We start from the raw sequence: 72,089 nt of genomic DNA, 5'->3' as shown, positions 1-72,089 counted from the left end.
ATTCTCACTAATGGGAAGTGGCATGAAATACTCAGTCATCATTAGGTGGTCAAAGATTTCAATCTACTCATAAAATTGCATCTAGAGTAACTGAGTCACTCAGTGCGAGTGTCTCTAATTGTCTTATCAAGTGTTCCTCTGGCTCCGAAAAATGAGAGAATGGCATGTTTTATTAAAAGACAGAATTTACAGTAACTTGACTCTAGAAGCCCAAAGCCTACACAGACTCAAACTGTGGTACAGGGACTTAGATTTACTCTTTCTGATGTTTGTTTAGATGCACTATGAACATTTGTAAAACATGCCACATTTAGAAGTTGTCTGGGTTTAGTTTTACAAGCACTGTAGGAAGCATGATCACACATTTTTGTATTCTTAAAATAGATGTGGAACTGAATACTCTAGAATTTGTGAATACTTGAGACAAGATTTGATATCAGAGATGATTTCAAAGTCCTGAACTAAATACCTTGTGGAGATAGAGCTCCTGTGTTTCATTGTGATTTCTCTTAATGAACTATAGAGCTAAGTCAGGAGAATCATTGTCACGTAGTGCTGTGTGTGCAAAAAAAAAAAGTTTATATGTGTTTAAAAAAGTGTTAAGACATGTAGGAGAAAATGTTTCCTGTCTTACTGTCAAACACCAATTACCTTGGTCTTGGATTTGAGTTAAAAACCTCTGGAGCTGAGAGAGTGTCTGGGGGAAACACAGTTGTGTGTTGCCATAGCTCTGATCCTCTTCCTTCAGCCTCCACCTCCAGCTGCTACTTGGGAGAGGAAAGTGAGCTAAAAGCATATTTCTTATGGGTTGAACACTGCTGGTAGAGCATGGTGCCATTAAAGCACCTGAAAATCTATTTATGCCACGTAGAATTCACAAATGACAGGTTTTAAGTATTTTAGTTCCCCTTAATAATGTTCAGCAAAACACACTCCTATATATTCTATCATATTCCACCACCCCCCCCCGATCCTACATATTGTGCTGTTTTCGGCTCTTTTTATGTTATTTTTGTTTTCCTTCATGTTCACCTGTTTTAACTCAGTTTGCCCAGTAAGATCCCTCAAACAGGAATGATCACATAAAAAGTATAGTGTGAACACTTACCTTTTATTCTTGGACAAATTGCTCACTGCAAGGTAGAGTGTATCCAGAATTGCTATACATAAAACAATGGCATTTTTATTGTGTTGTGATGAGAATAGTTCACCTTGCTTATGACCTCAGGAAGGCAGACTGTTTCGCGCCTGCAATTTTAGCTCATTGAGATTTCAAAGATCCCTTTCGAACATATATCACTGAAAGCCTTCTTTCAGCACATTGACTCTTTGTTCTTCTCTTCTATCATCGAGTTTAACATGCTGATGAAGGCCTGCAGAGAAGGCAGCAATGCCAATATATCGAGCCTGGAGAGAAGAGGACTTTGAAGGAATGCAAAGTGAGTGAAGAGAAATTGGGCTGAAATTCAACAATACAGAGAGGAAGTGGGAAAGAAATAAAATTTTAGGACATCAACAGCAAGGCCACAATTAAATTTCAGGCTACCAAAACCAAACAAACAGAAAGCTTAGAGCCAGACTGCAGAACCTGTGTTTTGTTCATGTGATCATATTGATCACAGGATAAGGACCTGTGTGGGATTGCTCAGTCATAGACATACAAATTAAATCTGTCCTCTCTGTGTGGTGGTTTAGCAGGATCTCATCCTCTAGAGACTGGTGAGGTGGATGACAGCAACACGAGCAGAGGTTTATGATGAAAGTACCTATGGAAGATGATTCATAAAAGTGAGTACTCTGCCTTCAGGAGAGAAGTTACTGTGGTATCATCAGGATTAGACTGACCCATACAAAGCAGAAGCATGTAACTTGTAAGATCTTCTGATGTTTCCAGTCACAGTTGTCTGTGACTGCAAGACTGCAAATCTGTCTAAACTACATTCTGCAATTCATTCCTTACAATGTAGTTTTGGCCTGTAATTTTTCTAGTTTTGTTTTAAAAGTCACAGTTGGGGGGGAACATCATCAGTTCCACTTTAAGACACTTGTCCATAACTTAATTTCTCAACTTTGATTCTGCCTCTTCTGTCCAAGAGAGAGAAAAACATGAATCAAGTTCACTCACAGTGACAAAGAAATTTGTATGGATGTTTTCTTCATATTAATTGTCAAGTAGTCTTGTTGAAATGTAAGCATAAAATAGATAATAATGGAGGTTTCATTTCAGTTTTTTGTACTGGAAACTCTGGAGGCTTCCATCTTCTTGTTTCAGGAGCTGCACGAAGCAATGAATTTCCAGGCTGCGTTCCCTCCCCAGCACTGGAACAAAACTCTTAATATCTTCAGAAAGCAATTCTGTTCTCACTTATCAAGGAATGGAAAAGAGAAAGGAAGGATGTTGTTTATTTATAGTATCTCTTTATATCATTGTGCCTCTGCATGCAGAGTCTTTGTTCTGCTACATCTTAAACATTTGTTCTTGAAGAGACTCATGTATGGAATGCTGTTGGAAAAACAGGAGACTCAAAGCACTGAAGGCAACCAGAAGGTTTTTAAGAACAATAAAAGGAGATGCAAACAAGCAAATGGCAAACTGAAATGGACATCTCAAAAGTAAGGAATTTTTAAAATCTACATTATAGTCAATAAACAAAATAAAAGGGAAGCATATAATCCTTTTTAAATTTGAAAAAAGTTTGTATCAACAGTTAAATGCTCAGTGAAATTAATTAGTTACTTTTTTCTGATAAAGCAGTGTATCAACCTTTGAAAGGCAGCAGGGAAAGGACAGAAAAGTAAGTGCAGGACAGTATTGGACAGAAGTGTGGACAAAGGAGTTGCCTACAGAGTAGCAAAGCAGGGTTAGCTATAGCAACAGGCCTAGAGAGCACACACATGCATTAGTTTCAGGAAATGAGCAAAGAAATCAGTGAACCTTTTAAGTGACATTTAGAAAAGTTCACCATTTCAGGAGCGATTCCTGAGAACTGCAAAGCAGAAAATAAATCTATATCTAGAGAATAGACACTGCTTTCTGCTTTAGATTTATTGCTTTCAAAAAATAAAAGAATTTAGCTGGGAAAACTAATCTGGCCATGACCCTTCATGCAACTATTTAGACTGAGTGACTGCAGAATTAGGTCCTCGCTCACAACACATTTCCCTGATCCACGTGATCTGACTTAAGTACTCAAGTCAGCTCATCCCCTAAGTCCCATTGAAGCCAAGGAGAGCAAAATGTAGGGTTGTGACCTGTTTGTCATCTTTCCGATGGTAAATTTGTTAATGCACTTAATGTGACCCAGAGGCCTTAGTCAGAAGCCAAGAAGCAAAGAGCTGCTTTACCAGCGGGCTGTTTCCCTGCATGGTGCACACAGGACAGTAATTTGTCTGCCTCCCATGTGCTGCAGCAGAGTCTGAGAGACAGGACCCCAGCGTGCCCCCAGTTAAAGCCTCATGGCAGGTAGTACATGCCCACAGAACACTTACTGCCAGCTTTTCAGAGGAAACACAGAAGTCATGACACAGTGTGTCTTAGGCAGGTGCACGATGCCCTGTCGATGGTGCCCTTTGGCCAGAGAGGCTGTGAGATACTTCCCCAGGTTCAAGCTGCTGTCAGGTCATGCTCTGGAGATGCTCAGGGAAGATGCACAAATTAAACCTCAGCACATTTTATGAGGGGTCCCAAAATTGGTGGAGTTCTCAAAGGTGTGGGTGTACACAGGCCAGACATTATGAAAGTGCTGTCACTGATTTCTAGCCTTGGCTGTTGGGACACTCAAAAATTGAGTATTCATTGAAGTGTTTCCACTAGTGCCCAAATTAGAAACGTGTTCCTAGATAGCTAATCCAGAACAGAGCCTTCTGTTACCAGAGTTTCTTTATAAATATTAATAATTTGCCACCAAGTAAATTCACTGTGAAGCTAAGTAAGCTACTGTGCTATACTACACATTAATCTTACCGGAGTCTCAGTGGAAAAGTGGAAGCAAAATACTTCAGTGAGAGATTAGACCAGGTTATTCTCAATGGAAGATTAATCCAGAAATAGTCTCTACATTTTCTACTCATTTACGCAGCAAAATAACTTATTAAATAGTTTCTAAAACTGCAGGAATTGGGAAGTTTTCCTGTGACAGTTGTGCCACACTTTATTCCTTTCTTTTCAGTTCTACTATTTTTATGCTTTACATGATAGCTTCACCAAAAAAAAAAAAAGTTGAGTGTAAAAGACTTTGCAGTAGACTTAGGAAAATAAAGATGAAAGGAACCTAATATTTTTATTTTATTACACTCACTTTGAGAAAAGCTCTTTTTCTTTTTTTTTTGGTTAAATCATTACATTTCCCTGCTTAGAAAAATGTTAGGGAAGGATTTTTTCCAGAAGTGTATAAATTTAATTGGTTCTTTATAGTGCTAAAACATTCTATAGAATGTGACAGGGTTTTTCTATAATGTGAAAATGGATTTTAGACCTGTAGAAAATCTAACTCAATGTCCAATGAAAAAGCTTAAGGAAATTTAATGTGCAGTGATTTCAATATATACACATAGAGGTTTTGAGGTATTTGAGAAACTCCTTTATCATAAGGAGTTTCTAGGTTGCTGTACATGGGACAGGGAATACCAGATATTCCACTATTGTGCAATTTTTTGTCCTGGTCTTGTGTACTTTTAAGACTAATCAGAAAATGGATTTCTTTCGCTGTTGGGAGGAGTTACTGGGGTCTTGGTCCATTCCTAAAAAGTGTTTCTAATTCTTTAGATCCCTTAGTATTATTGAGGTTGTGGCTGAGGAGAGAAAGGAAGGTGGGATGCTCTCCTGATTAAACCCTGCCTCTGGAAAGTCCATTCTCAGGTCCACATGTGTATGTATCCACCTGATGTCACTCCCAGAGGTACAGGGCTACAAGGAAGAATCTGGAAGAGGTGTTGGGTCTCTTAGCATCCTTGGGAATCTATTAATCTGTGCTTTTGAGGCTAGCAGTACTTCCCTGATCCCATTTCAGTACTATGAGAATAAATATAATAGGTGTTAAAGAGAATGCAGAAAGGGACTATCTGTATACTGGGGCAGACAGAAGGAAAGAAGATTCACATTTACCTTAGAAAAAAAGACTGGCATCCTGGGATTTAAGAATAAAGAGAGGAACAACCCTGTGCTGTCATGGAAAAGTATGAAGCAGATCACATAAATTTATACTTATTCTAAAACATAAGGATTCAGGATTTAACTCTCAGACCAGAAAATACTGACATTTGGTGATTTTCATGGTAATCATTTTTCTTAGGGTCGTTTGGCCTTGTGCAAAGCAAACAGCTGTGTAGATGTCTTTCTCCATGTACATAATTATTTTATTACAAAAACACTAAGGACAGAGTTGTATTTGAACAGCCAGATGCTCTTCATTACTCTTTTGAAAGTCTTGGATAATTTCCTGTATTATTTATTGTGTTCAGGCTATTGCTTACTGGGCTTTAAGATCTTGCTGAGATTTAGACAATATTTGAAATACCAGTGTGGTAAAACTGTCATACAAATTCAAGAAACTACCCTAAATTTATAGGCTCAAACTCAAAAATCATCTTAAAGAAAAAAAAGAAAGAAAAGAAACGAAAGAGTTAAAAGAGCTGACAGTTTTCAGCAGCAGTTGCTCCTTATTCACTTTGGGAAAAGGACAAGAGGGACTTCACCTGCTCCAATTAAAGAGCAGGTGATCTGTGGAGTTTCTTTTCCCACATTTTTCCAAGTTACCATGGTTTTACCCATGGCTCTAAGCCAGAACCAGTTACAACCCTCCTGCAAAACAGAGGACTCTCATTATGAATGTGTGCTTCTAAATTTTCTTTGCACAGTTGAATGAATTCCCCACAGTACCTGGTGAGAGGTTCACAGCCTCTCCTTGCCCCTTAGAACAGGGACTTCAGTTCCAAGCAGTCCCCTTAATGAGTAGAAAACTTCTTGTGTGCACCTTTTGCCTCCCACAGTAGACTGCTGGAGGAAACCATTTGTTTTCTGTGTTCCAGTGTACTACTCTACAGACAAGCTTAAATGGTATTATCTCATGCAGCCTGGACTTTGCTGCTCATCAGTCATTGCTGTAGCAGTGGCAGCTTGAACCGATATCAGCCAACCAGGAAAAATAAAGGACTTCCTTATACACTACATCTACTCCTATTATTTAAACATTTGGGGCTAACACAAATATTTTTTTAGCATCTCATATTTCTCTGTTCACAAATATTTGTATAACTGACTTTTTAGCTTGTACAGATCAGTAGAAATCTCAGACTTTCCTTCCTATGTTAAAACTCATTTGGAGACTCTCACTTATATGAACATGTGAATGCAACTTGTGCAAAATAATCCTTGGTCCTCAAGACAGTTACTGGTTTTAACAGTTTTTTGTTTCCTTAGTGGCAGCTATCAAAAAGATGTTCTGCTTTAGATGAGCAGTCCACATTACATTATATGTAATTAATAGCAAATACCTGAAAAAAAGAGTTGTTAAATGCATTATGGGTTAAAACAGGCATGCATAAACTAGTGAATTTGGAAAAAAGCAAAGACTTTTCATTGTCTGTGGTGGCCAACTACAGAGAATTGTTTATTGAGTAATAACATTATGATGATTTGCATTTTATATTTATTTCAGGTTATAATTGATGGAGATATTTTTCCATGAAACATCTCCCTAAATCGCTCCACTGATGGAGTCATGGTTGAATACTAAGAGCTTGCCAACAAAATGATTCAACTGAAAGCATATAAAGAGATTTAGAAGTGGATATTTAAAAGCAGTTTAAATGTGTAAAAGGTATTTTATATACATGCTAGATTATCTGTGTGTTAAGTAAATATCGACATGTAGATCCTTTTACCCATGATCTTTCTCTTTTATCACTGTTTTCTTTATTTCTTCACTGTATCAGAAGGTTGTTTAGATGCTCCATGGTAGGAACTGTTTAAACACATAATGAAATATATATGGTTTCCTATGAAACTTGTGTTTAACACAGATGTAAACAGAGTATAAGAAGCCACCCTTATGCAATGATTAACAAAAAAGCAAAGATTTATTTTTGATATGTTAAGGGTCTCAGAGTATAATCCATGTTAAAACTTATCATCATAAGTAGATTTTTTGTCTCATTCAAATGTAAGCCATGAATAAGGTGCGACACCCCCAACCCATACATGACAAAAGCACTGCTGTAAGCATCAATTAATATGGAATGAGCATCTATCAGTGTTTTGCTTTTTAAATAACTAGATTATCTTCTGACTGCTAATGATAGATGCCAATATGATTATTCACTCAGTTTCCCAAACAAGTAAAGAATTTAGTAAATTCCAGTATGTTCTTTAACTGGTACAGTGTCATTAAAATAATACTCCGGAGATGTACATAGTATAAACATTAACACTACCATTCATCCTGTAACACCTGTCAAAGTATTTGCTTCCCATAAATGAGCACTGGTCAAACATTTTAGTTTTGAGCTCATTGTTCCCATTTGTACCATTTTATTGTGAATGTTATTGCAGTACATTTAAGAAGTGAACAAAATATAAATTTGAATAACTGGGGATGAAGCTTTGACACCATAATGTGCTACTAGTGAATTTTTCTGATACTTCGTCAATGTGGATAAACTGTGTGGGTGCAAAACTCAGTGACAGTTAATCTTTATTCTGGAAAGGAGAGTTTGAATTAGGGAATGCTCATGACCAGTATGTTGTGACCTTCAGACCTATCTTGTATAATAGCATTTGTCAGATCCCGAAGACTCAAAATGAAATTCTAGTTAGATGTAACTCTTTTGTCTGCTACTTATAACAAGATTTGGGATCCCCTGGGGTTGTTTCAGTATGTCAGGTTAAGCCTGTTTAATCTCCTTATGATCAAACTTCATCCTTCAGAGTGGATAAGTAAGGCTGAGTTTATCATAGACAGGATTATTTTTTGTTGTTTTGTTTTGGTTTTGTTTGTTTTGTTTGTTTGTTTGTTTTTTCCTAAGGGGCAAAACTTCACATCACAGTTTAAGCAGTAGAGTCTGAGGACCTTGTACTTGTCCTTACTGAACTTCACAAAGTTCTAACAAGTGAACTTCCTTGCAGTAGTTGCTGCTCAACTATGTACCAGCAATGACAGGAATATTTTATTTTTTCCCTCTGAAATGATGCCTTAGGGGACCTTTGATGAGCACATGTTGTTTTCAGCTGCTATGGAGGAGCTGCCTGGCTGACAGGTCACTTCCCTTTGGTGAGTGCTGCAGTGATTCACATACCAGCCAGGTCTTATTTGCTTATTTATTGGTTTTTAGCACATGAGATAGAGGTTCCATGCAAAAGTGAAGTGTGTTCAAGGGTTGTAAATAAGACCTTGAGTGCCCTCTTTATTTTTATCTATCTCTGTACAGCCCTGCCTGGTGAAGCATTTCTCTACACAGTAATTTTTATCTGTGACATTGGAATTTTCTTGAATAGAAAGCATTATCTGGCATAGAAATTGGAATTTTCTGGGAAGTGTATTACTTCTGCTGGTGAAACAGCAACCTCTTTGCCTAGGATACCTTGGCAAAGGGCTTGACAACATGTGTATTGCAATGTGTAGCTCATTTCGCTTGCCAGAAGTCAAAAGGATTTAGTGGTGCTAACAGAAAAAAAAATAACCAAGTACAACAGAACTGCCCAATGACTTCTCTCCAAACAGAAGAGCCCATCACTACCTCATAAGGTAAACAGAACAATTTATGGACCAAAGAGATGAATGTTACATTTTAAAAGTTGAACCTTATTGAACTCTTGGGATCTTCTTAATTGTTTAGCTACAGGCAGGTCTGGTCCTATACCTGTACATCAAGGTACAGTGTCAGAGATTTACCAAAACTTGGTCTTGAAAGGTACACTGAGAGGATCAGGAATTCTGACTAGTCAGACTTAGTTTGAAAGATCATACCTCTTCTAGATCTCTTTACCTGACCACACTTTAGCCCTTGCTCCCACATCTCTGTCCTGGGCTCTGTAAACTGTATCATCCTGGAGAGCAGAGCAACCTTGGCAGTTCCCATTGCATTTTATAGCTGTGCCTGCAGAACAATTAAGCTCAAACAGCAAAATTAAGAGTTTGTGCCTGGTAGAGATAACAACTAGAGGTGAACACCTTGCAAACAGCAGCAACCTTAACTGAAAAATATCACCTTTTCTTCTCCTTTTTTTTTTTATGATCCCAGAGTACTTGTTAGTGATTTTCCCTGATAAAGTTGACATTTGGCTTATTTTTTGAATTATAGCACACACTGACCATAAAGAATCAGATTCTAATCCATATTGTTTAATTATGGTATGTAGTTTGTACTGCAAGATACACTGTCTATTATCTAAAGTGACAAATACAGAGCTGATAAATATGCATTTTTTATAAATTTCCATGTCACAACAGCATGTTTTTCTTTCATTCTACTTTACCAGTAGTACTTTCATTCTACCCTGACCCAGTTAAACTTCATGGCTCAGGGTTTATTCAGATTAAGAAAAAAACAAAATTTGAGCAAATGTTTTAAACTATATTGCAATAACTGCTTTGAAATTTCCTCCCTGTTCTGAGCCTGAAAAGTCTTTGAAAAGTCTTTGAGGCATTCAGTGACAGAACATACCACTTCTACATGTTCAAAGCGATACTTTTTTATCATTTTTTTTAACCTTCTTTTTTATTTCAATGCTACATATTAGGAACAGATTGCAAAAATATTATTTGCTCACATTGGGATTTAGGATGCTCACAAACAAATGTAAGACCTCAATTGAAGGTTTTTGTTAACCTACACAGAACTGTAATCATATGTGTATAGTGAAAATCACATCATCACACAGGGAAATTCTTGCACAGTAAAATCGGAGTGGCTTTGCAGCGAATGATAAAGAAGTCAGCATTTCACAAGATCAAACAAAATTGCCAGATTTGTCTTTTACTTTTCATTCTCATGCAGATTTTGAGATGTACATGGTATTTAGTTAACAAAGTTCCACATATATAGCATTATGAGGCTGTCATAGCACCTTTCATATTCTAGATTTAGCATATTAAAATACATACTAAAAATGCAATAAATACTTTTCTCTAACCAAGCCCATGTGAATTCTGAATACAAACCAGAGAGGAAAGCATACTGGAAATATATCAAGAATTAGAACTAGTGAGTAAATCAAAGAATTCTTAATTAAATTTTGAACATAAAATAGAGAATATGGGCATTTTATAACCTGAACTGAGTTCTAAAAAGTACTTTGTGCCCCTATATGCATGCCTCCCCTTTATTATTATGCGAATAAGTGAGCTTCTCATAGCAAAGCCCCCTGTGAGCACTTATTCTGTTACTCTGCTGGAGACATCATTCATGTGTGTTTTATAGTTTTTTGCACAAAATCTATGGGTTTTTTCCTTCTCCCCCCCTTTTTTTTTTAATTAAAATGAATATAAGCTCCTTAATATTTGCTAAGACAAGTTTCCAATTTAGTTAGTAATATTTTGTTTTGCATAATGTCAACAGTGTATTCCTCCTGTTTCATAATTTTAGTTCCTTCAGGGTAGAAAAAAGCAAAAGAAAATTTGAGGCTTGACATACCTATCAATTTTCATCACTTAGCTGACAAGGTCAGTTAAACACTTTGCTGAGTGCCTCCTAGAGATAACCTGCGTTCATTGACTGCAGAGAGAGCTTAGGAATATTAGCTGGGCACAATAAGTAGTTCAAGTGAAACATTTTCAATATGCATTTGCAAATGAAACACAAATGTGTTCTCCTTTGGCTCATGGTATGCCAAAGGCATGGATGTCACTAAGATTTCTAAGTATTAGCTTAGACACATTTTGCTTCTAAAAATTGCAAAACAACTCTCATTCAGAGAATTTAAATATGGATTACAGAAATTATTAATTAGAAAATCTGGGTCATTCGTAATGTAGGAACAGATATTCTGAAGAAAATTAGATTCTTGTTACACTCATTTTGAAATACACTTAGTGTTTCCTCACAAAATTTAATTTCATAAACTACATCTCTAAACATTTAATATTTAGCAATGGTAACTATTCCTTGATTAGGAGCAGATGGTACATGCAGTAGGCCCACACGGTCAGAAGAGGGTCCATCTGTATTAGCAGGCTAGTTCACCTCTTGACTACACACTCTTAGAACTCCTGGTTCCTGAATTCCCAGAGCACTCTGTGAACCCCACTTTGATTCTTGTTGCAGAGAAGCCTCAGCACAGACACTTGACTCTCTGTGGACCACACTAAATTGAATGATACGCTCCACCTGTGCACTCAATGTGTTCCAGCTGTGCATCTAATGTCTTCCAGTTGTGCCCCTGATATATTCCAGCCTGAGTCAGATACAGAGCAACACTATGCAGACACATAGAGTTCGGGTCTTGAGTTATCTTCGGCTCTCCAAATGATATAGCCAGAATTGTGAAGCCATGGCCAAGTAGGGAAGGTTTTCTAGGAAAACCAGCAGGAATTCTAGGAAGATCTGGCTTCCAGGTTAAGCTTGTAGAGCTATTGTATCACAGTCTTCAGTAAAAGAGAAAAATACCCCGTGAGTGTATTGAGTACCTTGGCAGGTAAATACATTTTTTTAATACCTTCTCTCCTACTATGTTGATATATATGTGCTGACATTTTTAATGATGTAATGCATAGATAAACTTCCTGATTGTCTGCTACAATGATAAGTTTTGGACTTTGAGGTTCACAATCTATAAAGCATCTTCAATTATCAATGTATACAGGTAGATAAGTATGTTGTTGAAGTCAGCTGCTGCCTGGTATGTATTTTCTGTAGGAAAAGAAAGACATTAAAATGAATCTGTTTAAGCAATAAAAAGTGCAGTATTCACTAAAAGGAGTAAAAAAAAGATAACAAAACCAGGTCATAGAAAGTGAGATAAACAAGACTGCTGCTACAATAGGCTCCCATCTGCCATTACCCACACACTTCATAAATATGCAATGGGATATATAGCACAGATAACATTTTGCTGAGAAGAATGAACTACTAGTACTTGCACGCTTTTATGTGTCCAAGTGTGTGGGGAATGGTTGCTGAGAATCTGGACTGGTACTGTTCCTGAATTTTTCCTGGGCAAAATAAGCTATGAGTGAACTTCAGAAGCAATTTAAACTCATACATCACATCTCTACATCCCATTTGGACATGCTCACAGTAGCCAATGACAAGAAAAAAGGATGATGTTTAGCAGAAACCAACAAGGAGAAGACAGAGGAGCTGAAAAGCAATACATTTTTCAGTTTAGTAATTCACTGGTAAAACATACACAGTGGACATTGAACTGAAAACTAAAGATTTGTAGGGTATTATTAAAGCAGAGAAACAGCCACAAAAATAAACATTTGAATCACCTCAAAATGCTTTTTTTTTTCTTTTCCAAAGCAATCTGATTGCTTTCTTTTCAGCTGCTTAGTGCCCTGTTTTAATATTTTCTCTTTCTTTCTTTCCTTCAGTTTGTGCCACCTTTGAATGAAAAATGCCTTTTCAAAACTAAAATGTAGTTTCACTTATAAACGTAGAAATGAAACATACTTTAACTTGAAATATATTCATAGCAAATATTTCAATCTTTTTTGTGTCTTTGTTCCTTCTGCTTTTGTTTTCTCAGCCAGGTGGCCAATCTGGGAACAAATTGATTATTCATCATGAGGACCCTCTGTTTTCAGAGGTTAGAGTCCTCAGTTTCTGTGGAAGTAGTTCAGGTGACCAAATGCTGCCATCATACCATTGGAGCCATATATGCAAGCCTTTCGGACAGGCCCAACTACCACATACACACATCCATATGTATAAAAAAAATAGCATTAGTTTATTTTTGGGCAATTTTTTTCTTCTGTCTGAGTCAGATCAAAATAATTGTTCTTTACAAAGACTTCCATGTCATTTGAGAGGCCTTTTAAATGCTATTGGGGAAAAGAAAATGTTTTCTGATTATTCTGATCATCTTTGCCTACACCCTCTGTTCTTATACAATCATAGAATGGTTGGAGTTGGAAGGGACCATCTAATTCCAACCCCTGTGCCATGAGCAGGGACACCTTCCACTAAACCATGCAGCTCAAAATTACTCTTATCTATTCTGGGAAGAGAAAAGCCAGTGTCAGGGCAATGCCTGCTTTAATGTTGGATGTTATGTCTTGTGCTCTGAGAGGGATTTTTGAATTATGTAGGTAATAAGGTCACACAGCACCATTTGTGCCTTAGGAAGGGATCAAAAATAGGAAGAAGTAAGAAATAGAAGGAAAGAAATAAGTGAATAAAAATACATGTACCTAAGAAGAGGTCTGTGTTATTCCATTGATATGGACAACTTTGAGCAGTGCAAAGAGAATTGATAAATAGCAGTCTGTTTCTAAAGGTCAATTTCTATTCATTTATCAACTGTTTTTTCAAGTCATTAAATATCAAAATTATCCTAGTGCTACTTAGTGATAGGGGAAGACTCTGTATGGGTCACATTATGTTTATACAGTGATTTAGAAACAGTCATCTGTTTAAATTCTGGGTCTTCTGTTCAGCGTATACATTTCCTTGAAGGATTCAGCATGAATAGAGAGAAAGATGTAAAGACTTGAGAAAAAAGAAATGGAGATAAATCTGAAGGCTTTGAACAGGTGGGAGACACATCAAAGTGAAGTTTTATACACTTATTTATTTGTATGTTATCTCCTAACTTTCCATTCAATAAATTTTCTATGCAGAATATTAACTGCGGGCAATCTGATCAAATTCCTAATTTTTAGGATTAAGTTCTCCAAATGAATTCCTCATTTTCAATGAATTATACGTTCTACACGTTATGCCTCTTTAGAAAGAAGCCAAATCACTCAGAAGTGAACGGTGACAGTGGGGCTGTAACCCAGACCCTCCTTTTTGAGAGAGGCAAAAGTCTTCTATTTGAGTTAGATGGATGCAGTGAGGTGTCTGTGTACAACTGTGTCCTGAAATGACTACAGGGATTGCTTTTCCTTTATTTGCCTGCCAACACCATAGATTTATATTATATTTCCTTTCCTTTTGTTGCTAAGGAGGAAAACCCTGAATGACCAGATGGAAAGCTTTTTAGGCTTTGAGTCTTGCTAGTTTTGCTCTTCCTATATTTGATGTACTCTTACAGTCTAATCTGATAGCATCCTTGCATTTCTGATGAGGAGCCAGAGGTCTCAGCTGTTTTTCAAATTGGCAGGCACTGAGTAACTTGTAGAGAAAGTGAAGTGCTTGTTCTTGCTTACATGATTCATTGTTATTTTTCCCAGTCATTATGAATTGAAATAAGCCATCTGTTACTATAACAGTGCACCTTGCACCAAGAAGCGTGGCTTTAACTAGGAACAGAAACAAATATCACATAAAAATGAGTTAGGGAATCCACATACACATCCAAATTAGATAGCAGCAATGGATATGTACATTAAACATACATATGTACATATTTAGTGTTGTTTTAAAAGGGAGATAGAGTAGGCTACTGATTAAAACAATCTATTTGCTTAAAAAGAATAAATTTTATTCACTGTCCTTCAGAATTAAATCTATAACTAATAAGGTAAGTAAACTTGAAACTGGATACCAAATATGTTTTTCTTTATCCTTTTAGGTCAGTATTAAAGTAAACTCCCAATCAGCTTCACAAAAACTGAAAAGCACTAAAAATATCTAAGGCCTTATGACCTGTAAAGGGGTTTTTTTCAATTACACATTCAGAGAAATCTACAAACCAAATTGCTGTATCTGTGGGAACAGATCTTAACTCTCCTGCAGAGCTTATCTAATGGTGAATCTTTGGAGGGTTTTTTTTTGCTGCCTTGTCTGTCTTTGAAATGTCTCTACTTGGCATGAAAATAGGGCTAAGAATTTTATCACCGTGGTATTTTTCTCACTTTTTATAAATATTTACATAATCATATTTTATAAGAAAAAAAAATTAAAAATGTGCTCTGAGGTTACAGTTTTCACAAGTACCATAAGCTGTTGCAATGCTGTATCCTGTATTCCCAATTCCTGTTTTCCAATTGTTGCTTCGTGCCTGTCCTCACCTTTATTCTTCAAAATTAAGTACAATTTCTTTATGTCAGAATCAGCATTTTTTTTGTGGTTCATGATGCATCCTATATGGAGAGGGTGGGTATTTTAGCTCTGTGTGAGGAATTCCCACACCAATAGGTGTTGTGGTGTGGCTGGGTCAGAACGTGCAACAGAACTGGCAGACAGTCCAACTCAGCTATGCAGGGTATGAAACAAGGGCCAAATGGGTATAATATAAATTTAAAATCTTATATTTAAGGTACTGTAGTCAGGGTCAAGGAGGTGAGGCCCTATCGAACACCTGAAGAAAGACTTTTAACTGTTTTTTCCTCCCTTATAAACACAGCCTATAGAACATTAGAAAAGGTGGTAGGAGTTCAATCCTTTCACTGGCTAAGAGAATATTAATCCATGCTTTTCCCATTTCTTAAGTAAGAAACTAAACTTCCAACTGTAGATATATTATGAAATGTAAATGCTCCCTAAATGATGCACAAAAGATTCTGATAATATTCTGCAGCAGAGCCAGTAAGCACGGGAGGTTAAATACAAGACTTATGTTTTCCCTCTTGTGTTTGGATTCGTCATTTAAATCAATGGGAATTTTTACCTTGAACTCACTGGAAAAAAAAGGTCCAGTTGTACTCTTCCCTAGCATCTTTAGGTTTTGGATGTTTTTTGAAAAATGGATTTAACAGTCCTGTTTTTATTCCTCCCAAACAACAAATGACAATATGATTTCAGTAGTACGAGATAGTCTTTGTCACAACCTACAGCTGGAATCTGAATGCTGTACCCTGGGAGAGATTGTGCTGCAAGCTAAAGAATAGCTCTGGATCTTTATCAAGTTATGCCAGATATTTCTCTTACCTTCTGAAAAAGTATCATCATTTATTACATAATATTTGTAAAGATTCACTTCACAGTTCTCATCTATTTCTTTACTACTAAATCTCAGATATTTCTTTACTACTAAATTTTAGCTTGATAAATCAGATAACACCCTTCTTCCTCAAAGTTCTTCTTGGGAATGGGAAGTAGTAGGTTACTGGAGCATTGAAAAGATGATATTTACAAAGTGCTTGTGTATTTATTAAAAATAACTTATGATTACATAGATAAAGAGGCAACATTTTCCCTTGAAAACCATTTATTATCCGTATATTGAATTACCCACAGGTTAATTAACACACACATAGGCATATATAAATCCTTAAGGGAGAGAATTAGAACCACTTACAGAGAGCAGGCACAAAACCAAAATAGTTTTGGACATAGTGACACATCTAATAAAGAAAAAGCCAATCTTAAAGACCCATAACCAAATTCTGGTCCTGAGATAGAAAGCAGACTGGGGGTGTGATTATAGGGCTTCTCTTTAAATGCTGCTAATAGTGGTTAACCTCAAAATATATGTCAGCCTTCCCTCAAAATGCACAAATACCTGCACATACACATGTTCCATGTCCTCCAGATTCACAAAAACTAATGTAAACCCTTGGAATAGGAAGGGTACCTTATCAGGGCATTGCTGTTGTACCTCACTGTAAGCTATCACACTGTTATATTAGACATTCATCTTTTACCCTTGTTCAGCTCCAGTAATAATGTGTCATCTAAGACTCCTGACTCTTAATTAGAAATCAACTGCTATTCTTCACCCCGCAATGTTATGTCCTGCTGTGACTTTTCTGTCAGTCTGCTCTTCTCTGTGATATGATACAAGGTGGGAGAGCACAGGGGTTAATGCAATTATTTACATATGGTAATGCAGTGTATAGCAGGGAATTAATAAAATGGTTTGTAGCATTTCAGAGCTAAAAAGAAATTAGGCACCATCTCATCATCACTGATTTTCCAACTGAAGTATGCTACGTTTAACTTTTAAACTTTATGCTCCCTGCACAATTCCAATGTCACCTTTTTCCCCCCTTTTTTTAAGAACAATGTACAATCAAGCTGGATTTGGAGGAAATCAAAGATGCTAGACATGAAAAAATATTCATTTAGAGTTCTCTTTGTGAATTTCAAATCTTGTTTATGAAATTAGGCATCTAGAATTAACTCCCACTCTAGTTTAACCCCTTTTTACACTTTTGCATTTTTCCACATTGGTCACAGTACAAACCCAAAGCAATAATTTAGTATGGTTACTCTTTTGAAAATAAGGGCAAGCATTAAGTGCTGAGTGGTATCTTTATGGAGAATCCAGATCTACTGAAGTAAGAGGGGAAAATCTACTTGACTTGCAGGAAGGCAGAATGTCACCCACAGAGGTGCCTGATATTGCCAGAGAGGATTGGAACCTGCTGTCTGAAAATCACTGTGGTCTCTGGTATCTAACATCAGTCAGTCAAAAAACAAGGCACGGAAATAACTAGTGCAGATTGAAAAAGCCAGCTCCTCAGCTCCTGCTGAATGGTATCCCTCTGAGAGCACTCACACAGTGATGATTAAACCAGCTGAGGAACGAGGTACAGGATTTTGCATGTACAATATACATGTGGTTTTCTTTATATTTACGGCTATACCTTTGAGGAATCATTGATGGGAATATAAATATTTATGCACCATAATCATTTTAATAGGTAATTACATTCATTATTTAAATATTTTCATAATTGCTCAGTTCACAAACATGAGCACTAAAAAAGAGCATCTGATAATATTATACCATTATTCCTAATAACACCGCATCCACAGACAAATTAATGTTCTTTCTGATACTGTTAATTTAAAATCTATCAGATTACAACTGCAAACATAGAGACACAGCATCTCAATGAAAGTTGTAATGGAATGGGATGAATCCCAGAGCTTAGAGCGTGCTCTTATCAGTTACAAGCACCAGGCAATACAGGAAAAACAGATAGGAGAGGAGCCAGTAGTCTTTTAAAGCTGTTTTCCAAATGCAGGAGCATATATAGATAGAAACGTATTCTATGAAACACTTTGTATTAAGGGTAAATGCTTTACTAAGTATTTAAGCAAAGAAAATGGGGGGTGAGGGGGGAAGTTCTCACTTTGAGAGTCTGAATGACACTATCTTAGTATTGCAAACCTGATCCAGGTCAGGATGAAATTTACACTAACTTAGATATCATGAGAAAACACCAGGAACAATTTGATCCCCTGCTGTCTCCCAGCTGGCTGATTCTACTTCCAAATGAGTAAGAATCCCAGATAGCTTCTCAAAGCAGTGAAAATATCAAGATTATAGTCTCAAGCTATTTTGGAGTTGTTCCTGTCTCAGGTGTGAGACAGAATCTGCCTCACCAGTTTGTTCAAGTTTGGGTTGGCACAGAATCATAGAACAGTTTGGCTGGAAGGGCCTTTAAAGGTCACCTGCTCCAACTCCCCTGCAATGACCAGGTACATCTACTAGATCAGGCTGCTCAGAGCTTTGACCAACCTGACCTTAAATGGTTCCAGCCATGGATCATCCACCACCTCTCTGGGCAACTTGTGCCAGTGATCACCACCCTCATTATAAAAAATTTTATCCTTATGTCTAGTCTAGTCTCTTTTAATTTAAAACTATTACTCCTTGTCCTATCACAACGGCTCCTATTAAAAGGTTTGTACCAATTTTACTTACAAGCCCCCTTTAAGTATTAAGAGGCTGCAATAAGGTTTCCCTGGAGCCTTCTCTTATCCAGACTGGACAATTCCAGCTCCTCAGCCTGTCCTTATAGGTGAGGTGCTCCAGCTCTCTGATCATCTTCATAGCCCTCCTGTGGACCGGCTCTATCAGGTCCTTGTCTTTCCTTTGCTGAGGCCCCAAGAGCTGGATTCAGTACTCCAGATGAAGTCTCAAGAGAGTGGAGTAGAGGGGCAGAATCACCTTCCTCAGCCTGCTGGTCACACTGCTTTTGGCACCCCCAAGTCCTCCTTGGTGAGTCTGCTCTCAATTTTTTCATCCCCCAGTCTATATTGACACCAGGGATTACACCCAGGTGCAGCACCTTGCAGCTGATCTTGTAACTCATGAGTGCACTGAGTAGACCTGACTTAAGAGAACTACAGGACCATCTTTTGTGCAGATTTAGGAACCTGTCAAGGGTTCCCTTGCTGAGTACTGCTCAGCAGCAAGTGACTCTCTGCAATGAGAAAAGCTCCGCTTGTGATGCTGTGAAAGCAGATGCTGTATCTGGGGAATGGGTGGGTGGTGGCAGGGAAAGAGGGAGAGTTCTTTAATAAGTATTGGATCAGGTCACTAGGGTTTTTTGCATACTGGGATTTGAGTATTTATTAATGGTAATGGATTCCCCTGGTTATATAATTTCATCTTCTTAGCTTGATTGTGTGGTGTGTTGGATTAAAAAATATCAAAACTGTGATAATAACAGAATTAACATTGCCCATTTAGATCAGAATGAATATTGCCCTGAAAGAGACCAAAGCAAACAATTTATACTCTGTTCAGAAACCTGTCAGAAAGAGGTTGGAATGTGCATTAGTCCTTAACAGAAGTGACTGCACAATTTATCCATCACAGTCTAGACCAGTGATGCTGAAGTCACAAGAATTTATGGAAAGGGAAGAAGGGGCCTATAGGCATTCATGAGCAGAGGCAGGGATTCATTTTTCAGTGGAGGCAATACAGTCACTTAAACTGAGAAAAGAAACAATAAACAAAACTAGGCAGTGACAACTATTAAAGTCCCGAATCATTACCATTCTGAATCATTACCATTCTGAATGCAGAATAAATAAGTATTATTATTTAGTATGCAGAATAAGCAATATGTAGGTATTTGTGTGTTTTATCAGTGATGGTGAAGCTGAGGAATAGAACCTTGGTTCTGAACCACGCAAGATATGACAAGAGACTGGGCAAAAATCCCAGCCCAAATGAAATGAATGAGACTTTTACCAGTGATTTCAGCTGGATGAGGATTTACTGCCTTTTTTCCACCAATAATCTTGCAGTGTAATTTAATTTCTCAGCAGTCTAATACTGTCATTAGAGTATATCTTGTCACATTTGTATAGAATAGCCACTCTATACTCATAGTAAAGTCAAATGTCATGAGTGTTGAAAAATGTGAAGCATTCTTATACATCAGACAGCTCCTTAGGACTAAGGAACTTAAACTAGACCAGGGAACTTATCTGCAGTCTGGCTCCACTGAGAAGTTTCAGTCGTCTGTTTCAAATGTTGGCATAACTATACATCTCCTCCTCCCTTTAGTTCAGATTTGTAAATGCAATGAAATCTTCCATGGTTTATTCTGAAAAAGGAGAATTACTATACTTTCATGGTAGTGTAATTGCTCTATAATAGCTAATAATTATGCATCTGCAATATCATAAGCACTGTGTTATAAAATCCAGTGCAAACAATTAGATCCTCTGTTATACCTCAGAAAATTATTTCAGAAATGGGATGAGGTTCAGTCAGTCGTGTAGACAGATTCTATTTTGCACTTGCTAATGTAATAAAGAAGCTTATGCAATGTAGCTTATCTAACCCTTTATAGTCATGATCTCTTTTAGGAAGTCTGTCAAAAACACTGTAAAAGCTCCCTACAACTTTGATATAAAAAGCAAAGAAAAACTGAGAAGGCAACTGAATAGGGGGTAAGTATATGTCCTTGAAAAGAAGGTGGTACTTATGTATTTGTTCATGTCTTTTGTGCTTTCAGTTTCATTGCTTTAAACCACAGTATTGGAATTTGAGCTCCACTGCCTTTTGGAGATTCTAGTAACAAGCAACTCCAAAGCAATGGGCTGTATGCTCAGATCGTGAACTACGCTGATTTAATTAAGGAACAACATTAGGAAAACTTTTTTATTAGAAAATTGGACTTAAATGTAGTTTTTAACAAATAGGCTTTAAAAAAAATATATTTCTTTTGGTAAGAATTGGGGTTATGGAAAATGTTCCACATTCAGTGCACTGCTAAAAGCTTCCCTGCCAAAACCACTGATAACTGTTTTGCCAAAACGAATCCATCTCAGACTCCTGCTCGTAAATCCTTTGCACCAGTGCAGTTTAGTTTGTATTCCTTTTCCACACATACAGAATCTACAGCCAGCTGTTGCAGATCCATATTTCCTGGGACCTGGAAGGTCCCCCCACCATAGTGTCATGCCAGTTTGCATAAACTATAGAATTAAAGAATAGTTTGAGTTGGAGGGGACCTTTAAAGGCCAACTAGTCCACCCACCCTGCAATGAGCAGGGATATCTACTAGATCAGGTTATTCAGAGCCTCAGAATTTAAAGGCTCGACGGTTCCATGGGGAATTGGTTAATCTCCATTACTGTTTTTCTTTTTCACTACTGTTGCTCTTTTTCCTTGTATTTGGAGGGGCAGAGGAGCTCCTAGGAAACAGTCACAAAAGAAGGAAAGATTTTACATGAAAAAATAATTCTACAGGTAGCATAGCTCAGTTTGAATGTAATTATGATCTGGCATCTCTTGCAACAGTTAAAGTCTCAGTAGGGTACCACACGCAGGGCATGACGAGAAAGGTTGTCTATGGAAAGAGACACGTTGCTTTTGGCTCCTTTCCTGTTGATGATGTGCAGAGTGTTAGGCAAAGGGTTGTGTTTTGTGTTTTTCATTTATTATCCTTTGCTGGCAGCCAAAATTAATGGTCAGACCTGAAATACAGTTTGTTAAGAAACAAAGCGTGATAATGAAGGAAAGAAAGACTGTAGAAAAAGGATCCAGGAGAACATACTATGTGAGTGAAACTTGAAAAGGATGGAGAGAATCTGAATCTGGATAAAGCTGCCCTGTGAGAAGGACTGAAATGGCAAATATATTGTGCTGTATACACTATCTAGATCAGCTTCTGCTGACACAGTGGGACTGGAAACACAGGGATTGTAATTGTAGTCTTGGGTCTATGGGAATGACATTAGGAAAATGTCATACACAGTTTGAATTATTCCCTGTTTGCAAAATCCCTTACCCTTTGAAGACTTTATAGGCCTCAGAGGATGACTGTAGGTTTAGGCTTTATTTTCTCCTTTGCCCTGGGGAAATCTATGGACCGTGGATGGCAGCCACACTGCAGACCAAAATTTCTCATAAATCATGCTGTGAGTCTAGTGCATGCCTCTTCATTTGCAACCACCTTCTAAAACTTTGCATTCTTGGAGGACACTGCTCTTGCCACAGCCACAGCAAGTGCTGAGTAAAAGCAAGGTGCTAAATGGGGCAAAAGTGACCATCCTGCCTCCAAGGAGGATGGGTGGGGAGAAGAGACATCTTTCATTGAAAACAATTCTTCCCTCTAGTGGAAAAGTCAGATGCTTCACAGTCTGTTCCACTTTCTGAGCAGGTGACTTACTGTCTCTAGAAAGCAATTGCCTCTAATTTTGATTGAAAGATGAGCACTGAGAAGTACTTTTTCTCTTGACAGTGTTGGTGGCTTTTCTTGTTACATGCAAGCTCATTTCAGATAGACTATCTGTTCACTGACTCAAAATATTTTTTGGGTAACTGCTTTATAAACTGCTCCCTAGAAACTTTTTATATAATGCCATATCTATTAGCATGAAAAGAAAAATTCTATCCTCCTACAAGTTTTCCACTGTGAGCTTTTTTGGCTCCCACACAAAAAGATACCCCCTTTTTAAAAATTTATTTTGCTACACAATCCATCTTCCAGTGCTGGCAGACCTATAATGCAGTTGGAATATTAACATTAGACATTATACCTGTAATTCCTTTAAACAGGCTGATATTAATATTTCTTGGAATAGAACCTCTCTTTAAGTCCCATCTTGTCCACAGATCTGACATGCTGAGCCTTGCCTCACCACGTAGGTAGGTGGATTTGATGAGGGATTTGCTAGGTGGGTTTCTTTTTCTCAGGGCAGTCTGGTCTACAGGTTGCTATCAATCTTAGCAGTTTGCACACTGTGCAGTGGAGTAGAAGAGCAAGGTTTAAAAACAGGCCATTTATGGTTCTGCAGGGTGTATTCTGCCTGGTCCTCACGTGCTGTTCAAGGAGGATATAGAGCTCCTGTACATCCCATGTCACCCCTGCTGTGGCAGATGACATGCTTTTCCAATAGGGTGCCCACACAACAGCCACTGGATCCAGCCCTAGCTGTGCATCACCTCAAATCAATAAAGACAGGTAAGAGTTTTCCTTTAAAAAGCTTGAAACACTCCTTTATAACCTACATAATTAATTATCTATTGGTAACTACATTCTATTCATCTCTCTGCCACTTGCTTTGGCTCATCACTGTATTTCATAACCTCAGAGCTCTCCCAAACATTGGCAGATACACATCTTCAGGCTTCATATATCTCAGTGATATATTTATTAATTTTCTCAGTTTGATCCACACCACCAAAGATATCCTGGGAAGCTTTTGACACAGAGAGCTCTGCTCAGTGTGATGGGAGTGGTGCATATCAGTCACACTGAAGCTCTTATTAAGATGGCCACTGACAATAATTAGAGCTGACATTCTTAAGACCTTTTATTGCCTTGTTTAAGGCTGATGCTGGTATTCCTGTCTCTTCTCCCTATTATTTTTTTGGAGAAGCTGCTGTAGCCCATGTCCAAATGCCTTCACTTTCCTATCCTTCCTTATTTGAAAGGTCTTCATAACCTTCAGGCAAGATATGGAGTTATTTGTTTTCCACACCTGCACTCTTGAGTAAGAAAAAGATACTAAAGAAAATTGAATAAAGTCCAGAAACAAAAAGAAATAGCAATATCTTGTTCTCCAGCATTTCCTCAATTATTCATTCACTTTCACTTATTTTTCATCTTCATCTTTCTTGAAAACTTGTGAAATTAAATTCTTCAGGTATTGCACCTTTTTTTCTGCATTACCATTTTGTCTATTTTTGAAAATCATGCATTGCAGAACAGAATATGTGCTAGTTAGCTAGAATAATCATTTATCTTACTGTAATTTTACCTCATCACCCATTAGTCAGTAACAATGATTGGCAATGTAATTTTCTTTGCTATAAAACTAATTAATATTCACCTCATTATCTGCTGTTCAGATATTTCTAAAAGGAAAACTTGAGACTTTCTAGCAAGCAGGCCATTAAAAGGAAAGAAAGTCATATGAAATGTTAAAAATTGTGTTTGAATATATGAAAAATACGAGTGGAAGCTGGCTTAGAATGACCATTTCCATGAAGAAATAAATAAACGAAACAATTTCCCCTTTTAGGTAGCCCTGATGGATTTCTTCTGGAGAATTAGCAGAGTAGTTTTAATCAATCATAACAGCATAATATGACAGGAAAAAAAAAGGAGATAGGTTTAAGATTTCTCAACAAGTGCATCTGACTTCGCCTTGGAAATAGAGCACATTTTCTCAGCAATGTATGTCAGTGCTTTCTCAATTGCATCATCCAAATCAATCGTGTGCTGAACTGCCTGAGAAAGTTCTTATAGGCTTTATGACTAATTCCTCCTTGCTTCTAAAAGAGAAACTTTATAAATACAGTATTAGTAGTAACAGGTGATTGAGTGCCAAGACATCTGACAAAAGGAAGTTATTTTTTGCCTACTCACCAGTTTGTTTCTCGATGATTTTGTAATATTACAAACTTCAATAGGGCTCCAGATAACTGCAGGAAACTTCATAGGCCAAATACAATGGGGAAGAAACATCAAGAAAAATATATTTCCATCTTGAGTGAAGAATATATACATCACATCACTCAACCTATCTTTGGGAGTGCATTGCTTGAAAATTGTTGTCTTAAAAATTGCTTATATAAAGGTTATATAAACAGATTGTTCAAATAACTTCTGTATATTTAGCAGCACATTTGTAATGGTATATTACTTGTACAGTAACAACAAAAAAACCCAACCAAGTATGCCCAGTGCCAGTCAAAAATTGAATTTCACATTCTGCTTCGTTATGTTTTCACTATGTGGAGAATTCTAGAGCTGTCAGGTTTAAAGAACATATATCTGACATTGAAATCATCCTTGGTATTTACTGATTTTGAAGGAATCACAAAAATGTTCACAGATCTTTTGTCCAATGACAAAAAATTTAGGCAACAAATGGTTGAAACTGTGAGAGTGTTTTGTTTGCCCTCCCAAAATGGGAGTATATGTGTGTCTGTGTATGTAAGCACAGAGGAAACTATGATTGTCATAGTTTTTCCACATAGCATGGCTTTAAAAGCATTTTGATTGTCATTGCTTTTTAAGAATCTGTGGAATAAGTATGTTGAAGGTCCATGTGGCAGAAATCGTGTGTTGCTTGTAGAAAGTCCACAGGAACGATGGCCACCTTCTTTCTTATAGTGAACTGATGGAGTTCTGTTAACTTCCACATGTCTACCAGGAAGGATTTCAGTGTGGTCTCTTTCATACCTGAAGATTAGTCTTGTCCAAATGGGATTAATCTAGGTATTGTTTTCTCTCATTATCTAGAGAAAGCAGAAATAAGAGTGTCTCATATGACCCAGCTGCCTAATCTAATACTTAGATTAACTCTAAATATAGGTCATATATTGCATATATTGTGCTGACTGGAAGGTCATGGCAATTTGGCTGTGCTGTTTTGGACATCTTACCTTTCTAATTCAGAGCAAGTTTAAGTTTCTCCAAATGGTACTTCAATATTCTATATTAAGACCGGTATCTGTAAGCATTTCCAGGTACCCAACAGTGTGACATCCTGGATCTCCAAGATGAAGGTCATCATAGGGGGCTGAATGTTTACATGACTTCAGTAGTAAATTGGACTGGTTCATGGTGGAATACAGCATTTATTCCTAAATACATCCAGCTGAGAAAGTCTCCAAGGTACCTGAAGGAGTACTCCAGGGAAATATCACATTTACTTGTCACCTTAAATCAATACCTACCTATGTTCTTTGGTAATCTCACAGTCCAGTCAGGTAAGGTATTCAATTCTTCTCATCTTCTAGTTTAGGGCACATCATGTCAAACTTTTTGATTTAATTTGTTTTGTTTTATTTCTGTGATTCAGACCCACCCATGGTGGGTCTCAAAGGTTCCCAGTAAAAAATAGCCCAAGAAACTTCATTGTTCATAGTATGGCCATTGAAAAAGTGCTGTCAAAAATTCCTTCAACATGTTTGGTTATTGTAAATGGTGAGTGGTACATAATGAACTCCATAAAAGCTGCATTCCTTAAATCAGTAACATGGTACTTAGCAGAATGCCACAAAAAAACATAACTATTAATCCTGTCACATTTCTAGTTGATGAGTAGTTAAAAGCTCCTCACTAAATTATCATATCAAAGCACAGATGATGTAGCATTTTAAAAAATGTGAAAAGTGTAATTTGTCTCTATTCAGCTGCTGCTGCTAAGAATAGATCACAGAGACCCATGTTCTGGTCAGTGAACCTAAAAGGCCTGGAACATTATGTTTGGTTTACATTTCAGAACTTGAACACCTACTATACCACAAAATATAGAATTAGTGGAATTATATCATGATTCTCAAATAAAGACCCCATATGAGAGAGTCCATGCACTTGGCACTTGTCAATATGTTTTACTAACTTCCCATCAGATAATTTGAATGCTCAAATGAGGAAAAATAATGCAATCTGTCAAAGCCAAATAGTTTTTAAATGAATTACAGTAGCACTTTAGCTACTCTCAACTGCCTGAAGTGGAAGGTTCCAATTTCCTGAACTCTTAAATGCATTCCTATATATGATTATGAACATGCAATGCAACATTACCCTATGAAATATTTAGACACATTAGAAGGAAGATAAGGGAAAAATAAGTAATTCTGGCATTTAAACCACAGCAATTCACTTCTCTTTCAGAAATTTTTATTCAAACAGGCTGTTTTCTCTTATATTCTGAGCTTCTGTTAAAACAGGCTGTTGATGAAGAAGCAATATATTATTCATTTTCCTTTGTTTTAGTCAGTGAATCAGCATAAATGAATTGTTGTCATGTAAATGATGAATCATAAGGATTTCTCTTCAGTCAGGGTTTATAGTGTTAGTATTTTGGGTTACATTGCCTAAGTCATCACTGTACTGGGAATATAAATTATTTGTGTCTGCATATCCTATTATTCCTTGGAGGGGTTATAATAATAATTATCTTCATCATGATCCAGAGGAATATATTCCTTTTACAGATGAATGAAAATAATCTTGCTCTTCATTCTTTCAATTTTATCATAGTCAGGGGCAGAAAGGGCCCTGACAGAGCTCACTTTGTTCAGAGAGGTACCCAGAAACTCATCCATAGAAAAGGACTTCCACATATAAAACATCCCATAAGATTCATGGCTTTCATAAGAAAAGCAACTGGCATGTGGATGTGCCTACTGTAGATGGACTCACTCATTTCATTGTGACCCAAAGCAGTATTTTGAAAACATTTGTTAGACTCTTGGAGCTCACCATTTCCAATCAAAATTCTGCCTGAATTTTGTTCACTTTGAATGTTCACAAGATATTATTCATATGAATATGACACCCACAGCATGGAGTAAGTTCTACTTTTGCCTTGGCGTGATTGAAACTCAGATAAAAAAAATCTAACAGAAGTAAACAAAACAGAGTGAGAAATCACATAAGACGAACTATTTTTTGCTTATAAAGGTATATGCTGCACAGTTATTCAAATATTTCTGTAAAAAAACCCCTCCAAAACACAAAAACTTCTAAGAGCGTAAATGAATAAAGAATAAAAAGGGGAGAAATCAGAGTCAAACCAAACACCTGCTCAAAATTCATGTACACATTGCAAGTATTGCTTTGCAGAATTCAGACAGCATATCTATGTTTGTAAGAATAGTGACCCATGATATTCAGGGTGGCTGGCAAAGGATTTTAGAGAAATGTCAACAACATATTGATACATTTATTAAAGCCTTCCCTGGTACTCGGTAAAGAAAAAATTGTTAACAATTTCCTGGTGGTTGAGGAGTTTGCCATTTTAAGAAGTTTGTTTAGAAAATACAATTTATTAACTAACTGTATTGCTTTTCCATCTATTATTGTCTGACAAGGTTGATATTAACAAATGGTATTCAAAGAATTCAGAATAATTTAGAAAGTAGGATGTCATCACCTGTCCAGCTGCCCACTGACAAAAGTAATCACATCTCTATGTACACTAGTAACCCTCCAAACAGGTGTTTGTTCTCCAGGGCACCTTTATGTATACTGAATTAATCTCCAGATTACAATTAATCTGTTTTATAATTTAGCACCGAAGTAGCTCCCTCCCCTTTAGTTTCCCCGACCCACAAATTTTAGTCAGTTTGATTAAGAGAACCCAAAATTTCCCAAGCGTAGCCCTGGACTCTTAGAAAATCTACCAAGACCCTCAGTCTATAACTCCAAGTTAAAAATGTTATTTATATTTTGTGTTGGTTTTTTTCTAACAGAAAATGCAAGAAATCTGTTTCACTACAGATTCACTACAGAAAATACAAATAAGTGGTGTGTTGCTGTCTATTTAATTTCATTAAAAAGCATTTTTATGAATATTTATAGATTTAAGCAAGCACAGACACACACAAACAAAGTATGCTGCAATGTCACTTATCTGGCAAGCTGTATTGCAATGAGTGGGTCACTTGCCAGAGAGAAGTTCTGGAAGGAATGAGCAGATGGTACAGTAGACAAAGCAGAAAGAAAGCTTTTATCATGACTATTCAATGTGTTACCCAGCGGAGCTGCAATTATGTTTCCTTTATAGCAAAGGAAGCCATTAAACAATTTACTTAACTCTTACATTATTGAAGCTGTTCCAGAGCCTAACAGCACATTGATGCCTTTGGACTCTTGACTATTTAGAGTGCTTTGTTCACGAAAATTGGAGAAGGGCTTTCATTTTTTGTGTGTATTGTGCACCAAACCTGTTCTGCGTAGCTTTGTAGGCTTTCCTGTGTAGAAACAGGTATTCTCAGCTTTAGGGTTTTCAGTGCTTAAAGCCAGTTGGAAAAAAATCCGTACCATCATTCATGTTAAATGATCAGATTTCCAGAATGATGTGTATGAATAAAGTTCTTAAGGTATCCAGGAACCTTAGTGCTTCCTTCTGAATGATGCCAGTGAAAGGAAACATCTTTCGTTGGACGGCAATGGATTGATGAATGTTTTGCAGCCCCCTAAGAAAGTCAGTAAAAGAAAAGAGTCTGACAATAATAGAGGATAACTTTAATTATTTAGCTATTGTGAAACAGAGCAGACCCTGGAACATATTGGGTGCCCTTGAAATAGATGAAGACAGTTCTTCTGTTCTGAAGCTTGTAAAACTTATTAGAACGGGTTAGTTTTGATTTGGATTCTAACTGATGAGAAAGAATTGGTTAAATTCATATTGTGGGGTGTAGGACTTTCAGTCCTCATTGAAATTTTTTTTTATGTAAAAGTGGTCAACTATATCTTCATTTTTTAATATTATTTTAATTAATATTTAATTTTAAACAATTACATAATTTTTTGCCTTGCTATCTTTGTGAAATTAAAATACTGTGTTCTTATAGTGCTTATACTTTTCTTTCACTCCCTCCAGCTTTAACAATAGGCATATTTGAATCACTTGCCTTGTACAGAAATACCCATGAAAATATTTTTTTTTCCTAACACAGCAAGAAGTCAAGAGCTCAAGAAAGATTTTGTTTAAGGATGGGTTATTTATTATTATATCCTTATTATAATATATTATATTATATTATAATATATATTATATTATATCTCAACCTAGTCTCCAAAACCTTACATATCAGGTACTTCTAGAGCCAGAGGTGATAGGATCTATTTATCACACCTTGATGTATTTCTTCCCTGTGAATTGTTTCTCTTTGGTTTCCCTAACTTTTAGCATCCACAATGTACTGCAGCAAGGAGCTCTGCAGCTCGAACACGAGATGTAGGAAAAGCTGCTTTTCTGTTGTTTTTTAATCTGTTCACAGCTAATTGCATTTGATGTCTCCTAGTTCTTGTACTGGAAGAGACGCTGGATAATCAATCTCTTTTTTCCTTTGCCAAGCATGATTTTCCATTCTTCTGTCAAATCCTCCTTCAGCTGTCTTTTCTCCACTAGGACAAGTCCTTGTCTACTCAGTCAAAGTAAGAACAGTATTCAATATTCCTTTTCATCTTTGTTGCCCTTCTTTAAACCTTTTTGTAGAGGAGCATGAGAACTGAGTGGCTTGGATTTATGCAGAAACATAAATGTTTTCTATCTTTTCTCTATTCTTTCTCTAATAACTTCCATGATGTTATTTTCTTTTTTTCACTGTTTCTGAGCTATAGAAAGCAGCTAAACTACACATCGTACCCTCAAGATCTCAGACACCAGCTACATTGCTCAATGAAGATCCCCTCCCTTTACATGCAAAATAACCATTTTTTCCACCCATTTGCATTACATAATATTTACCTATTTTGAATTATATTTATCCATTTTGTTGCCCAGATCCAGTTTTGCAGTACCATAAGATCAACCTTTGCAGCCACGGTCTTTTGCTCTTACAACCTTAGAGCTGTATTTTCAGCAAAGTTTGTCATATATATTAAGGAATTTCTTTCAAAAAAAATGGATACACTCCTGATTTGATGGTTTTATTTTACTTTTGGATAATTCATAGTATATTTCTTGAAACTTTATCATCTTATTTGTATTTTCTACTTTCTTGTTCTCAGATATGAAGGTGGGTTTAAGGGACACTTTATATGCCACTAAGAGTTGTTCAGTTTCTGGTCCTTGAACTCTTTTTGAATTCTTAGGTAAGTGCTTATTGATGCAATTTGTCCCTGTCCAATTTTGTTGTTTGCTCTGTAAAATTTATTGACACTTCAATTTGATTCAGATCTTCGGTGAATGCCAGTAATGAAGGGTTCCAGTGTAGGAACCTCCTCAAGCTCTTCCACAATGAATATAAAGGCAGAAAATTAATTTCGTTTTCTGGTTCACCCTTTTTTCTCCAAGTGCTCCTTTTGTACCTTTATTATCTATTGACTCTAGAGACCCTCTGCAAGATTTTTTTACTTCTAATGTGTTTGAGGAACAAGGTATGAAGTGTATAAAAACTGCTTTTCAATTACAAGCCTCTATTGGTCTATCATACTATGTCTCTTACATTGATTGCAAACACCTGTATTCAGTTTTCCTCATCTGAAGAGAATCTTAGATTTTCTGAAAGCCACTATTCAACTTGAGTGACTTACCTTTCCCAGGATTTTAGTCGGACCTTCTTCTTTTTTCCCTTTCTCATATCTTTTCTGAAAAGTGATGTGCATTTGCTTCACACCTTAAAATGTCATTATGGTGCCTACCTGAAGGCTGCAAAGATTTAATTCCAGCTCCTTCCTCCAAGAGGAACTTTAAGGCTAAGATTATGAAAATACTTAAAATTTTAAGTGCTTGTGACTATCCATATGGAAAACAAATTCAACATGTGCCTTTGTGTCAGCCTTGATTTTAATAATCAGCAGTAGTTTAGTTTGATGGGTGAGTTTAGAACAACTATATACTTGAAATTGTGCTTACATTGGTGGTACCTCAATGTTCACACATTATAAAGGAATTTTTTTCCTCCTCAGTTGAATTTTGCCTTCATCGTTGCTCAATTATTTCAAAAAGTGAGGATTACAGCAGCACATAATGTAGCAAGCTATTAATTTAAAACTTCTTCCTCCTCATCTTATTTCTTGATAGTGCTGTGTCAGTTATGTTAATTCAGGAATGGGCAACAATCGTATTTTCAGTCTAGACAACTTTGCAACAGATGAAAATTTGATTTATAATATTACCTTTAAAAAATTAAAATGGTTAAAAATAACTAGGGTTGGGGTTTTTTGTTTGGCATGTTGGTTGTTTTTTTCCCCTTTTTCTGAAATTTTCCTTCCAGGCGAAGCAATCTCATTGTCGTAGTGCTGTGCAGAAAATACCGTGCTTAAGGTTTTGGTAAACTGAAGAGTTAATATGAGAGAAGGAAAAACAAGAGATATGAATTTAAGTAACCTGGGAGCTCCCATGTTGTATAGCTAAAGCCTGATATAAATTAACTTTGAATTACTTTCAAAAATTAGAGTATTGAAAAATTAGAGGTGTTTAAGATTTGGGAACTCGCTGGTCATGGTATCTCACATTGGGCTGAAGAGACTGACATTCAAGGTCCTGGTTCAAAGCAGTCAGAGAAAGGATTCTGGTAAATCACTAAGCAGGGATCTCAGGATATTGGTTACTCAATAGGGCTTGACTGGCTAAGCAGAGATCAATGTCTGCACACACACAAAGAAAATTACCTTTCAACTCTATGCAGCACAGAGGGCAGTAATATATGAAAAAAGTAGAGTGAGAAAAGAAAAAAATCTCCAAGTTTATATAAAGCTCATGTTGTAATTATATTGTAGAATAAATGTCAATTCCCACAAAAACAAGAAAAGAAAGTGGTATCATATCTCTAAACCCAGATCATAATACATCAGAACTGAAATGCATAAAGAAAATTTCATTAAATAAATAATATTAATAATAATAATAAAAATAATAATAGAAATTAAACTCTCTAGAGAACAAATTTATCTATGTCCTCACAGATTTTATTTTCTCATTTTCTTTATTATTTTCTCTTTTCCTTCTTTTTGTCTTATCTGATTTTATATGTACTCCCTCAGCTAGTGTTTGCTTTTGAAACCATTGACTCACTGTAGATCTTAGCATTTGATGAGTTGGATTAGTTGAGCTGGAAAGTTATGTTAGTTTACAACGTTTTTTGTTCAGCTGCTTCATTTGAATTTTGTTCAAAAAGTTGTGCATTTTTTCGTTGTTGCTTTTCCCCCTTAACCTTGATACATTTCACATATGATAGTTTAGACAAAGAAGATGGAGAACTTGATTTCAAGAAAGGCTATTCCTAAGACTTCTGTTTATATTTTACATAAGTGCATGATTAAACAGATCTTAAAAAGCTATAACATTGCTAAGATTGAAAACAATGTAGATCTCCACAATCATACCTCTTGTGATGGAAGTTTTAAGTCTAAAAACAAGAGTGCCAAAATCAGCCTCAGAACTCCCTCAATCAAATGGAAAGAGTGCAAATATATTTCTGCCAGTGGAGAAAATGTGTTTCTAAGAAGACAAGGAGACCATTTGAAACCTTCAGAGAGTTTTGTGGCTAAATCCCAACATTTTTCTTGGAAAATACATTCCATAGCAGAACAGCCATTTGTCTTAACACCCCATGGCTGCCTACAAACAAAGCGTTCTGCCAATGACTGGCACAAACAGCAAGCTGCAGCCAGAAATCAAGCTGGTCCTTTTTATTCTTTCCTGGTTTGTTGTTTTCTTTTTTCAATCTCTCAAGGGCACATCCCGTAGCCTGGATGAGAACACAGAGAAAAGCAGATGGCAACACCATTTGCGGCCTGAGTGACAGCAGAGGAAGCCAAAATGCTGATTAACGGCCTCGTCCCCTCACAAATCTTTGTTAACTCAACTCTACTCAATTGCACAGAGTTATTTGAGGACCCAGAATGGGGCAGGCACCTCTCTAGAGATGAAAGGCATGATCCCAAAAGGATCTGCAGGCTATCTTTAACATTGTGAATCCCAAAACATCACTGCAGTTGGAAAATGCTCATGAAGGTCACTGGCTACTGTGCACCTTGGGAATTTAGGAAGGGGACTGTAACCCCTTCACACACCCCTGCTATAGAATATAGCTTGTAAGGACAGGATTTAAAGAGGTCATTTATCTGTTTTGCTGTTCTAGGGTTTCCTTTTTGCCCCTAGAATGTGCCAAACCTCCAGACCAGGACTATCTGAGCAAGTTTCTAACTACTCCAGAGCAGCCTAGGTGTGATTGGTTGCACTCCGTTGCATAGATAGAGGAAGAGCTGGTATCACAGGGGTCTGAATAGGAAGAAATGCAACCCAGTGAGCAGCGATCTCAAAGGAAAGCTAGCATCAACAAAATATTGGATGAGATGTTGGAAACCAAATGGTTGCCATGGAGTTTGGCATACAGAGGAAGGGTTTTTCCTGGTTTATAGGACAGAGATGCTATTGCAAGATGTACCTTTCTGCTTCAGTTAATAATATAGATCCTCTCAATAAATATAGATCTCTTCAGTGGATGTCCTCTTTATCTAGTGCCTATTTTTACATATTATCCAGAAGAGATGAAAATAATTAATATCCTCTAAGCCCCAGTGCAGCGGGACAACCAAAGGGTATGAGGTAATGACACCTGTTTAGCTAAGCTTTTCACAGAATGCATGATCCCAGAGCAAGATCAGATCTCTCATGAGATAAAGGTCATGGGATTTGCCAAGGTAAATTGGCCAATAACAGCTGCTTCAGAGGGAGGGAAGAAATATAAAAGAGATTGAGCAAGGAAACTTTTTCACTTTTCAGACAGTGAATCTCACAGTGCTGCACATTAGGAAAGATAGTTATATTACTAATTGCTTTCTTGACTAGCATTTGGATCTCATTTTCTTATGCATCAATACGGTAGTGTTTCCAGAAGCACCACACTATACCCAGTGGTGAAGGGCAATACAGGAATGTCTGCTCTTGTACACAGCTGGTAAAATCTTCCTGTCCAGGAGGTTCTGCATTGCTATAATCCAAGAGTAGTCCTCTGCCATAGGAGAGCACTGGCAGCACGTTGGAGTGTCTATTGGGAGATGGTGGTCCCCATCTTTCAAAGCACTATTGTCCTTCTTCCAGGGAAAACCATGTAGAGTCAATGTTATATTAAAAAGACTTCCACTGACTGGTTCTGTAATGTCATTCTCCCTGAAGGAGATGGTCCAAGCTGTGGAACCAAATCAAAACCAAATATTCTGCAATTTTTTTGTTGTGTGTAGCTCTACATTTAATGCTTTTACTTTTGCTTATCACAAATATACATGCAGTGATTTTAATGTTAATTTCCTTGAATAGTTAGTACGAATTGTATAGTTGGAAAATTAGAACAAGTAGCCGTTTAAAGTAGTCCTTCTTAATTGAGAGAAACTGAACTTTTGTGTGTTGTAACCCAGAGGCCAAGTGAAGTTCTAGTCATAAGATAACCCAGATGTTTTGAGGCTGTTTACATTTGTTCCGACCTTTTCTCAGTGCTGTACAAATGACAGATGATGATTTCTCCCATTAGAAGGAGAAAAAAGATCAGAATAGCCAGAGTAGCTGCAGAATTTCTATCTGGGTAAAATTCACATGTGAGGAGATGATCAACACAAAAAAGGGCATTCAGACATCTGAACATGATCACTGGGGACCTGCCGAGATCTTTGAGCTTGTCTAAACCACTGAACCCCAAACTCCCTCTGGTTTTTACAGGCATTATGGTCATGTGCATTCTGGAAGCAACTGGAGGAAAATCCAATCCTTCTAGTTGATGGTGTGTCCACTGACTCTAGATTTTCATGCTGTTTTTCTCTTCTTGCAGAGAGAATATAATAATTGTTCTCTACCATGTCCTACTGTCCCATTTTTCTGAATTTCCACTCTCCAAGCCCAATGCATATTATGTAGTCAATCAGACCCTCTCACTTTGGCTTTCTGTTATCTATAGTCTACTAGCATCATAAATCCTTGATAGTTCCCATCCCCCTCATAGCTGATTTTTCTGTTTTCATCTCTCACACATGATATTTTACATGTTTTCATCACAAGACACATTTAAATCTGTCATTCTTCTGCATCCTCCCTGTTGTTTCCACACATTTTTAATAGTTTACTGGAAGTTAAAATTATCAAACATATAATGTGACCTTATTCCTCTCTTTTGCTCATTTTTCATTTCTGTTTTCTTCTCTCTCGACTCTGATTGAAAAGTACCATCCAACCTCTGCACTTTATCACATCTCATCACATCTGCTGACTATTCTTTTATTCACTGTCATGTTACTGCTGCCTTAAGTTTCTCATATACTACAGTTTTTATTTTTCCTATCTTCATTATACAATCCTGCTGTGGTATTTTCTACTAAAAACAAAAGATCTCACACTTCAGCCCATTTGCTTCTCTAGAGACCAGTTTATCTTCCCATTCTCATTTATCTTTATCCTTATTTACCATACTGTTTTCAATTCCCTCAATTCCATGCTCAGACCTGTTAGTTCTGCCTTGCATCCTTTGCACTCGATCAATTCAAGGCACTCATGCCAAAATTTTTAATGGCCCATTCTTAGCCAAGTCCCAGAACCTGTACTCTATCTTCATCTCTGTGACCTGACAGCTGCCTTCAATACTGCCACCATTCTCTTTTTCTTGAAATATTGCCTTTTCCTGATGATTCAATTTTCTCCTAGTTCTCCTCCAAACTATTTATTCACTCATTCTTTCTCCACAGGATTCTCTTTTTAATTCCACAAGCAGAACCATCTTTTTACTATGTGATTACATGATCTACATCTCAATTCAATCTGTTTCTCTCCTGTTAAAAAATAAAATTTCTACCAGTTTGTCTTATGGCTTAAGGATGTATAGTCACCTGAGGTTAACCTAAACTTGATGAAGCATAGTTCTTCAATTCCAATCCCTTCCTCTTGCAAGGAACAATGTTATGTCCAATGGTGACTAAGACCCAACAGACAACTGCAAAGCCATCTCACACCATAACCCTTTCATGGCACTTTTCAAATTTCTTTGAAAATAAACCTTTAATAAAATTTCATTAGTACCTAGGTCATACATTTTTTCTTTTTTTTTTTTAGTTTTTCCTTTTTTTTTTTTTTTATGAGTAACATCCTTCTACACCCTTCTACACCCTTCCAGTACGTCCCTGTCACTTTTTGTTTCAAACACAGGTTATAGAAGGTTTTGTGTGTGGACCTCCCATTTGCTCTTTCTACAGTGCCTTGCAGTAATGGATCCTCATCCCTGAGGAGGTTTTTATTACAGCAGCTGGGACAATAGTAAGGTGGTGTTAACCACAAAATGCAACCAGACCCTTTGGAGAGATATTTTCAGTTAAGCATCTTTTGGGGAACAAAATTTGCAAAAATTTTGCCATAGGGTGCTGTTCTACAATAATCATTGCAGCTTACACAACAGTTTTACAAAGGATAGTGTATCTTTGGCATCTCTGTATGACTGTGTATATTTAGCTCTTCTGAGAGGTGTTTCTATTATGGGCTTCCTTGTATTAGACTGTAGCTGTCATGTTTGAGAGGTAGGGTCAGTTGAGGTTCTTTAACGTGCACAATGAAATAATGCACCTGTTTGTATTTTTTTCCCCTTTCTTCTGCTTTCTGTTTTCATCAGAACAAATTGTACCTACATCATAGCAGAAATACTAACTAAGATTTAAAATTATACTAAGAGAAGAAATCACAGACTGAACCCATGAGAGGCATGTGATTTTATTGTGTTCCTTTGTTTGAACGACCTCTTGCAGGCAAACTTAAGCGTCATTATGGTGGAAACTTTCAGGCAAAAATGATGTCACCAGAAATCATTTTAATGGAGCCTCATCTTCACATCCTATTGATTTATCTGCTAAGTATGAAGGGAAATCAATAAGCAGAATAATATTCACATCTTTTAAACATCTACAGTAGTCAGAAGATATTGTCCAGTGCAGGCATGAATCACTGGAAAGAAAAATCATAGCTGTTGATAGGCATGAAAATATTTATTTATTTATATTAAGAAGATGATTTTCATGGGGGGGTTTTTTGATGTATTTGTACTAAAGGTGAATTTCACATAGTGACAGTAGAGAGAAAAATACTGAGATTTTCCAAATTATGAGGTGAGATCTACAGAGGATGGAAGCAAGGGCAGGTAGCCTGGGAGGAATACAGAGAATTTTTCCATGTAACCAGGGATTAGGTAAGGAAAGTTAAAGCTATCATAGAATTAAATATGATCAGGGACATCAAGAGAAAAAGAAGAACTTCTATAGGTATGTCAGTGACTAAAGGAAGAATAGGGAAAATATAGACCCTGCTTAGAAGCAAACCAGAGAACTTAAAGATGATCTTTAAGGTCCCTTTCAATGCAAACTTTTCTGTGATTCTATAATCTCAGCTCAACTGACATAGATTAATTGATCATAGAATCATATAATAATTTAGGAAAAGACCTTTAAGATCATTGAATCCAACTATGTTTTTTTACTGAAACAAAAGACCCCAAATGGCTTATTTGCTGCTTTTAAATTAAGAACCTCATTCCATAAACTGCTAATGAAGACAAGATAGCTCTAGAATATTAATTCAGAGAACCCAATTCAGGAGCACACTTCTGACCATGGGTTATTTAGGGAGAGTAATATGAAGTGTTCCTGATATCAGATGTATTTCTCATTCACCTCCACCAAGCCACCTCAGTGGCACTGCATTCGTATTACAACAGAGAACTGCAAAATAAAATAGATCATTAGTTATCCTATAAACTCATTTAACTCTTAGATAAAGGTGTAAATTAAAATTTTGACTTTTTTATTTGCATGGAAAGTGCATCATATCTGCTGATATTTCTTCTCTCCAAGGCTAATTTCATTGTGGTAACCAGTGGGAATAATGCTCCTGAGAAATAACAGAGTCACCGGTTTTCAAGGTAAATTAAAACACACTAAAAGATGAAATAAGGTATTTTGTGTTTTATGGAAAATACAAGGTCAATGCTTACTTCCTGTTTGGTGCTTTGTCTCATTATCTGTGAAGATTAAATTATTTTAGTTTGATTATTTAGTGATCAATATTAGCCAAATTACAATAAATTAAATGGGTTTTTTTGTTTTTTCTTCTCTTGTTATCAAAGGGTTCTTTATTAATAATCCTAAATATGGTTCTAAAGAAAGGAATTCACCAAATAAGAGACAAATTTTTCAATGTTTTCAGATGATTCAGTTGTTGGGTCTCTACCTTATGACACCTCACAGAAGCTGAGCTTAGTTGCTTGTTCCTTGACAAAGGTCAGAGCTACCTAAAGTTCCTAAAGTTATTTTGTTGTTATCAGTATTGTTATTGAAAACTATGCAAAAAACTTTGGAAAGTGTGGCTTATCCGCAATGTTCGAACCCAGTCACTGAAAAATTAATCCAGTTCTGCCAGAAAAAGTAATTTCTGCCCAGTGGTTCCCTTGGGTGCCCATTTCTTTTTCTCAGCCAGTTCATAGAAAGTGGTCTACACCTCACTAATCACAGTTTAAATGAAAAGGAATAAAACCAAGTAAGTTTGATTTGCAAGTAATCATGGATTGAAAACTTAGAAGTGATACTTTTAAGTATTACTATTTTGTGTGGTCTTGAAGCCACAGATGCATGAATAAGCACTGACAGAATTTCTAATATTGGAAGAGAAACATGATGGTTTCAATAAATTTGAGAGAGAAGTCTTCTCTGAGAGTGTATTTGCTGATAAAATGGTGGATATGAGTGTCAGGTCTGCATGAGTCTCTAACCAAACTCTTCTATTTCTGCAGCTTTTTCTATTCTCTAAGCTCAGAGGATACAGGCTCTGAATTTTACCACCACCTCTTATGAGCAGGCTCAGTTCCAAATAGTTTCTTTCCCCTTAGCCACTTGCCAGATTAAAAGCATTCCATGTTTCCTCACAAACACTGACCTCCTCACCAGCCTCCAGCTGTGACTGCTTATGCTGTGCAGAGGATAAAAACAAGGCTTGTTCGTTCTCTGTCTGTAGAAACTCTTTGCTTCAATTATGCTCATCTGGCAGATAAAACACCTTGCTAATTCAAAAAAAGAATTTTTACATGAAGGGCAAACCTTCCTCAAGGCTTTCCAAACTAAATTAGTATTCAATTTAAATCTTTCTTCACCTTCTAATCTTTGAAAATCTAATCATGCATTTTTCCTTTCATTGCCTTACTACATCAAAGCAAAACTGGTTGTTGATACTTATTATTCTAAGTTCACTATCTTTGCTTACAACAACATTTTGTTGAACAGCCTGAACAGTTTTCTAGAAACCTCATCTGCGCAGTCAATTTTTTAACTTTTATTTAAATATCTAAATTTTTTTAAATAATTTTTTTTTGTAGAATAATAATGAAACCTTTTTTAAAGAAACTACCGACCAAGGACAATGTAAATTGGCCTAAGTAGATTGATTTTCATCATAAAATGCTCTCTGGGTATATTCACAACTGTTACCTCTATCAGCCTCATACAATCTTAATTGTATATTGACTTCTGAAGAAAATTCAGCAAGGTCAAACTCCAGTCAAAACTTTGAAGAGTATTTGAGGATATTAATTATATTTATTGATTTTATAACTATTTGGTAATACTGTTTAATATATGGACTCAAAGGGTTCAGAGGCTTTCAGCAGATATGTAGCAATTCAACAACGTTATAAAATGGCTGTTCTTATTTAGTAGAAAAACTGCTGTAACTGAACTGGTCTCCAAATACTTTGCCTGGAACTGTGGAGTAGCCTTTGAACTGAGCAATCTGGAACAGAGAAGATATTTAGCCTTAAATTGAATGAGGATCACCAGGGGCAGGTGGCTGAGGACAACCCAGCTCCAAAAGCTGCCTCAAGTCATCTGACCTGGGCAAAATGAGAGACCTCAGCACACATTCATTTCTTTCCTTCTTGTTTCAGCTAACTATGTTACTGTTGACATGTAATTAACAACCTGCTTTGAGAGAATGTGTTATTAATCACTGCGTTTCCCATAACCATCAACACTCCTCACAAAGCTACCTGTAACAAAAGAAAAGTTCTAGGCAAAAAAATGTCCTGCAGCTAATCATTTGCCATTTAGAGAAGAATTTCAGTTCTGACCTAAGTGCTTTTACAGGTGTTAAAGGCGCTGCTAATTTGGTAGAGAGAAATAGACGTTTGCTAAAACCTGTATCATGTCCATTCTATTCCTTGCTAACCATTAACATTCTTGACAAATTACAGGTTTTATACATTCTAGATAAAACTCCTTTCAGCCCTATCTTAGTTGATTTTAAATGTACTCAGCCTCAGAGATGGTCCTTTCTAAGTTAGGGTGAGGGAAAGCAGAACTGCTATGATCACTTGACATCTCCTCAGATGGAACCCAAAAACTTACAGAGGTGACTTTTTTTCCATTACTACTGCAACAGTTTCTCCTTTCATATACAACAATGTGGTTCTGGCAGTGGAGTAAAGGCTTTTGCTTCCAGCAGCTTCCTTTTGCTGGGTTGATGGGAGGGCAGACCAGGGAGGCAGGACTTTTCCATGGCTGGAAAAGTCAGTCCATAATTTTTTAGTCTGTAAGACCTTGTAGTATGTTAGCAGTGAAGACATTGTGAAGTCTTTCACAATGCAATAATTTTTAGGCTATAGGACAACCTAAAATAAGAAAAATCACATGATAAGAAGAATCACGATCACAAAGCAAGGAAAAAAGAGATTTGCAACTTGGATCTTTGTTTGAAAGTGAGTGATGAAATAAACATATTTTCCCCAGACAGCTGTTTAAAATGTATTAGAGTACCTGCTTGCATTATTTATCTTAGTCTGTGTGTCTGAGGTGATTGTGCTGTGTAACTCCTCGAAGTAGGAAAGGAAGGTTTGATTAAATGATGTGTGCTTAATTGCCTTTTCTCGAACTCAATACCAACTGTGCAAAAAAGGTAGACATGTGCAATCATGTCTGCCTCTTTTAACCTCATCATTTATGAGTCATGATTTACTTCAATTTCCATTTCTATTTCTGTCAATCTTAAAAAAACACAGCTGAATTTTCACTTTATATTTGGACACATGAACTATTTTATGATATTTCAGTCTAGGGTTATGCCCTGAAAAACCTTGGAAAATGCTACAAAGAAATTTCAGATCTTATATTTAGTTAGAACTGACAAATTTTACGGTAGATTACCATTTATTCTTATGTGACAGAGATCAATTATGTCTAATTCTGTCTTTTCTTGGACTGTTTTTTTAACTAAAAAAAAAAAATCTAGTGAATTAATTAAATTAGTTCCTCCATCCATGCACTAAATAATACCTCTCAACAAAAAGTTCTTGTACCATCACTGACTGAAAAGAAGGACCTTCATGAGGTTCCCCAGGAATTTCTCAGTGGTCTCTTGCTTTTACATACTTATTTTTCCAAATAACTGTGAACAGTGTTATATCTCTGCCCAGTGTCTGTGACATTGTATCTTCAGTCCTTCTTGCATCCTTCCTTTTATCCAGCTTTTTATCTCTTCAAGTGCCTTGCCTCCCCCCACAAAGCACCTGCTTAGTTTTCATAATTCATAATTGCCTCTTGAAGCCACCAGTATAACCACAGAAACAGAAGAGCCCATGAAAAATTTGTGAATGAGAAGGAAAGAATGAAAAAAGAAGAATAAATGATGAAGAAGAAGGGAAAACAAATGGCAACTTTTGAACTCCAAGGCCTTCCATGCTGCATCTACCTCCACTGCCAAGAAGCCACTGATGTGCATCATATAAACACATGAAAGTGTCACTGTGAAGTAACTGGGTTTTGCTAGTTCACAATCTTAATAATACATATTCTTTCCAGATTTTTTTCTAATTTTTAATACTGAAAACTTTAATAATACTGAGGTAGGAATGAGGAACCAAAAGAGATGGTAAACCTTATAGAAACCACTCTTTATATACATATATATATAAATCCCTTATTGTTTCTGCACTTTCTTTGCTTCTCTTTTTCTTTTGCTTGTTCATGTTCTCTTAATAAGATAAAAGAAAATTAAGCATTCTAACAGGTCTTTGGGTCATCAAAGCTCCTATTCAGAAGGTGTAGGGTAAGACTGAAAAATTATTTCTCCTAGTACTTCAGCTAAGCCATTTCAAACATTAGAATAAAAATTTACTGCTTGGTAATACTAATATAGTTTGTTCAGAGGTAATAGTGAACATATCCAATAACTGATTACAGTATCATTGTTTTAATCTCCATTGTATATCTTTCCATATGATTTAGAAGACAATATTATTTTAAAAACTATCTCTTACTATTTAATTAAGGAAGACCCCTACTCACCATATCATTTAATACCATCAGGAAAACTAATCTGTTCAAAGACCATACCAGTTTGGGCTGGCCAAGTACCAACAGATTTCATTAAAAATATGTTTAAGATCCTAGCAAATTTATGCAGCCTGCAGTTAATGACAAAGGCAAATTTAAACCTGAATACATTTCAAAATGTTTGGAGATCTCCAAGTGACATCCTTGATAAAAGATATGTCATGAAAATCAGTATTTTGAATATGAAATTGCTATTATGTTGTAGCTCAGAATCGTTTAGGGACACATCAAATGGTTTCTAATCAATCTGAGCACCGGAATCCAGAGAAAGAGATTCCAAATCCAGATTCGTGGGAGGGCCTCCTAGAAGGTAAAGCTTGCTGTATTCCATTAGCAATGAAAATGAAGTTGGAAAAATCTTGTGTAAGGTAATAGCTAAGGTTTTGTGTGGTGGACCACCACCAAGATAATCAGCCTTCAGATGCCAGATGTGATCAACCCTCTATTTAAATCAGTGGAACCCTGTTGATTTACTGTGCTTAAGCATTTGGAGGCAGATTTTTTTCTTAGATTAACAGATGCGGGGAAAAATAATTGTGTAGTCTGCTCCTACAGGAAGGTTTAAAAGAGCAAGTGACTGAAAGAGAGTAGGTTATTCCCTTATGTGTGTGTCAATGACCTCTGAAGAAATGAATGTTCATGGCCAGGAATTTGCTTTGGTACTAAGGGACACAATAAATGTAAACAAACGTAGAGACCAAAGAACAAAACAAAGCTGGGCAGTCTGCTTCCTTTCTCTCCTGCCCTCGGTTCCCTGGCTACTAACACAGGTGTCTAGGAAGAAAGTCTGACAAATGTTTTAAATGGCATATAGTTCTAGATAAGAAAACATGACAAAGTATAAATAGGGTCACAGGAGAGATGGAGTACTGTATAGCGTTGTTGTTTGATTCAGCTGGAATGGAAAGTAAGGCCTCTACATGCTTGTCTGAGCAAATATTGCAGAAGCAAGAGGAGAGCCAAAATGCTCTTGACATGTTTTCCGCTGCTGAGGCTCAAAGACCTGGCAGTTCACTCCAAAGGGGCAGGACCTATGAAACTGTGGACCTTTAGTACTCCATGGGGCAAAGGAAGGATGAATATGTGTCTCAGGGTAACTTTTCAGTAGTTATGTGAGGGGCAAGTGATGATTCTGAGATACTTAAGAAGAAAAAAATTGCTTGTATATGCTGCAATGGTTTTAGACAACAGGATATTTAGAATAATATATTATGAATATATATTGAGATAAAGAGAGCGACATCATCATTTTTGCTTATCAGCTGGGGTTCTGCCCAATATACTCATGCTAGCCATAAAAATGATGAGGCTGTGCTTCTTCCCTAGCTGGAGCAGATGTAGGGAGTATGACTGACACTCCTTCCATGCTATTATCACAGATAGCTATCAGAAAGTCAATCTCTTCCTCGCCTTGCAATGTGTCTCCAGGCTGCGATGGCACAGACATGAGGCATATTTTAAGTTGCCTGTAGATTCCAGAATGAGTGAGAGGTTTAATATGGAGGAATGTTCACTGATAAAAGAGACTTATTTACCATGCCCAGTCTGTGCGCTGCATTCCAAGAGGAGCAGATAAAAAGCAAGAAATAATAATAAATACCATATAAGTGGTTTTATTAATATATGATGTTGTCCATCACCAGGAAAACATTTGCCTCACTGCACGACAGAAAACTAAGAGAAATGGATAAAATGTCCTGTTAAGCAGAAGTTGGAGCAAGAAGAAATGATTTATAGAGAAATAATGTTCATTAAGATCATGAGAAAGCCAGAATGAGTTAGGATACACTTGTCACCCAGTTGGTTTTTTTCAGCATTAGCATATTTAACTATAAAAACAATGCATCCTGTATGTCCTATGAAAGACACATATAAGAGAGACTTCTCAAAATTCTTCTTTAAGTTAAATACATACCCCAAGAACCAGCTGTAGTCAGGGACAAAGTAAGGAGCTGGCAAGGGCAAAGGGACATCAGTCCTGCTGCCTTTCCACTACGGCCCTGAAGAGCCAAGCCCTGCACTGATTCCTGCAGGAGGGGCTGCAGGCATTTGCATTAGGGAGATGACTTATTTTGGCAATGGGAAACTCCAACACCACTTTCACCATCCCTCCACCAATAGCAGGAAAAACAACACATATGTCCAGAGATCCGCTATGGACTGTGACTCTGTTCCTGCTCCACTCCTTTCTGTATCAAGGCTTGTCAATGAAAACAGGAGCCCTATTAGATGTGAGATGGGAATAGTTTGATGCCAGGTGGCTATTTTATATCTTGGAATGTGTTACCAACACCTTTGCTGTTATCACAAACAAGCTGAATTTATGACTTAAAGGATGGTACAAAAAATGCAACACAGATCACATAATCTTGTTTTCCAGACAGACCACTTAGCAATGCACATAAAAATATCACATAAAAAGGAGTCTAATGCCTCAGATCTTTACAAATATCTAACAAATAACAGTTTGAGAGAGAGAGAAAAAATATTCTGCATAAAACATCATCAGTATATGTTGCCTTATTCAAAGAACATATTTATGTATTTTGGGCATTTGCATTTTACAGTTTGCCATGAAATATTCTCTTTCCTGTTTCAGAGAAGAGGCAGGCAGCTGGTGGAGCCAGATATAAGAATGTTTTCCCTTTTAGATGATTTAAGCAGTTGTCTTCCACGAGGACAGAGATCAGCTAGGAGAAGGAGCAAAGTTTATCTCTGCTTTGTCAGACTGTAGCAAAAGTGTGGGTATTCGTGGAAGCACTACAATCTATAGAGGTACAGTATTAGACAGAGGTATGGCAGAGATATGCTTTGGACTAGGCAATATGTTAAAAATCACTCTTCAGCATGATCTCCCCATTGGTTTTTTTCTGTGAGATTCAACTGAACCCTTTCATTGTGGGAATGGGGGAAGGGGCAAAAGACTTGCTTATAAACCAGTACTAATTATTGTTACCACTTTTAAATTCTAATTATGAAATTATATTTTATCATAATAATTAATTTAATGTGTAGCTATGAGGAGGTGGTGGAATCACCATCCCTTGAAATGTTCAAAAATCATGTAGTTGTGATGCTTATGGACATGGTTTAGTGGTGTACCTGACAGTGTTAGGTTAATTGTTGGACTTGATGATCTTGGAGTTCTTTTTCAACCTTAACAATTCTATTATTTGATATATCAAAATAATTTACATAATTATATAATTTTATATATAATATAACATTATATGATTCATTTAAATATTTATATTTTATAAATTTAAAAGTGGTCAAAAGAAGGCCACATTACATGCTGCACTTTATCCTGAATTGAAAAGAAAACCTAGACAAGTTAAAGTAAAATTTTTGAGAAGAGAGGGAAGAACATTATTATGAGGAAAGAGACTATAACTGTCCGCTTTTAGATTAAATCAAAGAACAGGTTCATTATTTTTCCCTGTGGCAATTTAATTCACATTTTGCACTGTTCAGGTAGAAGCATATTAATGGCAAATTACAGAAAGCAAGTCATTGTAATGCAGTGAATAGCTAATTCCATTGTTGAAATGTACCGGTGATTCTCAGTCAAGGATAAATGACGTTGCCTTTTCTATGCATAAGGAAAAATCCTCAGTACAGTGATGAAAGTTAGAGATGCTCTATCTTCTTAGAACTCAAATCCTCATCTGAATGGTTCATGGCCACTGCTTCTGCCAGCCAAGCCTGTTAAAAAATAATAAAAAAAATTCACAAAGGACAACTGCTTGTTTTCTATGTCATGTTGGTTGTTTAGTTCATCTGTCAGTACTCTGTGCTTATTGTTTTCACCAATTTCCCTGTACATTTAGCAAAATCGTCCTAACACGTTAGTGGTTTGGGATCAACCAAACCACCATCAGTTTCTGGGATCTGCACAGATTCACAGAGTGAGGGGGAGTAGAGCATTCAAAAGGACTAAGATAATTGAACTAAAAAACTTCATGGACACTGTAAAATCAAGGACAGGTCCCAAATTCAGATTTTTTTGATGCAAAGTAGTTTCAGGTTGATGGGTTTTGTTAAACTCACAGTTTCCTGTTCTTTTCCAATACTGGAGATTAGCGTGTTGCAGGGAGTAATGTTCAGGCTCACAGAGACAATGAAAACTAAAAGCTTTCCTCTAGTTCCTCTGCAAAGCAGTGGCATTTGACTCTGAAGAAGGAAGGGAGGACAGTGACAACAGGAAACAAGCAAATTGATTTTACCTCGCCGATGTCATTCAGGTGTTATTTGGCATTAAGCACAACACAGCCCTTCAGATGGCCAAAGCAGCTGTTCCAGTCACCAAAGATATCTTTCCAAGAAGCTAATAAAAAAGTTACAGCCCTTGGGACCTATAAATATTTTCTTCCTTCTGCCATACTACTACACTGGCAATTATAAGGAGCTATACGTAAGTATATTTTTAATCCCTATGAGCTAATAAAAGCTCTTACTTTTCTGAATCTCAATAGCCAGTAGGACTCTTCCTTCACCTCATTGTCCTCTCGATAGTTTCCCAGAAGTTCTGACTGGACCAAAAATATGGAGAGTTGTTGAATAAGGTGGGATTTGTTGTACAGAAGCACTGTACAACAAATTTTTAGTAAACATGAATTTGTAGTAACTTGACTTCTGGGTTAATTCAATATCTTGAGGTATGTTATTAACAGTGAAGTGAAATCTAAAGCTAATGGTAACTTTTATATTTCTCATCAGTCCACTTTTCCCATATTTATGTTCCTTTGTTTCAATTCTTTCACTTTCTGGAAATGTTTTGAAGCATATTTGTGCTTGGAAAAGCTTTAATATTACTCTATTGACTTCATGGGTACATACCAAGTGTAGGAACAAAATAGCTTAGGAAAGTTTTCTGTTGTCTTGGTAAATTCAAAAATGTCAATTACTAAAAATGTTTAAATATTTTTCCTTAACAATTAGGCTTTAATACAAAAGATGTTGAAGTATTATCATATTACTGGAAATGGAGACAAAAATGTTCTTTATATAGCACAACTAGAGCTGATATTTCCATCTGTTCTGCTGCAAAAAGAAACTCATTCCAGAGTGGAGGATTTGCTGCTTTTAAGGAAAAGATCAGGTCACAAAAATGCCTCAGAGGCTAATCTCATGGGTTGATTTATTTATTCCTCCCTAGTAGTGGCAGGTCAAACCTGCTTTGTGTAAAACTCAGAAGTATAGGACAACTCTTTGTTTTGACTTCCACCTCCACAAATTAGGCTGGGGTTTGAAAATGAGTTTGTTTTCTTTATCCATTAAGATTCTTCCACAGGAGTCTGGCTGACTCTCCTGTTCTCAAGGCAAAAATACAAGGAAAATATTACAGATCTAAGATCTAACAGTAATTCCCTCTCTTGCTGAGAGGACTCCCAGGACTCGTCCCTCATACAGGCTCCTTGATATCTGTCAGACTCTCTCACAGCTAAAGCAGACTTCCATTATTTTTGTCTTTATTCACTCACACTGTAAAGACCTCAAAAGGCAGTTTTTCTTACCCTGTTTTGAGTTGTATGTGGTGTAGTTTTTAATTATACCCTCAGTATACCTTTACACATCTTGTGCACCACAGAGATATGTCCAAGTTTACTGCATTCTGCTTTACTATATGGTACTCAAAATTCTCAGTTAACTTTCTTGTCAGTTTTCCTGTCATATCATTCTGGAGAAGTTCCTGTGTGAATTCAGTGTGACTATTCACAGAAAATGGTACTGCTCAGCCTAAGACTAGCAAACTTTGACAATAGTAATTAGAGTAGTCCATTTACTACTGCAATTTTGAGAAGCCTGTCTGCATTTCATGGACACTGCTGTGCTGTGCTGTGCCATTTCAGATATCCCACTTTCAGTAGGCTTCAGTAACTCCAAGACAGTCTTCATTTAGTAGTTTGGCTGTCAAGAAAAAAAGCCCAAACAAACATAACTCATATGCAGAACAATTTATGCAGAAAAGTTGCTATACAAATTGGAAACTCTTCAATTACCATGTATTGCATCTGTATATACCATCTACACACACATATATATATACAAAATACTTTGCTCTATATCTACTGTCCCTGCCTGGCCTTTTGATAAGTAATTTCTAAAACTGGCAAGGAAAATTTAATGCAGTTTCTGTGTGATTCACCCTACACCTCATCCATCACAGATTGCTCCTGCTGGAGGGTCAATCATCAATGAAAGACTGTGGGATTTGACAGGCTTTTCTTGTTAGTCTTTCATAGCATAATGTGGAGAACTGGGATGGAGGGGTGGGGGAAGATTTTTACACCTTTTAAATAACTTGGGTTTCAAGATGAAAATGCCCCTCCCAAGCAAGCCCTGAATCTTCTCTGCTTAGAAATAATAGCTAATAATAGCAAGAAAATCAAGACACTCCTTTCCATGAGAATAAAAACTTGGTATCAATCCATTGCAGATGGAAGGGGAACTGGAGTCCAGATATGAAAGAGAAAAGAAGATAAAATTTTGAAAATTGCTCTTTTTTTTATTTTATATAATTTGAAATTCAACCCTGTACTTATAAAATCCAATGAATTCAAAAGATATGGCCAGACTACGGACATTCATATTCTTCCTCTTGTCCAGCTGGTGAAAACTTTTTTTGTGAAAATAACTTCTCCATAAAAAATATATTTGCTACCCAAAGAAGATTAATTTTTCATTTTTTCTTTCTTTTGTCTTTCTTTTTTTTTCTTTTTAATATGAGTTTTCTAGTCTCAGTTTGCAGAGACTGTTGTCTGGACTTTATTCACCATCTATCTTCCATGTCAGATAGCACTGACTGATAATATGAGCAGTAATACAAAAAAAAGGAGTAACATTTTATTTTTTTTTTGTTCCATCTCATATGTATCTATATTTTGGTTGCTAAAGTAAGTATATCGCATAAACATAAAGTTGGCAGTTTTATGTTTCTACAAGTTTTGTCTAAATTGATTTGTTAAAAGAATCAATATTATTTTACTGTATTTTACCTTCTGGTACAACTTCTCATGATATCATGTTAAACATTACAATCTTAACTATGGATCATTTAATGCAAATATTGCTACTTAAGGTGATGGGCACATTTTTAAGAAAGCATATATCAAAATGAAACCAGCACTGTTACAGCTATTACATTGCATTATCTCAAGAAATAGAACACAATGAAATTACTTTTTTTTCCCATAGATTTGAAATATATTTTTTAAAGTCCTGACAACTCTACAGACTTTTTTCTCTACAGAGTTTTTTCTTTGTTTTACAAGAACAATTGGGGTTTGCAAAAAACCACGCACACAAACACACTCAAAATAGGAAGCTTTGTTCTGAACAGAGATATTTTTTCATACTCCTGTTGCACTCAGCACGGTTGCACCCATGTGCCTTTTCTCCCTACTTGTTTGAATCAATGTGAGTAGTGTCGATCCATGCTCAGGACTTGCGTGATCCTTGGGCAAATCTTCGTGCTTGACTTAACTTGCCCACATTGCAGCAAATTCTCCCTTCAATGGAAAGGCCATGTTTGGGGAAACTAGAGGAGGGCTGGTACAAGAGCTGTATCTGTGCTTTAATCTGACCTGGCCACCTGCACTGTGAAACACTGAGGCTAAAGATAAGCATGCCCTGGAAGTTTGTTATGTATATTTCTAAAGTGGCATAGTTTTAAAATTCTGGGCCAAGACTTTCATAGATCATCAAAATTTTGAATCCCTGCACTCAGACAAAACTTTACATCCACTCCTCTAAAAAATAACTGACATTCACTCAGCATCTTTAACACTTTACTTGTCTTATGATCTGTAAACTGACACATATTTGTTTTACATGTGGATGTTTGGTCAAACAGAGAGAAAATCACTAAGTCCACAAACACGAGTTCAGGCATGTTCCCCAGACTATTCTGGATTTAAAAAGAAATAATAATAATGAAAATGTTCCTTTCTCCAAAAGACTCTTCTCCCATCCCAACTGTACATACAACTTCCAGTGCAGGGAGTCCAGTCTACCATGAGATCAGAAGTTCTAAGTGCTGCATTCCAGCAACTACTGACAGGTGTGAAGTCCCAGCGTGAGGAGTTTGAAGGGAGACAACAAATTTAGTAGGTTAGCATCATGAAGCATGTACCTTTAAAGCAATTCAAATTGATAAATGGCTTGCCTGTCCTTCATTTAACAGAAAATGTCCAGTCTTATTCAATAATTTCTCATTTTGAATTACATTATTCACTTTCTGTGCCAAACAACACCCTTTTTAAAAGCAGTAGAATTGCAGTTGCACAATTTAAATTCAGATACTTATTAAAAATGGAGAACCATTTCAACACTTTTCTCAGAATGCACTTTAAAATGTCCTTTGTCTTAAAAAAATAAACCCGGGGAATTGTCAGGGCAGATCAGTTTTTGTAAACAAAGTTATTAGAAGCTAAATAAAAGCTCTATAAAGAAATTTGGCTGAACTGGAAAGGATTTTAATTAATTCTGAAGGCTGCAACATGGCTCTGTAGGAAAAAAAAAAAAAAAAGAAAGAAAAGGGCAAAAGAAGAGAGACCCAAAAGCTTGTCCAATAAGCTGAAAATAACAGCTTTGCCACCAAGTTAGGCAAGTAAGAAGGTTAAATATCACAACAGGAAAAAGCTGTCTAAACTACCAGACAATTTTAGCAGAGAGTCCTCAGGGAATATTTATAAAGGGCATGTCAAGCAAAAATAACTTCTTCACAGAGGAGGACGTACTGCAGAGAAAACAATGGAGGGAAGAAAGAAAGAAGGCACAAATGCCCTCATTAACTCCCTCCAGGAAGTAGGAGGGTTTCTGGGACCTTGGGTTCAGTTCTTGCTTACTTTGTTGAGGGCGTGGGGGGCAGGAATCACTTTGATGTATAGACAGGAAAGTCAAATATGCTTTCTCTCCTTACACAATATTACTAAAATATCATTATTTTATCATATCTTTTTCAGACAAGATTCTCAAACCTGTCAGCAAGGTAAAAAGGAGCATTGCTCAGAAAATAGAGAAGACATTGACTGGGAAAGATCCCTTTACAGAAATAAATTCCCTCAGGGCATGAGGTAAGGATGAATTAGTTGCATTTTTCAACTTCGGACTCATTTGGCAGTTTACTAATAAAAGAAAAGAAGAAATAAAGGTGGTGGGGGGGAAAGGAATAATATTAGTCCTGGGAAAGTAATACTTTGGAAGAGCCATTTCTGTTGGAAAAGTTGTTTCCTTAAAATGGAATATACAGATAATATAATTACCTATATTACAGCAAGAAAGAGAGTTTTGATTTTAAATAAAGGTGGATAACACATGTAAGTCTTCAGTTAGTGGGTTGTTACCATATGGAGACCAACAGCAGGTGATTTTTCAAAGAGTTGGACTGTATGATAGGGAATTATAAAAACAACAGCTTTTTTTGTTTTCTGAGGAGTCTGAAGTATATAGCAAACCTTAATAAAGATTCACAAGTCTGGGAGAAGCCCCGTGTTTGTCAGAAATTACATGAGTGATGCAGAGCCTTGGTGTCTAAATACTGAAGTATCACCATGACATACTCCAAGTCGATGAATCAAAATAAAATCAATGATAAAATGCCAAAGGAAAGGTTTCCAGTGAAGATATTTGAATAATTATTTCAGTGTGGCTGCAGTGAAGTCAGTTGGCACAACCTCAGAAAATTCCTTTCTGAAATGACATACTGACCAAAAGCACTTACAGGGTCCTTACTGTGCATATTTTATGATAGAGAACATTATGAAAACCTGAATAAATTACCATTAATAATCTTTAATAAGCTATTAAAAATTATAGCAAATCTTTCTGAACACTATTTCTTCATACTCACTAAGGAAAGCCTACACAAAACCTTTATAAAAAGCTGCCAGCTCTCTGCAGTGTTCCTGTGAGATAATTACTGAAATATTACAGTTGAGATTAACTTCCAGAGTTTCTTTGCATCCATTGTACACTCCTCTTCCCACTCAGTAGGTTTTTGTCCCAGCCATATGCTGTGTTCCTTTACATGAGAATACCCTGGGTATGTGCATTCAGATGAGTAAAATTTTAGCTTACTCCTGTAAGCTAAACCAGGGGGGATTTTCCTGCATTTATAGCCAATGAGAATGATGTCTCTTTCCATGCAGTTTTTGGAATCCACTGAAAGCATATAGTGTGTACAGTTAGTGGTATTCAGAGGCCAGGGAAGTCAACAGCTTTGGCTACTAACATGAGAACAATTCAACAACATTCAAGCAGTCGTGGTTCAGCTCAGTGAAGGAAAAGCTACATGACAAGAAAATCATTACAAGTTCCTATAATCAGGCAGATGCAGATAGTTTTGTTGGCATGTGGTGAAAGGCTATTTAGGGGCAGGCTATACATTCCTTCTTCATGGCATTTATTATGCAGTTTGTCAGATGATATCGTGCTGTAGCCATATCCTAGAGTGGTCCATTTTGGACTTCTAAATGCAGTGTTGCAGATGTAATGAAGAAGACAAAATATTCTGCAGTGAAACAGCCACAGACCCTAATGAAATGTGGCACATTAATTTCTGAGCTATGAAATTATATAATCCCAGTGGATTTTTTTTGTCCCAACAAGGACAAAACAGTCACTTCTGTGAAAAGTCTGTTTACTTCATGTTGTGAAGTTTGTGGCTGGGTTTCGCCTCATATAATGGTCTCTAGGAGAAACCTCTTACTTGAAAAACTAGGGCTCATGAATTATTGTGTGCCTTTGTCCAAGAAATGTCAGCCTTGTTGCTTTATGAAACAGGCCAAGAACTCATAGATAGACAGACAGCTGGATGAATAAACAGATAGACAGATAGGTAGAGCCCAGGTTTAACTGTTTGATCTGACAAAAAGCCCTGGAAGAAAATACAAATAATTCATGCCTTGTCTTGTTCTTAAACTGATCAGTGGTGGTGGGGAATAAATTTAATTTCATTTTCTCAAGAATTTAATTCAGGCTTCTCTGATTAAAAACTCCCAGCAGTTTAAGCTGGATGTATCCACAGCCCTATTTGTGATACTGTCATCGAGCTGTCAGCTGCCTCACTTCACACCAGGTTTATCCCAATGCATGACACACAATCACAAGAGAAGGGATTAATTCCCATTTGAGATTGTAGGTACAGTGAACACAAATGATATTACCACAAATAAGATCAACTTTCTGTCTCCCAAAGACTCCAGCAAGCCTGCCAGCCTTGAAGCGTTTTGGTGGGTAAAGACTCAGTTTTCAGCACCAGAAAAAGCAGGCAGTAATTTTACCTTTAGAATATGAGCCATGCAATTGTCCCAGACCTTCTTACATCCAGGCAAACCAATTTTTCTGTCATGAGGCCAAATTGAATGTGTTTCTGAAGGAGAGGAAGAGAATCGAATTCCTCTTGTCTGAGCTGGTTCTCATTGTACTGAGCAGGTTTTCCTCAGGCATTATAATTTCCATATTTACCTGTCTTTTGTTACTGGTTCACAGTGGATTATTGCAATGGAAATATAAGTACTCCAGAAAAGTGACAGCTTCACAAAGGATGTGACAGTCAGGCAATGTTTCAGGCTAACATATCAAATTACTCAGATTACATATTTACAGTAATTTTTACTTAGTCTTTTTCCAGCACCAATATAAAGCAGGATGTATAATTGTGCGCAAGACTTGGGCAGCTCCAATATTAGTCAGTTGTTAAGTGTCATTCCTTAAAAAAACCCAACACATTCTTTGCAGTCTGACTTGGTCATAAGACTTATTTTGAAAGCTTCTCAAAATGGTTATTTTTCTAGGTATTAGACTGGAAACATAATCTAGGCATTAAAAGCAATCTACAGTGCATGGCAATGAAAGCAGAATTATTCTGTTGAGATAATGAGGTTCATTTGTCAGAAATGATAGCTAGGGAAAAGGGAAGATACCTTTGGATATCCTTGAACAATATGAACTCTATGATGAAATAAATACTTAGTTCTATGAAAATTTTGAGAAAGGATGATTAATGTAGCAACTTACATTCCTTAATATATCAATTTTAAGTGTGGCGGTTTGAGATATACTGACTTTACTCTTCCTTCTCACCAGAAACATGAAGTCTCCAATGCTCAGTTAAGATACAAAGGCAAGTCCTTGTTTTGCAAGAATTACTCAGCCTTTGTCCCCATTTTCCCCATTTCAACTTCCTAGTCAACTTCAAGTTTTCCTTTTTACTTGTTTTAATTATATTAGAAGGCAAAAAGATTTTAAAAACCAAATCCCTTAATAAGGGCCTCTTTCAAGCACAGTAATGGGGAGTTGGCATTCTTTCTATAATACATCTCAGTAGAATTGACAATTTTTCAATACAGAGGAAAATTAAGGAAGTGATATGTCAAGTGAATCTCAGTCAAAAATAAAAATAAGAATTAATAAATACTAAAAAAAATACATTAGAAATCTGGCATCTCTGTACCTTCTTTTTTGCCAAGCCTTGATTTATAATGCAGGATGTGACATGATAAAGGCAACTACATCTATATATAATATAGATATAGATATAGCTATCTCTTGATCTATCAATAGATATGACATATGAGATCATAGGTTTCTTCTTGGCTGTTATCAAAAAAAGTCTGAAGCTGGACCTAAAGGATATTAATCATTCATGGTCAGGTACAGATCAATATGCTGTGAAACACTTTCATCTTTTCCATAAAAATAATGTTCAGGTATCTTCCAGCCTGTTTGACATCTGTAAAATCTCCTAAGATAATAGCAAGGGTTAGTTTTTGTCTATTTTGATTTAAACTCATGATGTACAATATGTTAATACTACCCACTGACAACACTGAATGAAATATTTGCTTATTAATTATGAATGGAAATATGATGCGTGTGAGATCACTAGTAAAAAGCCAAAAGCCCAGGATTAAAGTGCAGAAACAAATGCTAATGCTTGGGATGGAGACTGGGTCTTGATCCATGTGTCTGTAACTCAGATGAGAAATTTGAAAATTACCTTATGGCTAAAAGTTATGGGAAGAAACTTGAAATTATAAAATTCAAATTATCTGCTTTTCAGCTATAGATATTAACCCAGGGAAAAAAAAAAAAACCACTTAAAGACCTGTACGTTTAGTGTTCGATGTCTGCTGGTTCTATTAAAGCCATTTGGCATCAGAGCCACTCATTGTGCCTAAAAATCAAATCCATGGTACTGCTGATTTTCAAACTATTTAGCAGATCCACTCATTGCCTCTTAACATAAATAATAAGTAATTTCTCTGCCATTTAACAGATGGAAAAGTTGAAATATAAAGAAGACCAGATCCGGAGAAGAATCTTTCTAAGTGGTGCAAAGTAGAAGAAAAATATGAAACACAACTATTCTCTCCTGTTAAAAAATATAACTGTTTGAAAAACTGTGTCACATGTTTTGCTGTGTTTTTAACATTATGTCAGATCAAAAGAAGTGAGTGAATGCAGTATCCTGGCTTACACATATCCAGAGTTGTGAAGGTTTGCCTCACTTGTTCCAGTTTTAAGCACTAGCTGGATACACACAGAAATATTCCATTTCCAACAGAATGAACATCTTCTCTTTCACTGAGACTGAGATTTCAATTGTGCTGCAATTTATATTGATTGGTTCTCAATAGAGATGAATATTCTTGTCTAGACTTGTAGTTTAGTGTCTTGCTTCAAACAGCACTTGGCTTTTGCCTCTTTAAATACACTTTGTTCTCCTCTCCATTAGCCTCTTGGACAGTTACTGTGTTGGTCTTGGCATGTTCCCTCTCTCCAGGTGTGACCCTGACAGCTCCCCAGCGCCCATGACTTCAAATACAACTCCCACTTTCAAGGGCTTCACATTTTCACATTAACTCATTATACCTGCCTGGGGGAGGACACTTTCCCTAGCAACATCCTGCAATGAGAGGGTCAATGCAACTTCCATGGAGCATCCACCTGATGGCTTCAGCATCATAGCTCACCCCAGCAGGTTCCTCTTTGAAACTCTCCTTTGCTGAGAATCCAAGGAATTAGCCTTTGGGCTGCTGGGGTGGTAGAGTTGGTGAGTCGATCAATAGTACAGCACTGTTTTATGTTGTGGTCCAACTTTTTACTCTGCTCTGTACATTACCAAGCAGCCCAGTGACCTAGACCATGCCTAAGGATTCCAAATGCTTCAGTAATAAAAGCATCAAGAATTATTTGTAGTAAGCTTCACCCAGCAAAAAATAAATGTGCTGAAGTGGCCATGTGGAGGGAAGACATGAAGCCACGAGATTTCCAGGTCTCTGCACATCATTCCAAAATGTCTCTCTTGAATGGTTTACCCTGTGAGATATACTACTCCTTAGAGAAGAACCTTGTCCATTATGAAAGGGTTTCATCACACTTTTAAAAAGAACCTTTAAGAAATTTTTTTTTCAAAAATTTTTAAATATCTCAATATGGGCAAATCCTGACCACAATGCCCTCTTATTTCTTCAGATTTTTACTACTGTGCTGTTAGAAAAGACCTCTGATGGTAATACATCTTGATTTCAAAGCTCCATTTGCAAGAAAATAAATCCAAAATTATGCCAAAAAATGCCAAATTTTCTAGGGATAATGGAGAATGTTCTTTGACTAAAATTAGTTTTTTGTTGCTCTGTCTCTACTCCCCTATATATCTATGCCTCATGGCACCTATTGTCATACTAATATGGTCATGCAACATTTCATTGCTTAATTGCAATTTTTTTAATAAGATCATTTATTTTTATTACTGATCATTCAAATAGAATTTATAGCTTGTATTCCACGCACCATCCCCAAACACACTTGCCCCCAAAGGTAAAAAATCTTGAAATGGGTATAAAAATTGAATTACATCCATATGTTTTTATTCTGTTCCAGCTCTTTCCCTGCTGTTCTACAATTAAATTCCACATGGAATATATTATTGAAGGAATAAATCTTACAATCTTTAATCTAACAAGATTCACAGAAATAAATCACTAAGGAAACAGTGAAACATCTTCCAATGAATGCATAAAGGAAAAGATAATTCCTCAGATGAATGGATAGCTCCATAAAAATGTTTTACTTATTTTAACATGAAAAAATAATTTTCATGTCATAGACCTGACTTGGCCTGCTTGGGTGCCAGCACATGTGCTGTGGCTGTTGCTGGCTGCTCAAGGAAGCTGAAAAACTGGAGGTAAAAGAAATATCTGAGCTTATGGTGTGCTCACAGTCGCAGCAGCACTAACGTGTGACTTCCTCAGGCCCCCGCCTAGAAAAGCTCTTAAGCACCATTAACCTGCAGAAACCTGGGTGATGTTATTGAAATCAGTGGATTTTCCATCACGTTTGTACAGAGCTGTACTGAATTTGCATTGAAATTCTCTTAACTTTGAGACTTTCAGCATGCAAATGGCAAAGCAGATGATCAGTAAAGGTGGAAAAAGTAACGTTGGAGGAGCTCAGTAGCTGCAGACAGAGGATAACGTTCCCATTCCTGCCCTTCTGCAGGACTGGAGGACCAGGGGGGGCATGACTCTGCTGTTATATTTCTATAACAGATTCACAACCATTAAAGTGGCACTGTAAAATCAAAACCAGCAATTGAAGTACCTGCATTTAGGAAGAGGGATGAGTGAGGACAGAGGTTCAGGAAATCACTTCTGACCTTGGTCTATTAGTCTGACTTTGATCCATTACTCTGAAAGAATAATTAAAAGCATGAAGGTAAATGACAAATAGAAGAAAAGGCAACAGTACTGTACAGAAAAGTATGCAGCCAGATGAACCAAAATAATTTTCTTTATGTTAACTGTGTGATAGAAATACAGCAACTTACCTGCATCTGAATTTCATGGAGCATTTGATGTGATTCTACAAGAGAGTTTATAAATGGGGGCTAGTTGAAAAATAAAAGTGCAAAGAATAGCAAAAATGAAGTGTCTAAGGGAAAGTAGCAGATGAGGGGAAATGTTGAAAACTAATTTGCCAAGGACTGTTTCCATGATGACCTGGTTATGCTATGGCTTTCCTTAACCTCCGTTTACTTCATCAGCACAATAATATGTGTCTGAGATTTGCTAATGACACAAAGGTGAGAGGCATCACAAATACCAATAATAATCACTGTGCTACACTGACTGCACAGCCCTGAGGAATGACAGCAGAGATTTGGGGAGTGAAGTGCAAGTTCAAGCACATGGTGCTCAACAGTATACATTTCTGTTGTAAAATGGATCTTATCAGCTGGAAGTGACAAAAGTGGTAAAGGTCTGGGAACAGTAGCTCAAGGAGGGTCTGCAGATCATGGGATGACTATGAACCTCAACATCAGCCATGAAAGTGTCAATGTGGAACAAAGAAACACAGGTAGTATGTCCTCTTCAACACAGGCTGAGAGTAAATTTCACAGGAAATTGTACAGAAGAAAATATTAGAGGGATCAGAGGGATGAAGAACTCATCTAAAAATGAGAGAAATGCAGGAAAATTCAGACTGAAAGAGGACGTGATTATTGTCTACAGAAAAAGAGGAACATAAACCCCTACTAACCTAAAAAAAACCCATGCAGGTAAATGAAAAAAAATTAATATTATTTTTCTAACTATATTTATTTTGGAAATTAGTGAAAAAACCCACAACACCTAAAGATCAAAGCAACAAGACACAGTCTTCCCATTTGAGTAAAAGTAAAGAAGTTCTACTTTTTAAAGGACTTTTTGAGCTGTTTATATAAAGGCTTATATCATGGGGTTGTCTGGATTTAGGGATTTAAGAATTCAGTGTTAGTCTTGTGTGTCTCAAGAAAGTACTGTGAGATAGACTGAGATAGACATGCTACAATCCACCTGCTTATCAGATCACTGGGTTTGTTGCAATATTTAAAGACCATCTGGTTTTTCAGAACGATGTCACTGCAGGAGGAACATCCTAGGAAAGTGCAAAATAAACTACTATCTGGAAAATGCCAAGAATTGTTTGTTTAATTTTCCAAGGGTGAATGAAGCAACGAAAGACATTTTGCCTATGAATTTCAAATTATTCAGTTGTCTTCTGGCACAAACCTGTAAGAGTTTTCTTCAGATAGGAATTAGTTACTGCAACAAATGGAAAATTTACTTCAGATTTTTTTTTTGTGTGTTTTAGGAGTTTTCTCCTTGTGTATGACTAGATTGAAGAGGTAAATCACAGTAGATATTCCTTATAATAAGATGTTTCAGGAATAAGAATGAAACATTTTGCAACTTTTATTTCAGTAACAATATAATCATTACTTCCATTACACATGTTTTCAATTATTTGCGCAATTAATATGAAATATTAATTGAAGATCCATGTAGATATAAAAGCCTGCTCCACACTGTGCAGAGGTAGACATGATCAGCAACTGGAATGCTCACAGGCTTGATTTTTGCGTTTTTATTTCTATAATTACAGGTTTACACAACTTACAGGAGATCTATTTATACACACAACGTGATGTTGCCAAGCAATTTAGAGCCGAGAGGCGGCTGCACAGGCCATGATTAGATGGGTAGTGCTTTGGAAATGTCATGGATGGATTTCTACGAGCTTCATTGAAATAAAACTGAATGAATAATTCTTACCAAACATTTTAACAACTTTGAGTAACACAGGCATTTACAAAATGTATTTGGGGAGCCTGAACTGAGCAGGCTTTTCTAGGGTAGGTGATTACCTGCCATTATTGGGTGATAAAAAGTGGAATTGCTCTCATTTCTTACCTGTTGGTGTACCCTGAGTTTAAAGACGTGAATTAATTTCATCTCTATTTTGCCTCTTTGCATAAGAATTGGTGATAATCACATTGCCATTAAGGAAATTAAGAAGTTATTATTTACTTTTGTTTAGCTGACCCAATGAAGAGTGGTGCCCATATTGCTATTTTGGACAGAATTATTTCAGATGTTCATTTCTCTGTTCTTTTTTTTTCCTTTTAATAAGCATCAACAAAACCTCTCATTCTGGCAGATTTGCTCTCTAAACACTATGTGGTTCTGGTTGTGTTTCCTAAGGAAGGGGGCAAGAAGGAGACCTAAAACTCTCCTAAAACAACTCATCTTCATGCCATAAAGTCTGCTGTTGCAAAATATGTTGTCTAGAATTTTGTGGATTGAAATTTATTGTCTCAGTAAGAAACACTTCCACACTGCAACTTGTGCAATAGTGTTACTAACAATAATGAGAATAAGTAAGCAAATACCACTACATCAATAAAGAACCAAAGTCAAACACATGCTTCCTATTCATACTGCATGTAGAAGATAAATACACAAATTTAAAACAAATAGTTTCATAGCAATTTTGAACTGACATAAAACGTCAGAACTGGTGGTATTTAGGAATAAAAAGAATAACATCTTTGAAGTTTTAGTATCATAGATTATTGCAGAACAAAGAGCTCAGATGAATTCCGAGTCTGGCAGTAGTAGTAGTACACTTGACATCTTTTCCCTTTATATTTGGTGGTTTGATACATTATATCATATGTTAAAGTTTATAAAAAGAGATGGAATGAAAAATAAAGAAAACATATTCTAAAACCTAATATAGCAAGCCTTAAAGACTTTGTATGATTTCAATATTAAATTTTGTTTTTGATGAAAGTGTCTTGGACCTCTGGGAAATTAAAAAGTCATGTTTCTGAGGGATTTGTAATGCCTTCTGACATTTAAACTGATAGAGTGCATAAGACAATGTTTTAGAAGTAGGTAATCAACTGTTGACTTCAAATAAAACTCCAACTTCAGACTTGTTTTTATTCACAGATTTTCTGGGCTTTAGAAGCAGTATTTTCATCAATGGGCAATTCTTGTAGGCTTAGTATTTTCAGCCTTGAGCTCACTTGTTTCTCACGTTGTACAATACTACTGTTCCTCTTTGTCCAGTTACCTGCTGACATTAAACACCTCTTTGGACCGAGTCTTACTGTAGAATGAGTAAGGACTTCATTGAGTAAGGACAACATTCCTTGGAGGATTCATTTGTACATATATCTTTGGTTGGAGCAGCATCCTTGTGAATATTGAATTACACTGGACATTTTGCTTCATCTTGTCAATTCCAGATCTTTAGTGTTTTACTGCTTTCAAATTTCTCTTTTTTAACAGCTGACATTAATCTTGGATCAATAAAAGGGATGGTTTACCCCAGTGGTTTTCTCCCGATCATTGATCTTTTCTTCACAAAAACAGTACTTTTTCTGTTGCTGGAAATACCAGGTGCAATTGTTCAGTTTGCCTTTAAGAACTGAGGCTATTTGGTCCTTGAGGTAAAAAAAAAAAAAAAAGTACTTTAAACTTAATTGACGGAGTGAAAACAAAGTGACTATTGTACTGTATTGAATAGTGAAGTTCAAGTACATCAGTGTTCACTTGGCATAGAGTTTTGGTTACGCTCTTGGCACACCACAGCAATGCCATCCATGGCAGCACTTTTGGAAATAAAGTTTTCACACACATGTTTTTACCATAAGTCACTGGGATTAAAAACACTGTGGGAAATTCACTAATCCTCACATACAGGCAAAATTTGAATGAAATGAGTCTCCTATAGAATTTTTTCTATGGGGAGTCTTCATCAACCTTGCACTAGAGGGGGCTAACAGCAGAATTTCACAATCTGGACTGCGCAAAGAACAAGATGATAACCAAAAAAATTAGCACCTGGTTTAGTAAATTACTACCACTAATGAATGTGCAAGCACAGTTTTTCTGATTTTTGAATAAGACCTTTCATATCACCTGAGATGAAAGGGTCAAATCTGACAGTAAAGATGCTGCTCTAATTTTACTGCCAATAATGGAAAAAGCAACTCAGTATCCAGATTCAGTGAAACATGAAAATAGTCCATTAATGAATAATTTCTTTTAGCTGTGTGTTTATACTAAATAGCTTGGAATTGTGATAATTATAATTTGCACTTGTATTAAATTTTCCATCTGAAGACTTCAGTGTCCTTTACAAATATTCTAATAAATTTTTTAGAGACTGGTTGATCTTCACAACACCCAGTGCATAGGTAGGATGTAGGAAGCAGCTGGAGAACAGTGAGAATTGTGAATGACTTGGTGAAGTTCACAGCAGATCAGTGAATCCTCACTTGCACACTCCCTCCTCATTGTGAGCAAGCACAGAATCTATATAACAACAATTCACAAAGTTTCCTAGAGTAACATTTAAAAAAATATCCGGAAGTAAGAATGGCTTTGAGTGGGCATTTTGAATTTCTTTTCCCAGAAGATATTTGGCAGTGGAAGTAAAAATCTCAAAGGCCCAAGTGGAAGTTGAACACACATTGATTTGTTGATAAGTGCCTACCTGATGGCCTTTGAACTTTGGAAGCTAGCCAAAATCAAAATAATTCAGTGGATATCTGCTTCAGCAAAGGCAGTAAGGAACTCGCCAAAAGACTGGGAGAACTTGATCAGTAGTTCCTATTTCCAAACCTTTCCCAGACAGAATTTTTATGAAGATTGAAGTCGGAAAAAAAGTCTTTCTTGAAGCATGTTAAATAGCATCTGACAAAAATAGAAGCTGACTAATCTAATGTAACAGACTCATTAACGAAGGATCATTAATTGCACTCATTTCACATTAATTACTGTAAGATATATAGTCTAATGACCTTTGATTACTAAGTCTTTGTGGAGGAAGCTGAAACCTTATTAACTTTCCTCCTCCTTCCCATACAAATGATATGAAATTAACAAACTTCTTGAATCCAACCAACTTTTACAAAGGGTATTTTAGTTCCTTCTTGTTTGTTCTCTTCACCTAAGTACCACATTCTTGAAGGACACACTCATTCTTTTTCTATGTCTTCTCAAATCTTCCTGAGAAAATATTTTTTTCCACCTACTTTTTCTATGTCAGAGGAACTTATCCAAAGTCGACAATGAAAACATTAATGAATGTTCCTTTTCATAACTTTGTTGTATACTATATTCATTGTAGTGAGCCTCAACAAATCTATCATGCTTTCTGCATAAGATTCTTCTTGTCCTGCCAGTACCTGCCTATACTCTTCCCTCATCAGTCAAAACTGCCTTAAAAATTACATATCAAGTTCCTCTTTTAAATTTTACCTTTTCCTACACAGAGATCTTGTATTTGTGGCTGATTTTTTGTTTGTTGATGGCCAAAGAAAAGCTATAGACTAGTTTAGTTATTAATTCAGTGCAGATCTAAAAGTGAGTCACTAAATATTGTGTTTTTAGTGGCATGAAGCCTGACGTCTTCAGGCTGATTAAGTCTTAAATCTTTTTGCTTCTTATCGCCTCTTCACTGCTGTGTCTTGACTAACTATTCAGATCAATCAGCTCCAAAATTATTTTCACCTTCCCTGCCTGGTTTGACATATCTGCATGACCCAGGCAGCCACCTGTTATGTTTGGGGTATTCAATTTAGATGATGCCTTAGTCACTCTCTTATTATCTGACGGCAAGGAGCTCAGTTACTCCAAACTCCAGTTATGATTTGCAATACCAGAATCGCTTCTTAAGGAAAGGGGTCTTAAAACACACCATCCACAACCACCAGGGGAGCAGGATCTCTGTGGAGAAGGTCTGAGTAGGCAGAGCCATTTGGTGGCCCAATTTGCAAAGGTTTGGTGAGATCTGCCCTTGGTGCAGGAGCAGTGAAAGCTTTTGCTGTGCAGTGTTGGGACACCTACCTCCTGCAGAGAGCAGAACATGTCTAGTGGCAGTGGGGTTAAATTTGGACTTCATTCTCACTGAGGTTTATGTCCTTTCTGTGGCACCTGGTGCCTAAGCCTGCATTAAAAACCTCAGTCTGTATTTGGTTTACAGATACATATACTTGTAAACAATAAAATAAAGCTACAGAGTTGAAGTTCATAGAAACACGACACATAACAACACTGTAGAGAGGATAAAAACATCAATGCTTTTATCCACAAATGTAGAATACTTTCATTTTTTTCAGACTCAAGTGATTAAAAAAAAAAAACCTTCCTTCAATTCCAGCTGTGACCTTTCCACATATGTTTAGTATCCATTTTACTGGTGTAGTAAAGTAAAAGGTAACTCACTCTTTCAGCAGAAATTAAATTTTACCAGCAGAAATTAAATTTTAGAGTTGCTTTATTATGGTTGGTTTAGGTGGGGAAGGTCTCTCTTGAAAGTTTTAAGACACTCTGCAAATAGTCCCAATACGCAGCTCAGATAAACAAAGCATACTCATTCCTGAAAGGAAGAGCAAATGCAAGGAGTGCTTCTGCCAGCATTATTCCAACTGTACTGCAAAGGCTGCTCCGCCTCGAGGTTACTGCTGGGGATGTTACAGAGGAAGCACAGAAGGGAGGCATGAGAGGGATTGTGCTTCTATTGTTAGCAGGTAGCATTTCCAGGTACTATTAAAAATAATTTATCTTTTTTTGTTCTCAGCAATTGCCAGATGAGATGAACATCTCATCTTTATGAGGGCTCACTAGGAGTGCTGCCTTACAATCTTGCCCAAGGCTGTTTCAATGCCATATAAATAACTGTGTAACGCAAGGTATTCAACCCAGAATTGCAAATAATGGGAGCTTTATAAATCGAGTTCATTTTACATATAAAAGACTTAGGGAAAGAAATTAAGTTTCTTAAAAAGCAGATACTGACCCAGCAGTTTGGCTGATCAGGACAAACCACAGGAAGCCCCATTTCAGCTGTCTAATTAGGAGCTCAGGCCTGGAGGCTGAGGTAAAATTTAATTCCTGTGATGCCCAAAAAACTGGTACACTGTTGGTGCTATTATACATGTCAGAAAACACGGTGGAGAAGTGTGAAATACTATCAAAACCAAGACCTCAAAATTCAGGCATCTGGCTTCTAAAATCAATTTTTATGTGATAATGCCACGTTTCTGGAAGTGATCAAGTCCAGGCTGGATGGGGCTTTGAGCAACCTGATCTAGTGGAAGGTGTCCCTGCCCATGATAGGAGGGTTGGAATAAGATGATCTTTAAGGTCCAACTCAAACCATTCTACAGTTCTATGATTCTATAATATTTTCTGCTGTCTTGAGTTAGAACTGAAGAGCTAGGTATTTCAGACCAGCCACCTGCCCTGCTTGTTTTGCCACAAGGGGTTTCATAGAGGTATTGCAAGAAGAAGATTACCACTTCTAAAATTTTGCTCTTAAAGTGTATGAGAAAGTTGTCAAAATTCTTAGTTCCTTTGCAAGACAGTATATTTGCAATGTATGACTGAAATTGGTCCTTTAAAAAAATGACATCTTCAGAAAATTAAAAAAAAAGCATTCATTACAAACTACAGTGGTGAGAAGGATTGTTGCTAATTTCTGTTTGTCCCTCAAGATTGAAGAAGCTTTGTCAGGTTTCTCCAGCTGGCTGTAGTTTACCACTGTTTGTGTCTTTTGTTTTAAATCTGTAAAAGTCCTGAGATGGTTGAACTAGCAAAATGAATCCTTGATCTTATGCATGTGCGCACCTCAAGTATCCCTTAGATGACAATCTGAAGACAAGGATGGCCTCTTTAATACACATCTGCTTCTGCTCACTGGAAATGCATACTAAACTCAGTTCAAGTGAGTTTGTTTGTTAGTAAAGATCAAAAAAGACATTTGCAGAGACAGCCAGGCAATAATCCTGTCACTGTTGTTAATGCAGTTCCCACCCAGACCTCAGTCTTCTGCAGCCACGTTCTGCTTCAGGAATGAGAATTATAAAAGAGGGAAAACAGGTCAGAAAAGCTGAAAAGGAGAACAGTGAAAAAGTAAAGAGCTACCAGGAACAAGGCCCTCCAGAAAACCGCAGGAATGAGTGTAAAATAATGTTTGTACCTGTACTCACTGTATAAGTGTAGCAGGATTTCTTGCTCTGAACTTGACCCCTCTAAAAAGAGCTGTGTGGAGTTCCACAATGAGCTCACCGAGTTCTTACACTTGGCCATGGTGAAGCAGGAGCTGGACATTTCTCTGGAGTGATTACACACAAATTTCAAGGGTTACAAAGGCTGTGGAAGTTGTTTCTCTACAGGATACTTCCCATTAAAAAAATTTTCATCAGAAGCAAACAATTAGGACTCGTGAGAGTTTAAGCAAAGTCTCTATTTTTCATGTGATGGCACAGAAACAGAAAATATAGCACTGAATATGTTCCAAAATGCAGTCAGGTGAGCCAGAACTGGAGGGATTTTTATCTATGTTCTGCAAAGATCCTATCAGCAATCCAGAGTCAGAGAAAGTAACTTTATTTAACTATTCTCAGGCTGATTTAATAGACATTTCTCACTCATTTTCCTATTTATTTTTTACACTGACATTTTTGATAAAGCAATTTTTTTTTGTCTAAAATGTAACTGTTTAGTAAGATTGTGCTGTTTAGAATTACGGGACTTGGCTCTTCTTTTTAAGTTATGCTGCATAACTGCTTCAGAGCAAAATGTAGCCAATAAGGTACTACACACATTTACAGTATTCTCGGATAATTACAATATCCATATTTTGAATTAAAAGCAAACAATACAGTCTAACAGCCAAAGACAAGCAGACAAGGATGTGGATCCATTTCAGTGAGCCATTGTGAGTCTTAGAGAGAAAGGACATTTTGCAATTGTCTGCAAGTATCAAATGTTTAAAAAACATTTCAATAAGGTAATAAATGTATGAATTCTTTTTATATCATTTTTAAAGAAAATGAGCCAAAGAAAAATGGGGTTTATTATCTCACTTTGCTTTGACAGTGACATTATGGGAGGAGAGCACAGCTGCCATTTATGAAAAACACAGCCTCTGATAACACATTTTATGGGTTTTGATTTTAGACTCCCATTCATGAGCATGCATAATATTTTGAAGTATCATTTTTTTACACCAATAAAAAACTCAATGTAAGATTTTATGTATGGCATTTTGTCACATGAATGGTGAAATGTTAAAATAAGATCAGCTGAAATACATACTTCATTATCTCCTCTGAAATGAATATCTGGATAATTGGCAAAGCAAAAATCTTTGTTATAAGGATTTATGAATTGAATAAAATTACCTCCTGCAACATGAATTTCTGTGAGACTGAGATTTTTGCTGAAAAACATCAGGAATTATGAAGTGTATCCTAAGATATTTCTTTTAAGAATGACACTTTTTTTCCTATTTTGTTTTTAACACAGAAACTCCTTTCCATTCCCTCTTAACTTCCATGTTATTAATGTTTAGTTTAAAATAATCTTAAAATCTCAAATCCAACTTCTCTGTCAGTTCTTAAAGCAGTGTCCTTTTCATATCATTTAATTAGTAACCCTGTTTACCAGAACCTTTACCCTATATTAGCTAGTACAAAATATTCGATGGGGCTGTACCTTCTGAAGTCTGTCCCAGTAACTGATACTTGCCCTTTGACTGTAAGGAAGGGGTTTTAAAAGGTGAGAAAAAGTATAAAAATTAAGCTTGCTCAGAGAAATGTGGAGAAAGTTAGCATGGATAGTTCAGAGAAAATACACAAGTGGGCAGGTATTTCAAAATAGTCGAAAGGCCCTTTAAAGTGCTCTGACTGCACCTCAGTACTCAGTAAGGACAAGAATTTAAGGACAGGTGCATTGCAATGACACTGATCATGATTAGGGGTTTTCGGTGGTGTGTCCATGTTAGTTAGGAATGCAGACTTCCCATGGGACTTCAAGTGAGTCACTTTATCACTCCATTTTCAGCTTTAAAATGAAAATAACAATATTTTCTTTCTCTTGACATCTATCAGGAAGCTTAGTACTAGACATACTAGTCTATGGATCATGAATGTTGAATACAAAGTTTTACGCATAATCGAATCATCTGACATTTTCAGTCTAAACTTAAAATATTAAAATATGTTAGCTCTGACTCCTACAAGTAAACAGCTTTCAATAACATGAAAACACTAGGAAAGATGCCTATTTTTTGGGTGTGTAACTGTCACTCTACTGCTGCTCCTGCTTTTCCTGTATTCTCCAGTTCATGATGATACAGGACCTGACAGTCTGATGTTATGGTCATGCTTATGCAGTTCACTTTTTTCAGTGTACCAACCAACAGCATAGACAAACCACCTGCTTGTGAGTGATAATGAACTCTGTTGCTTTTTCCTTATCCTAAGGACAAGTCAGCATTTACACTACCCAGGATCATCTCACGTTTACTCTACCTCTGGTCCTTATAGGCATTTTTCTCTGAATGTCAACAGGGTAAGTCATACAGTTGCTTTTTTTTTTTCACTGCATTTACACAAATGTTACCCTTGTTTCACACTATAGCATGATCAAGAGCTCCTTCAGCTTAGCATAAATTAAATTTAGATACAGGACACAATAGTGGCACTGTAGAAATAAAGGCTTCCTAGAGAGAAAGGGGACGGTATTATTTACTCTTTGCAAGTCTTTCCTAAGACAATACATCTCTGAAACCCAGAGGTCATTTATTGTGAATGTAACGAATACATTCATATCCACCAAGGGTAATAAATATTGCAAATTAAGTTGAATAATGACTACACTGTCTATTTCATTTCTACATGAGAGGCACACATGGGACTTAATGTAAGTCAGTATTTATAATGCAATATATGGTATGAGTCTCATTCAAAGTTAGAACTGCAGAAATGCCACAAACACATAAATTTACTGTTACTGCCTGAGGAACAAGTGGAAAAACAAAATCATTGCAAACCACCAATGTGCGTGGAATTCATAATGAATATCTTAATCACAAACCTGGTTTTTTAAAGTTACGACTTTTTTTTCTTGTAAGATGATCTTGGTATTTAAAAGGCTGAAGGAGAAAGGTAATGCAGTAAAGCAATTACTAGAAAAATGTTACTTGCCATGTTTTTAACTCAATTGATTGTTTCAAATGTACTCTAGCTGACATGAGTCTTCAAAATATTTCTAGAAGTAACAACCAGGGAATCAAGCATAGAATCACAACTTTTGGGGAAAAAAAGGCACTCGTTGCCGTAAGTAAGCATAAATAAATATAATCTAAAATGAGTCCTGGGCTGCTGGCATGTAAACAACTGAGTATACAATGTATACTACTTGAGTTTCTAAGATTCTTGGTAACACAAATGGAACACATAAAAATTACAGCTCTACTGTTCCAACCAGCTCCTTACGTGAAGCAGGTCTGTGATGGGATGTTTGACTTTAGAGTCTTGGGGAGAATGAACAAGTAACAGCTGCAGTTGGTACAATAGCAAGTTAACTCTGGAGATAAGAATATGACAATTAGATATTAATAAAAATAAAGGAAGTCATATATTTACAAAAGATCTAGGGATCTTATTTATCACATCAGACAAAGCTGGCATTCATCGCATTTCCTTCCAGTGGGAATTTTGGTAGGCTATCAAGTCCACAGATATATACTTCGATTTTTAGATTCCTACCAAGTTATCCAAAGACACTGAATAGGGTCTAAGGTTCCTTAATTGGATAGTTTGTGGTTTAGGAAATTAAAAGCCATATTTTCTGCTCACCTGATTTCCACACCCAGGATTTAAGCAGTTCTTTGAGGACAGCAGATGTCTAGCATAAGTAGCGAGTATCTCTTGCTGGAGCCCAGAGCTCCTCCAAGAACAGAGCTATCTGTGTTTGGACAGCAGCACTGAAGCAGTAGGAACCAGAAAACATCCTGTTATTTTTTTTTTCTTTGATAATATTTACTCTTTACTAAATTTTTGTTCTGATTATCTGTTTCAGGTCCATGATGGTAGATTATTTCCACGGTTAGAAACACGGTAACCAATCCAAATTCTGAACTTGGTATTTTGCTCACCCCAGTGTAAAACATCTCCAGGAGGAGCTTTTTTAAGCAGTTGTGTGTAAACCGATATAGAAAGCAGGAAATGCTATGACATTGGAGTTATTTATGCCTATGCTCCAATTACATAATTTACACCGGTTCCAGAGTTAAAAGTCGAAAAATTTCCTCTTTAGAATGACAGCAAGTGGCTTTTTGAGTCTTTATGCACCTGTAATGCATGCTTTTAAACTCAGAAGTATTTTTAGTATGTTTTTAACACATCCCTGCCTCTGGCTCTTTCTGTGTCCTGAGGCAGGAACACCAGAACACCGTTGGGCCACAATGCAATCAGTGTCCTGGGTCCATTCCTCTGGCAAGTTATAGCAGACTTCCCTTTCGGGGGAATTTACAGTGTCTTTGGATTGGATTGGACTGGATTGGACTGGATTTTTTTAAAAGTACAGGCCTGTATTAAGTACATACATGTGGGTATATATAATATATATACATATAATATAAATGCATATAATATTACATATATATATATGTCTATCTAGAGTGTGATAAATAACTCTCCATATATACCTATATACACATATATATTTATTTTATATAAATGTATATTTATAGCTTTGGATAATAGTCTTTACTTGAAGAATTCTGGGCCACACAGAAAAGTGAGCCAGCATTTACCAAAGATGTTCTCTCGAGCAACTTTGGTTATCAAGGCTTGTCAGAGTTTCAGTGCTTTCCCAACCATAAAGGCATGTACAGTCAATCTTCTTGGAACCCGGGGTGTGAGAGTTAATAAAATTTGACAGCTGATTGATGTCAGATACAGTACTGAATTTGGAAACCCAATTACCTCTTTCCCTCTCAAAGCAGAGGTCATTCCAGTCAACATGACTGTACTGCCATGCTTTGCAATTCAATCTGAGAGGTTGCAGGAGATTCTGCTCTTCAGAAAACCTGAATATAAAAGGGAGCAAAACTTACAGATGAAGATGGCACATATTGACTAACGACTGGTCACACAAGCCAGGTGGAAATGTGAAGATATCCTTTCTCCAAACAGACAAAAGTTATTTCTATTAGTAAGCTGGTTGTCTGTAGTTTAAGGTGCAAGGACAATACTCTATGGCAATTCCTCAGTTTCTTAATCCCATGTCTTTTTCCCTATGCTAAATATTTTTGTCCAAAATATTAATGGTTCATACCAATTTTTATACCCAATTTTTATCCCCCCAAGATTCAGGGGAATTACAGTCTCTA

The 72,089-nt window shown here is 36.6% G+C and overlaps 1 long non-coding RNA gene across 2 annotated transcripts; it reads right to left on the bottom strand.

The window, feature by feature from the left end:
* Positions 1 to 46,371: 46,371 nt before the first annotated feature.
* LOC108639641 lies at positions 46,372 to 70,718 on the bottom strand. 2 transcript variants are annotated; one of them, XR_001920634.1, is made up of 4 exons: positions 70,552 to 70,718; positions 66,895 to 67,019; positions 58,668 to 58,755; positions 46,372 to 46,763 (listed from the first exon to the last, which is right to left on the bottom strand). It is a non-coding gene; the product is annotated as an uncharacterized LOC108639641 (long non-coding RNA). The 2 variants fall into 2 exon arrangements; XR_001920635.1 differs by lacking the exon at positions 66,895 to 67,019.
* Between the last annotated feature and the right edge of the window lie 1,371 nt (positions 70,719 to 72,089).

This window comes from Manacus vitellinus, unplaced genomic scaffold, assembly GCF_001715985.3.
Source record: "Manacus vitellinus isolate BGI_N305 unplaced genomic scaffold, ASM171598v3 scaffold_22_pilon, whole genome shotgun sequence".
Classification (NCBI taxonomy): domain Eukaryota; kingdom Metazoa; phylum Chordata; class Aves; order Passeriformes; family Pipridae; genus Manacus; species Manacus vitellinus.
The sequence above is the reverse complement of the archived record's forward strand: the minus strand, read 5'-3'. Positions and strand labels throughout refer to the sequence as shown.